Genomic DNA, 56,453 nt, shown 5'->3' with positions numbered 1-56,453 from the left:
CTATTTTGCATACATAGAATCATCCAACATCTCTGTTTCAAATGTATCTAGAAAAGCTTTCCTTCTTGATGAAGATGGATGGGTGGAGGCATCAAATAAGAAGGAAACTCATATACAATGTTTTTTTGGGAGTAGGGAAAGTTTTATTGCCATACTGCCAGCTAACACTCAACAGATGATTAAGGTCTGTTTTGAACAAGCTATATGGCATCAAGAAAGACTTGTGGCAGGAGATCCACCAATTGCTTAATACCGCAATGCCATGACAAGTACAAACATATAATTTGACCGAAAGACATTTAGGATGGCTGGTATAGTTGTAGGGGAAGAGTTATGCTGCGGAGCTTAACAATGTCAATGTAGTGGAGGTTTGACATGTTGAGCTGGTGCTGAGGGCTCTTGGGAGCCACGACAACTAGAGGGACCCGTTGGTCCTGAATATTACAGGTGAGATCTGATAAAATCAGAGATTTTTATCTATTTTTGTTTGCTTTGATATTCTTTCTTGCTTTTATTTAGGTATGCATAGAGAAAGATTCTGATTAAGTATTTGCAAAATATTGTCCATAACCCATGTGGGTAACTTTCAGCGAATTGTGTACATTAAGGACAATGCTCTGTTTACATTGCAAATATCCTCATGGCAAATATCTAATCTGCTAGTAATATTGGAATTGATCTATGCTTGTTTTTCATATGTGAAACTTTGTTTATTTTGTTGTTCGTATTTCATGTAAAAACTCAATTAAAACATTCAAATATATATATAGATATATATATATATATATATATATATACACACACATGTGTGTATGTATGTATATATATGTGTTTGTATATATATATATATATATATATATATATATACACACACACGTGTATGTCTCTACATACGTGTGTGTCACAATCTGAGGGTATGTGGACCCGCTAGGCCACTCCGCCGTAGCGGAGAGGCAGCTGGCCAAGTCACAGTCTATGCAAAGTCTATTCAAGTTCGTAGGACAAGGGTACCTGAGATAGTCCAGACGGTGGCAGGGGCTCTGACACAGATGGGGCTAGATGTGGCAGGTTGCGCCAGACGTAGCGGATGGCACCAGGAGTGGCAGATGACACCAGACGTGGTGTATACCAGCAGGCGTGGCAGGTTGCGCCAGATGTGGTGTATAACCTCAGGCGGCAATATTAAACAGGCTCAGGAACAAAACACAACACGGGATACAGGATACAGGTAGCAGGGCACGGGAACAGTGGGAGCAGGATAACACTAAGGGATCATTTGCAATACGAACATGGGAAAACTACAACAACGCTCAGGCAAGGAGCGAAAGCGCAGAGCCCGTTTTATAATTCAAGGGGATTATGGCTAATTAACCATATTTTGCATGTGTGCGCGCTGGCCCTTTAATTCCTGGCACGAGCGCGCGCGCACACACTACGGGAGGCTCTAGGGAGGAGATGCCGGCCAGAACTCACAAGTCCATGGCCGCGGTATGAGGGGCGTCGAGGGGTGAGTAGGAACGACAGTCCATGGGTGTGACTGTGTATATATATATGTGTATGTATATATGTGTGTGTATACATATATAAATATATATTATATACGTGTGTACATATGTGTGTTTATATGTGTGTGTGTATATATATATATATATATATATATATGTGTGTGTGTATATATTTATATATGTGTGTACATATATATATATATATATATATATATATATATATATATATATATATATATATATACAGTGAAGGAAATAAGTATTTGATCCCTTGCTGATTTTGTAAGTTTGCCCACTGTCAAAGTCATGAACAGTCTAGAATTTTTAGGCTAGGTTAATTTTACCAGTGAGAGATAGATTATATAAAAAGACAAAAACTGAAAATCACATAGTCAAAATGATATATATTTATTTGCATTGCTCACAGAGAAATAAGTATTTGATCCCCTACCAACCATTAAGAGTTCAGCCTCCTCCAGACCAGTTACACGCTCCAAATCAACTTGGTGCCTGCATTAAAGACAGCTGTCTTACATGGTCACCTGTATAAAAGACTCCTGTCCACAGACTCAATTAATCAGTCTGAATCTAACCTCTACAACATGGGCAAGACCAAAGAGCATTCTAAGGATGTCAGGGACAAGATCATAGACCTGCACAAGGCTGGAATGGGCTACAAAACCAGAAGTAAGACGCTGGGTGAGAAGGAGACAACTGTTGGTGCAATAGTAAGAAAATGGAAGACATACAAAATGACTGTCAATCGACATCGATCTGGGGCTCCATGCAAAATCTCACCTCGTGGGGTATCCTTGATCCTGAGGTAGGTGAGAGCTCAGCCGAAAACTACACAGGGGGAACTTGTTAATGATCTCAAGGCAGCTGGGACCACAGTCACCAAGAAAACCATTGGTAACACATTACGCCGTAATGGATTAAAATCCTGCAGTGCCCGCAAGGTCCCCCTGCTCAAGAAGGCACATGTACAGGCCCATCTGAAGTTTGCAAATGAACATCTGGATGATTCTGAGAGTGATTGGGAGAAGGTGCTGTGGTCAGATGAGACTAAAATTGAGCTCTTTGGCATTAACTCAACTCGCCGTGTTTGGAGGAAGAGAAATGCTGCCTATGACCCAAAGAACACCGTCCCCACTGTCAAGCATGGAGGTGGAAACATTATGTTTTGGGGGTGTTTCTCTGCTAAGGGCACAGGACTATTTCACCGCATCAATGGGAGAATGGATGGAGCCATGTACCGTCAAATCCTGAGTGACAACCTCCTTCCCTCCACCAGGACATTAAAAATGGCTCGTGGCTGGGTCTTCCAGCACGACAATGACCCGAAACATACAGCTAAGGCAACAAAGGAGTGGCTCAAAAAGAAGCACATTAAGGTCATGGAGTGGCCTAGTCAGTCTCCAGACATTAATCCCATCGAAAACTTATGGAGGGAGCTGAAGATCCGAGTTGCCAAGCGACAGCCTCGAAATCTTAATGATTTACAGATGATCTGCAAAGAGGAGTGGGCCAAAATTCCATCTAACATGTGTGCAAACCTCATCATCAACTACAAAAAACATCTGACTGCTGTGCTTGCCAACAAGGGTTTTGCCACCAAGTATTAAGTCTTGTTTGCCAAAGGGATCAAATACTTATTTCTCTGTGCACGATGCAAATAAATATATCTAATTTTGACAATGTGATTTTCTGTTTTTTTTTAAATATAATTGTTAGGGATCTGCCAGGTACTACGTCTAGGTATACTCCTGGGATTAATCAATCCACACCTGTGGCCAGACCTGTTAGACTGACACCGTCTCCCACCAACCAGGGTGGCAGGCTCAGGAGTGGGAGAGCCTATCGCGGCCTGGTCAGTCGGAGTTAGCTCCGCCCCCTGGCCTTTATTACCTGCCGTGTTCTCTTCCTCAGTGCTTGTAATTCTTCTGGATTCCTGGCCCCACTGCTGCTTGCTCCAGCTTGCTCCAGCCTGCTTCTGCCTTGCTGCAGTTCCGCTTAACCTGCTTTGCTTTGCCCCTGGCTTGCTTCCTTCTCCGTGCTCACGTTGGTATACTCCACTTCATCCTGGTCCTGACTATTCGTTCACCGCTCCGTTTCCTCGCGGCGTTCCGTGGGCTACTGCCCCTCCCCTTGCGTGTTCCCTGTTTGTTCTCCCGTGCACTTAGACAGCGTAGGGACCGCCGCCCAGTTGTACCCCGTCGCCTAGGGCGGGTCGTTGCAAGTAGGCAGGAAGTACAGGGCGGTGGGTAGATTAGGGCTCACTTTCCCTTCACCTCCTTCCTGCCATTACAATAATCTATCTCTCACTGGTAAAATTAACCTAGCCTACAAATTCTAGACTGTTCATGTCTTTGACAGTGGGTAAACTTACAAAATCAGCAAGGGATCAAATACTTATTTTCTTCACTGTATATGCACCCTGGACTATAAGAGGGGCCCAGCCCCTTCCTGCCTTGCCTGAGCCTTGTTGTCGTTACTCTAGTCTGTGTATGCAAATGGCCTCCTAAGTGTTTTCCAGTACCCAGCGTTCCTGCTACCTGTAACCTGTATCCCGTGCTATCCTAGTCAAGTGCCGTGCTGAGCTGTAGTCGTACGGTGTTGAGTTCCACGCCTGTCCTGCTACGCCACGCCTGGCGCCTGCCTGCTGCCTAGTCCCAGCCGAGCCTGTCTTGCTACTGTCTGAGCTACCACAGGTACACTATACGAACTATAGACTGTGACCTGTGTCCTGTTGGCCAGCTGCCATACCGTCAAGGCGGTATGGCCCAGTTGGTCCACGTACCCAATGTGAAAGCAGGCTCAGGCGGATATGCTAGACCTCCGGTCTCAATAGGACCAACTCCTCCAGGCCTTGAACATTATTGCACGTCGGCTGGAGGTGCAAGCTGCCGTTCCTCCTACTACACCTCCTGACAGTACTGATCCTTTGACTACACCTCCTGGCAGTGTTGATCCCCAATTTTCTTTGTCACTTCCTGACCACTATGATGGAGACACTAGGACCTGCCGTGGATTTTATAACCAGTGCCAGATCCACTTTAGCCTGTATGCAAGGGCATTTTCGTCTGATGGTGCAACGGTCGCTTTCATCGTCTCTCTCATAACTGGCAGGGCCCTAGCATAGGCGAACCCTATCTGGGAGAGACAAGGACCAGAGACCTGTGAGTTCCAGGGGTTCCTATGGATAATTCGCACAGCGTTTGAGGAGCCTGGATGAATCTCGTCTGCAGCCGCCTCCTTGCTGAACCTACGACAGGGAGACACCTCCGTGGGCGAGTACGCCATCCACTTCCGCACCCTGGCAGGAGAACTGTTGTGGAACAATGAGGCCCTGGTGGCTACATTCTGGCAGGGACAGTCTTCTAAGATTAAGGACGAACTTGCCGCCCGAGATCTTCCGTCTACCTTGAATGACCTCATCCTTCTGGCCGCCCGGATTGATATAAGGATCCGAGAAAGCTCCAAGAAGCTTGCCGGGAGGGAGGACTCCCTAGTCAGGTTCCTACTTTGCAGCAAGCCCTGCTGTCCTCTGATGCTGATCCTCCTAAGGAGTCTGTGAGGATGGACCAGGTTAAGCTTTCTACCCAGGAGAGACAACACAGACGCACCTTGGGACTCTGTCTATATTGCAGCCTAAGAGGCAATCTTGTGCGCCTGTGTCCCCAAAAGCCCCAGAGCCTAGGGTTTGTGGGAGAGACAACCATGGGTAAAGAAGGACTTTCGTCTAAATTGTCCATTACTGTGACCATAGGGTGCGGCGAGAAAACGTTTCGGGTCTCTGCATATCTGGACTCTGGATCCGCTGCTAATTTCATTCGTAGAGACATGGTGGACCTTCTCCAATTGCCCACTACCCCTCTGGAGAGGCCGTTGATGGTGGTATCTGTGAATGGACTACCTCTGCCAGACCCAATTACAGCTGTGACCAAACCGCTGAGGCTCCAAGTGGGAGCCCTCCACTCCGAGCTCCTCTCTTTCTTTGTCCTGGATAAAGCCATCAATCCTGTGCTGCTGGGCCTGCCCTGGCTCCGACTACAAGCCCCTGTCCTGGACCGGAATTCAGGAGAGGTTCTCCAGTGGTGCTCCGAGTGTCTCAACCGTTGCCTGGTACAGATTCATTCTTCTTAGCCTCCTCTGCCTCGGTCCTTGGCAGGATTGCCTGGTCATTATTCCGTATTTTCGGATGTCTTCAGCAAGAAAGAGGCGGAGGCGCTGCCCCCACACCGGGCCTATGACTGCCCTATCGACCTAGTTCCTGGTGCATCCCTTTCCCGTTGTAGGGTATATCCTCTCTCCTTGCCAGAGTCTCTGTCCATGTCCGCCTATGTTAAAGAGAACTTGGAGAGGGGCTTCGAACGGAAGTCTTCCTCCCCGGCAGGTGCTGGGTTCTTCTTTGTCAAGAAAAAGGATAGTTCTATGCGTCCTTGCATCGACTACCGGGGTCTCAACCAGATCACGGTAAAAAATAGGTATCCGTTGCCATTAATCTCTGAACTGTTTGATCGCATACGTGGAGCCAAGATTTTTTCTAAATTAGACCGTCGTGGGGCTTACAACCTAATCCAGATTCACCGGGGTGCCGAATGGCATTTAACAACCGTGACGGACACTATAAATATCTAGTAATGCCCTTTGGCCTGTGTAATGCTCCCACGGTCTTCCAAGAGTTTGTTAATGACATCTTTTGTGACCTCCTCTATGTTTGTGTTGTGGGCTATCTTGATGACATCTTGATTTTTTCTCAAGATCCAAAGACTCATCGGAGACATGTACGTCAAGTTTTGTTACGGTTAAGGGAGAGTCGCCTGTACGCCAAGTTGGAGAAGTGCGTGTTTGAGAAGGATGCTCTACCCTTCCTGGGCTACATCAACTCGAATCAAGGTCTCAAGATGGATCCTAAAAAGGTAAAGTCCGTCCTGGAATGGCCACACCCTCAAGGCTTGAGGGCCATTCAGCACTTCATGGGATTCGCCAATTTCTACAGACAGTTCATTCCAAACTTCTCCTCACTGACATCTCCTATCTCTAACCTCACCAAGAAAGGCATGAACGCCAAGATGTGGACTCCAGAAGCAGAGGCCGCATTTAATAGCCTGAAGAATGCCTTCACGTCAGTCTCTATCCTCCATCACACAGATGTTTCTCAACAGTTCTCGTTGGAGGTGGACGCCTCTTCTGTCGGTGCTGGTGCACTCCTGTTCCACAGAGGTTCCAAGGGCAAGTCAATGGTATGTGGCTATTACTTTAAGCTTTTCTCTTCCGCAGAACGCAACTACTCGATTGGGGTTTCGGGAGTTACTGGCCATCAAATTAGCTCTGGAGGAGTGGAGACATCTATTAGAGGGTGCAGTTCATCCAATCTTGATATTTACTCACCACAAGAACCTCACTTATCTCCAGACGGCCCAACGACTAAATCCCTGTCAGGCCAGGTGGTCGCTGTTCTTTGCTTGGTTTCAGTTTGAGCTCCACTACCGTCTGGCCGACAAGAATGTGAGGGCCGATGCCTTGTCTAGGTCGTTCGGGACAGAGGACATTATCGAGCCTCCACAGAATATCATTAACCCGTCCTGCATCATCCCTGTCAACCCTCTGCAAGTTAGAGACATTCCTCCGGGGAGGACTTTTGTGCGTCTGTCTGACAGAAGAAGAATCTCCGCTGGGGACACAGTTCCAAATTGGCAGGTCATGCGGGTGTCCATAAGACCCGAGACCTGATTGCTCGTCAGTTCTGGTGGCCCAAGCTGCCCAAAGACATCACAGACTTTGTCTCCTCCTGCACAGTGGGTGCAGCAAATAAACTTGCCCACTCCAAACCGGCGGGCCTGCTCCAGCCGCTGCCTGTGCCCGATGCCCCATTGCAACATATTGCTATGGACTTTGTCACGGACCTGCCTCTCTCTGCTGGTTGCAGTACGGTCTGGGTGGTCGTGGACCGATTCTCCAAGATGGCTCATTTCGTTCCACTGACCGGCCTAAAGTCCGCTTCTAGACTGGCCAATCTCTTCGTTCAACACATCTTCCGTCTGCACTGCTTGCCTCTACATATTGTGTCTGATCGGAGGGTTCAGGTCACCTCAAAGTTGTGGAGAGCCCTCTGCATACTCCTTGGTGTGAAGTTGGACTTTTCCTCTGCCTACCATCCCCAGTCCAATGGTCAAGTCGAGAGAATAAATCAAATTATGGAGAACTATCTACGACACTTTATCTCCAGGCAGCATGATGACTGGGTGCAGCTGCTTCCTTGGGCTGAGTTCTCCTACAACAACCACATTAGTGAGTCCACCACTAAGAGTCCATTCTTCATTGTCTATGGCCAACACCCTTGAATACTTCTTCCTGTTTCCACTACGTCCCAGGTGCCTGCAGCTGACTCTGCATTCAGGGACTTTCTACATATCTGGCAGCAGACCCAATCTTCTATTCTGCTGGCGGTCGACCGCATGAAAAGAAAGGCAGATACAAGAAGACGAGAGCCTCCCCAGTTCCTTACAGGCACTCAGGTCTGGCTGTCCTCTAGGAATATCCGACTGAGGGTGCCATCATACAAGTTTGCTCCTAGGTTCCTTAGACCCTTCGAGATTTTGCAACAAATCAACCCTTTTTCCTACAAGCTTCGGCTGCCTCCTACCCTCAAGATCCCCAACTCCTTTCATGTCTCCCTGCTGAAGCCGGTGATCTTGAACCGCTACGCCAAGACTTCCACTCCTGCAGTGGCTCCCAACGGTTCTGAGACTTTTGAGGTTAAGGAGATCCAGGACACCATGAGAGTGGGTGGAAGAACCTTTTACTTGGTGGATTGGAGGGGCTTTGGTCCTGAATAGAGGTCCTGTGAGCCAGAAGAGAACCTCAATGCCCCTGCACTCCTGAAGAAGTTTCTCTGTCGTTCTTGCCCCAAGAGGAGGGGACGTAAGAGGGGGGATACTGTCATGCCCATGGCCGCGGGCCGTCAGGCTCACTCACCTCCTGACGCCCGCAGCCATGAAACTGTGAGCGCTGGTCCCCATCTCCTCCTCAGGAGACGCCAGCGCTCACTTCCGCTTCTTCCGGCCGGGTCCCGTAGTACAAAATTAGCCCATGAGCACCCTGGACTATAAGAGGGGTCTAGCCCCTTCCTGCCTTGCCTGAGCCTTGTTGTCATTACCCTAGTCTGTCTATGCAACTGGCCTCCTAAGTGTTTTCCAGTTCCCAGTGTTTCCCGTTCCTGCTACCTGTAACCTGTATCCCGTGCTATCCTGGTCAAGTGCTGTGCTCAGCTGAATTCGTGCTGTGCTGAGTTCCACGCCTGGCGCCTGCCTGCTGCCTAGTCCCAGCCGAGCCTGTCTTGCTACTGTCTGAGTTACCATAGGTACACTAAACGAACTATAGACTGTGACCTGTTGGCCAGGTGCCATACAGTCAAGGCGGTACTGCCCAGTGGGTCCACGTACCCAACGTGACAATGTGTGTGTATTTATATGTGTATATATGTGTGTGTGTGTATGTATCTATGTGTGTATAATTATTTATATATATATATATATATATATATATATACATGTGTGTGTGTGTGTGTGTGTGTGTGAATATATATATGTACATGTGTGATTATTTATATGTAAGCACAAGTGTGTAATTATGTGTGTGATTATATATATATATATGCATATACATACATATATATTTGTGTATGTTTCTTTATACGTGTATATATATATATATATGTGTAAATATATAAATATGTGTGTGTATATATATATATATTTGTGTATGTATATATGTGTGTATATGTATATTATATATGTGTGTATATATATATATATATATATATATATATATGTATGTATGTATATCTACATGTGTGCGTATATGTATTTGTGTGTATATATATATTATATGTGTGTGATTATATACATGTCCAGTTGTTGGGGGGTGTGTGCGTATATGTATATTATATGTGTGTGATTATATACATGTCCAGTTGTTGGGGGGTGTGTGCGTATATGTATATTATATGTGTGTGATTATATACATGTCCAGTTGTTGGGGCATAATAGGAGAGAACTACAACTCACAGCATGTCCAGGCTGTTATTATGTAATATCATTACAGGGAGGTATAAGAGAACTACAACTCCCAGCATTAACAGGCTGTTATTACATGCTATCAGAGGACATTATGGGTATGAGATATGAGGAGAACTACAACTCCCAGCATGTCCAGGCTGTTATGTAATATCATTACAAGGAGGAGGTATAACAGAACTACAACGCTCAGCATGTACAGGCTGTTATTACATAATACCAGATGACACTATGGGTATGAAATATGAGTACTACAACTCCAAGCATGTTATTAGAGGATATCAGAGGACATCAAAAGAAGGGTATAAGAGGTCTACAACTCCCAGCATTCCCCTCGCTCCAGCTCTCACACAAATGCTTACAACCTATAAAAGAAAACAGTGAATCCATTTATACTCCAGAACAGGACAGGAGCTCCGCCCCGTCATGTCACGTGATTATCACCAGTCCTTCATCCGCAACAGCTCTCCACTGATAAGCTCCGCCCCTCCTGTCCCGGTCACATTGTCGTGACATCTTCGCAGGTCTTTTAGCCACAAACGTTTATATTTACACTGCTTAGCTCCGACTACTGTACCGGCAAAATGATCCTCATCACCCCCTCGTGTCACGTGATCATGATCACAGGTCCTTCATCCCTCGCTCATTGATTCCACTTCTAAGCTCCGCCCCAGATGCACCGGTCACGTGATCTTGATATAATCACAGGTCCTTCAGCTATTGCCGTGAAGAGGTAGAGAGCAGCGCTGGTCGCGTGTACTCTCTGTTATCAGTCACCCCTGTATGAGTGTATATAGAGATCTGTCAATCATTGATCGACCCCGCCCACTGGACTCCTAAACCCAGAATGAGCAGGGATTTAACCCCTTCAGTGCCGGCATCTTTGGGGTAAGTACTGCAGGAACCTCAGAGAGCGGTAAGTTGTTATTTCTGGTCTTTATAGTGGTCTGATGTTTTGTGGGACGAGTCGTATTTTGTAATGACATAATATTAGGTACATACAACTTATTCATTAACCCCTTAAGGACACGGCCAATTTTGGCCTTGAGGACCGAACCATTTTTTTAATATTTCCCTCTTTGCCTCCCACCGATCATAACTTTTTCATTTTTTGTCCGACGTAGCGGTTTGAGACTTTATTTTTTTGAGGGACGAGTTGTACTATATGTAGGTACCAGTTCCGCTCCAGTTTTATTTTTATTTTTTTTACACCATACACGATGATCATAAATAACATTATACATTTATTGCACAGGTTGTTACGGACGTGGCGATACCAAATATGCAGATATTATTTCATGTTTTGGGACTTTATTTAAAGTTTATTTATTGTAAAAAATGTATTTCTGCGATTTTTTTTTTTTTTTTTGATTTTTTTTTTTTTTTTACAATGTATTTTTTTAATCCCATGGAGAGATTTCTATTTTTGTGGCAATCGAGGGGTTAACGGCGGAGAGAAGAGGTTTCTCTTCTCTCCGCGGTTAGAGCGGGACTGTGACTGTGTCTTACAGCCGTTGCCCCGGTCATCGTGGCGCGCAGACACTGGCTGTCACACAGGGCGAGAATACTCGTCCAAATGCGCCAAGTACCCGCCGCTCAGGACTGAGTCCAGGTGACGCCTATAGTCACATGTGACCTCTCCAGCCAGTGATTGGCTGCAGGGGTCACATGACACGTTCTTTTTTATATATGTGTAACCTGCAGCGTTGTGAACACGCGGTGTAGCCGCAGAAGATTCTAGGAACAATGGTGTTTGTTGCGGAACTTGACTTTCCCATTGAACTTAATGGAGAAATTCTTCAACAAATGCGCAGCGACTCCGCAGTATAAATCCGATATACTCCGTGCTTATAATCCGCACCGCAGGTTAACGCCTTAAGGACAGGCCATTTTTTTTTTTTTTCATTTTTCCCTCTCCGTCTTCTGAGAGCTTTAATTATTTGGTTTTTCTGTCAATGTCGCGGTGTAAAGGATTATTTTTTGCGGGACGTGCTGTAGTTTTTGATCACTTTTTCATATTTAATTTTTTACTATATTTACTGTGCAGGGTAAATAATGTTATATTTTAATGGTTCTGACTTTTACGGATGTGGTGATACCAGTTATGTTTATTATCTTGTTTTTTTACGTTCCTTTAGAGAGAACGCAAAAAGGGTTTGAGTTTTTTTTTATAATTGTTTTTTAATTTTTTTGTACCTAACTAAAAACTTTATCTATTTTTTAAAAACATGTATGAGCTGCCAGGCTGCCATGACAACTATCCATACCACTTGCTCGTGTCGCGAGGGGGCTGATGAGCTGTCAGAGAGGACCACCCGCTCTTTCTCAAAGCTTAGATGCCTCGTTCGCTATTGACCGCGGTATCCAGGTAGTTAAATGTCCGGGATCAGAGTTATCTCTGTCCCTGGCTGTTCGTACAAGGTGTCAGCTGTAATACACCGGCAGTGCGCAGAGCGGGCTCAGCCTGTAAACCTGCCCCATACTACTCTCCCCGCACCATGACGTTCAGTGTTGTCATAGGGGTGGCCTTCTTTGGACATGACTGATGGATTACGGCCGTATTTCTTATTAGTATATAGAAGGGGTTTATGAATTCGCACCATTCATGTTGTACAACCGACATATTGAACCTGACATTGTAGAGAGCGGATGAGATAAATGACGTGATGTGTTATAATCTATATCTGTCTTACTAGTGACACCCCGTTATCTGTACAAGACGAAGAACTATTTGTAGCTTTGTTATAATTCCAGGATCGGCTTTTTATGACCACGGTGGAAATAACCTTCAGTGGTGAGACAAGTATGACTCCGTATTTCACTCTCACATAAACTCGGGGGTAGACGTTGCCCTTGTGTTGGGGTCTCTCTGGAATAACTCTTACACCATCCCGAATAATGTCATCCAGTCCTGACCGGAAATGGGAAGACACTTTACTATAATGTTTCTGAACTCCTTTAAATTCACGCTGAAAGAAGTCGTAAAATATCATCATTTATAAGTCCGGTCGTTATATTTGGGGCGATAACTATTATTTATAGTTTAACAAAATCAATAATAATAAAACATTTTGTAAGGCCCCATGCACACGACCGTGCCCGCAATCACGGCCCGCGATTGCGGGCACGGCCGGCCGCTGACTGACAGCCGCATTTTCGGGCCGTCCTCCCATACAAAGTATGGGAGCACGGCCCGCAAAATGCGAAAGAACGGACATGTTCCATAATTCCCGGAACATTTCCACGGCACTGACACCCTTCCGTAGGTCTTAGCCATGATTAAGAGCACAGCCAGTGCTTGAAACGCGTAGGCTCCATTTCTTGCCATTTTTAACCACCTTGTTCTCCTCCTGGTGTTTTCCGTCACTCCGTTGGATTGTTTGTATGTCGGTATAATAATTTTTTCCAATAAAGTGGAAACAGAGTTTCCCCCACTTATACCATACATCGCTGGATCTTTTTCTTTCTTGCTACTGTTTCCTGCCGTGAGCCGTCGCGGTTGATCCGGGCGATATCGAACACAGGAGTGTGAAGCTGGTGAGCTGGAGGTTTCCTCCCATCCCTTTTTCCCTACTATTATTACTGCTACGGAAAGGTGTCAGTGTTCAATGAAAGTGAATGGCCCCGTTTTTGCGGACCGCAATTGCGGTCCACAAAAACGGAGGTTTTTTGCTGTCGTGTGCATGGGGCCTTAGGTGAAGTTTTTATTTTTCTGCACACAATTCAAATTGACAACTCATCATTACTCCACAATCTCGAGGTGAGGATGGTCTTACAGAGGAGCCCCCACCCAAACATTTAGATGCTTTAATTGCTATTGACTGTGGCATCAAATTGGTTAGATGGTTGTAATCGTAGTTCTCTCAGGTCCCCAGCCTTTGCAGCAGGGTATCCGGTCTTCCCTATGGCATGTCAACATCTCCTGAGCTGTAAATGTCCTGTGCAGGAAGGGGTTAAATGAATAAAATACAAGTTTATACTGAATCTTATCCCACAAAACAATGGGTCACTCTGCTCCGCTCCACCTGCGCTATAACATGATGATAAGATATCACACTATATGTACCCTTTATATATAATGTCACCTCAGCTGCTGCAGAACCTCACAGTTCATATCAAACACTGACTGCATAGTGTGCACCACGTCTTGTGAGATGTCAGCAATGTCTCCCCAGTATCCGCCATGTGTCAAGTTGTCAGGAGTCAGGTCTTCATTGTCTGGGGGGGAAATGTCTTCATTTCACTCTTCTCACCTGAGAGATTTGCCATAAAGGTCTGATATATGGGGGTCCCACTTCTATGTGGAGAATGGGGATCCCCCGACCCACCTGGTGAGGTGATGACTGCACCCAGTGGGAGAATAAATGGAGAGGTGACCACACATGTGCACGACTCTCTCCATTCACTTGTATAGGAGTTCCAGAAACAGCCGAGCACGGCCAGAGGTGGAGCCGCATCTATCAGACATTTCTGGCATATCCTGGGGAGAAATGTCCGTGTTGGGAATACCCCTTTATTCCATGTGGTGACGGCTCTGAGAAGATGTTTCTCTCAGTGATCAATAAGTGAGGTTCTGGATGTCACACATGTTGTCCCCTGTATGATTTCCATCTTCTCCTTTCTTCATAAAGACGTCTGCAGTACTAGATCCTCCAGATCCTCCAGTTTTCTCATCTTCTCCTCCACAACGTTCCTTCTCCTGAATGACCCACCAAGGATGGACAAGGACAGGAATGAGATGAGCAGAAGAATATTAGACTTCACCTTGGAGATCATCTACCTGTTGAGTGGAGAGGTAAACTTTTCTACATTATAGAACAAGTCACACATAGGGAAGGGACATTACATATTAGGAAGTATTAGGAAGAATCCAGTGTCCCATATAACAACGTCCAGACCTTCCAAGTGACGTCAAGAAGCCAACAGCAGAAAAGCTGAAGATCAGCCACCAATATGGTCAGTTATGTGTCATGTCACCAATGCAGCAATAGTAATGTTGTAGAGCAATGAGAATGACAAGTAGGAGGAACCAGGAGGATCAGGATGACATCTATATAGAAATATAGAAGATGACAGCAGGTAGAGATCACATGGTCCATCTAGTCGCTCCCAATATTATTTCCTTTTTAGTTTTGGCCTCGTTCTATTTTCTCAATGTCTTTTTGTAGGTGAGGTCTCCAATATTACAGATGTGGGGTCACTAGAGCTCTATGCAACGGGGTCACAATCTCCCTCTTTCTACTGAGGGGGGAATACCGTGTTCAGTTCTCTAAGTGTCTCTCTCCGTACACAGGAGTACACAATAGTGAAGAAGACATCGGGTGACTGTACAACTCCCATCATCCATGAGTTAGGAGGATGGAGCAGTAGTCGGAGCCCCATCCCAGAGCCTCCCCCTCACTCCCGGATACATGAGAAGAACAATAAGAAGAAGATCTTAGAACTGATCTACAAGATGACTGAGCTGCTGACTGGAGAGGTGACACTGCTGGGAATGCTGGGAAATTCTACAGTAACAGCACTAGATGTATCTGGGTAATGACTGTATCATTGTGTGTGTCAGGTTCCTATAAGGTGTCAGGATGTCACTGTCTATTTTTCCGTGGAGGAGTGGGAGTATCTAGAAGGACACAAGGATCTGTACGAGGAGGCCATGATGGAAAACTACCGGCTGTGCACATCACAAGGTAAGAAAAGTCTAGTTGGCTATTACTGTGGGCACAGGCTGGTACCGTTCTGGACACGAGCAGGACGCTCTGTCTCCTAATGCAGAGTTATGGGCAGCCGGCAGCACCAACTGGGCGGTCCGTGCTGTAGTTAGAAGTAAACATGGTAATGCAAGTCATTTAGATAGATGATTATTGCCGCACTCCTGCACTATAAGGCCCTGTTCACACTGAGTTTTTTGACGCGGAAAACGCACCAAAAAACTGCCAAAATTCCTCCAATTAACTTCAATGGGAGGCGGAGGCGTTTTTTTTCCCGTGAGCAGAAAAACCGTCTCGCGGGAAAAAGAAGCTACATGCCCTATCTTTGGGCGTTTACGTCTCTGACCTCCCATTGAGATCAATGGGAGGCAGAAAAGGTGTATTTCACATCGTTTTTGGTGTTTCCAGACGGAATTTTGAGGCAGCATTTTCTGCCTGAAAAAAACACTGTGTGAACAGGGCCTAATAGTTTTTCTATATAATGTCAGTATAACGGGATGTACTCTTATTACAAGTTATGGATACTAGATTCTGGAGATGGGACGTTGATCCAGAGATTTATTGTGCTTTTCAGATTTGGAGTCAGGGAGGAGTTTTTCCCCTACGAGACAATTCTCTCGTTCTTTTCTGCCTATTTTTTGCGCACCGCGTGGAAGAGATTTGTTTAAATCTCATACACTTTGCTGCTACTATAATACGCTACGGATTTTCCGCAAAGATCCACCCCGAGTGCACATACCCTTAAAGAGGCTCTGTCACCAGATTATAAGTGCCCTATCTCTTACATAATCTGATTGGCGCTGTAATGTAGATAACAGCAGTGGTTTTTATTTTGAAAAATTATCATTTTTGAGCAAGTTATGAGCAATTTTCGATTTATGCTAATTAGTTTTTTACCTTTTTACCAACTGGGTGTTGTACAGAGAAGTGTATGATGCTGACAATCAGTGACCAATCGGCGTCATACACTTCTCTCCATTCATGTCCATTTGTACTCAGCACAGCGTGATCTCGCGAGATCACGCTGTTCTGTCGCATACACCCACATTAACTTTACTGAAGTGTCTTGAGAGTGAATAGACATCACCTGCAGCCAGGACGCGATGTCTATGTACACTCCTGACACTTCGGTAAAGTTTGTGTGGGACTTAATCACAGCACAACGAGATCACGCAATTGCCAGTGCTATAAAAATCTATTAAAATCTCAGTATCCGTGCGATGAGGGACCAGAAGGTACATTAGCGAGTCTACTGCCATACTGCATAGAGTACACTGGTAATACTTTTTGGTCCCCACATAACCCCTTTAAAGGCTAGGTACACCTTTTGCCGGCATTTTTTTAAATTAAATATTTGTTTTTTTAGTTTTTACAATGCAGCTATTATGTCTCCTATACAAAGAAGCTGGATCATTCTCTATCAGCTGTATCCGCAAGTGAAGTGAACTGACGACTCGGCTGAGAACGGGTCCTGTATCTCTTAACACACAGGATCACAATCTTTACGATCACATCTACAGTAAGGTGATGAACATGGATACACAGGACCCGCTCTTAGCCGAATCGTCGGCTCACTTCACTTACAGATTCGGCTGATAGCGAATGATTCAGCTTCTGTGTATAGAGGAGACATAACGGCATTATCGTAAAAACTAAAAGCTTTAATAAAAGTCAACTAAAAGACGTGCTGTATCGCCTAAAACCAATATAATATATATATATATATATATATATATATATATATACAGTCCAGAAAAGAATGAACACAGCATTCCAACATAGCTAAATTTCAAGCTTGAGAAAGGTTCTGTGGTGAACCGAAACGTCACTCACTTTATGGCGGAGCAGAGAGCCATCTTCGGGCTGCTGTTCTCTCTGGTAGGCCACAGTCTACTTTAGGCCTGCGGCTTACAATTGTAATTTCGGCTTTGATCAATATACAAAGAAGTGTAGAGAGAAGTGTCTGATGTGTAGGCAGATCTACAGTTGTCATGTATTCAGTCACTGTGTGTTTCCTACAGATGGATCCAGCAGGAGAAATGCACCAGAGAGATGTCCCAGTCCTCTGTATTCCCAGGACTGTCCAGAGGAAAATCACAATATCTCATGGAATAATCAGGTAGATGGCGCCAAAGTTTCATCAAAATATAACCATAAAGTAATTGAACCCCAAATTAATTAAACATTTTTTTTCTTGTCTATTTAGGGTGAAAATCTGATTGATATTAAGGTTGAGGTTAAAGATGAAGCAGAAAAAGAGGAGACGGATTTAATGGCTGATCAGCAGTGTAAGGAGGGGGAGACTTTCATTAGTTGTAAAGAAAGAACCTGTTTTGAGGGTCACGTAGATGCTACTCCCATCATATCATCATCACCACATGTAAACAATCTATTCCTTCACTGTGTGTTTCCTACAGATGGATCCAGTAGGAGAAATCCACCAGAGAGAAGTCCCAGCCCTCTGTATTCCCAGGACTGTCCAGATGAAAATCACAATATCCCATGGAATCATCAGGTAGATGTAGCTGAGCCCTATACCAGATCTATATAGGAGGGTATGGAGCTTTTTGGTCCTACAGTCATAGATGTGGTCATAGATATTTTTTCTTATGTTGATCTGTTAGATTCTTTGCACTCTCTCTTGTATTGTACTGAATTGTTATATATGTGAAATCAGGGGGAAGATCTGACTTATATTAAAGCAGAGGATGAAGAGTGGGTGAGGGGCGATCAACCGTGTAAGAGTGAAGTGGAGGAGGAAATTCCAGGAGGTGTTACCACAGGTAAGTAATAATGAATTTAGAAAGTACATTTTGAAGTTTCTTACAGAGGACCTGACACGGTTTTTGTTTTTTTTACCCACACACCTCCCCTATTTCCAGTGTTTTCCCGATTCCAACGCTGTAATATTTTATTTCCCCCTTCCCTGTATTCCACAACAACCTCCGCTCCATTTGGTGCCTAATTTGTTAATTGTAAGTAAAGGTACAGAGAGGAGTAGACCTCATCTCTCCTCAGTAGGCGTTACCTCGTGCATCGCTGTGACGCTGTCTAATCAGAATGGACTGCCTCACAGCGATGCAGAAGACCTGCTGATTTTGTGAGATTTACTGCAGGTTTTCTGCATCGCTGTAAGGTTGTCCACTCTGATTGGACAGCGTCAAAGCAAAGCACGAGGCAACGCCTACTGAGGAGAAATCAGGTCTCCTCTCTGTACATTTACTCAAAATTAGCATATTAGGCGCCAAATGTAGCGGAAGTTATAGCGAAACATAGGGGGAGCACTGGAGTCAGGAGGAGATAGGGAATAAGGAGAGGAATTTGGTTTAAGAAAAATGCCATGACAGGTCCTCTTTAAGGTGAAGTTCCTCCTTAGTTCTACATTACAGTAACACTTCAGACAATGTGTTATACATAGTACAGGACATGAGGGAGCTGTGACTGCACATAGAAGTTCTCTACAAGGTGTTCGATGAATCCGGTCATGCAAAAGGCTTAGCATCAGATTTTGGGGGACACCTGCTGCGATTAACAGGCGGAACTGAGAACTCTGTTTAACCACTTAAAAGGATTGTGTCATCAGAATATTTTTCTGTCATTATCCTTACTTAGAAATAATCATAAAATCTTGCAATTTTCCCTCTTGCCACTGAGTCCATAATAGACTGATCCTTCCTGTTCTGCAGAGATCACTTCTCAGCAGTCATCTCATTATCATCACAGGCAGGATTACAATGTTAGGTAATACCTACATATAGATAACACAGAATCCAGCATTGACAATAGACTGATCCTTCCTGTTCTGTAGAGTAGGGTTGCACGATGCATTTAAATATCTATACTATTTAGATGCTGAGTGTGACGATCGCCGCTCTCGGGTCACTACACAGGGGTGAATTACACTATTGAGTTTATTAATTTACCACATAAATATACCACATAAATGATTTTCGCGCAGCCGCCATCATTATGACACTCTGTTTGTATGTTTATAGCACGTGGTGCTTTTCGGTTTTCATTCATAGTTTATACTGCTATGGAAGTGCTGGGCGTGATTTTCACGCACCCATTGACTTCAATGGGTGCGTGATGCGCGAACAATGCACAAATATAGGACATGTCGTGAGTTTTACGCAGCGGACACACGCTGCGTGAAAGTCACTGACAGTCTGCACGGCCCCATAGAGTAACATAGGTCCATGCGAGGCGTGTGAAAATCACGCGCATTGCACGGACGTATTACACGTTCGTCTGAATAAGCCCTAACAATAAGGCCCAGTTCACAGAGTTTTTGGGCCTTGATATTGACTCGGACACTGCGTCAGAATCCGCACCAAAAAACTTCCAAAACCGCCTCCCATTGATTTAATCTGAAATCAATGGGAGCCAGTCGCGGAAAAAATAAAAAGCAGCACGTCCTTTCTTGCCGCTGTTCCGCCTCTGACCTCCCATCGAAATCAATGGTAGGCAGAAAATGCATTTTTCGCTGAGTTTTTTGTCTGCTGTCCTCAATCGCCGCGGGCGAAAAACGCGGCAAGATAGTGTGGGCAGGTCAAAATCTGCCTCAAAATTCGGTGCGCGGCTCCAGGCGGTCGCGGGTGCGCGGGCGGGCCGGATAGCGCGGGCGGTGTTTGACGGCCCCCATGACGAGAAGGGGGACCGCAGCTCACAACATTATTTTGGTGAAAAAAACGGGCCCCATTGAAGGGGCCTGGTTTTTTTTCTACCAAAGGCAAGTCGCGGCAGTTGCCGGGCCCCCCTTTCAATTAGGTTTGGCCGGGCCCCTCACATCAGTACCCCTAATACCCCCCTGATGGCGGCCCTGGGTAGCATGATATAGTGCTGGACGGAGTACCGTTAACAGACGGTGCCACGGTAGGGGGGCCCAGAAAATTTAGCTGTATGGGGCCCTGAAATTCCTGATGTGAAATTCCTGGCCCTGGGTGTCAGTACTACGTGTAATACGTGGAGGGACAATGTGCTGGTCGTCAGGCATAGCATATCTTGCCGAGTCACAGCCTATTTGTAACGCCGCTACTGTTAGCTAAGGCTGGCTGCTCTGCATGCCAAGCCAATTGCCAGCACATCATGCCCTCCCAGCATATAAGACCTGGCTGCGTCCTGAAAAAAAGTATACATAGTAAACATATCCATGAAACATGGGGTATTAGTTGTTATTTTGGCCAAAATACGCAAAGCTTGCAACCCAACGTCAAGGGTCCCCAGTGCCTTGCGAGTCCCTAACTAGAACTTTTAGTTCCTAATTTAAAAACACCAGCAGAAAAAATGGGACATAGATAACTTCAAAACCACAAAAAAGGCCATACTTACTAAGTGGGTGGGTGAAAACCCGTTCCCAGCAGGACGCAGACAGGTCAAAAAATACTGCAGAAGGAGGGTGCATTAAATAGTGATAGCCACTCCCACTAGTCTCTGTTTAATGCACCCTCCTTCTGCAGTATTTTTTGACCTGTCTGCGTCTTGCTGGGAACGGGTTTTCACCCACCCACTTAGTGAGTATGGCCTTTTTTTTGGTTTTGAAGATCTGGTAAGTGGAGCTCGGGATGAGCATGAGGGAATGGAGGGTACGGGAACCAGAGCAGAGGCCGTGGAGGAAGCGGGGAACGGCGCGGCGGCCGTTACATGATGCATGCCGACCTCCAAGCCAAATGCCTGTAGCTTCAGCACCTCTGCCACCTCCAGTATTGCTCACTCCTAGCATGATGGGTGTGGATCTGGAATGGACTAACTCCCTTTTTAGTATTGTTGATAACCTGTCGAACAACACTCAATCCATTCTGGGTGGCATGTCTGCCCACACGCTGGATTCTTGTTTTGCTTGTCCTTTTATGTACTCCTCGTCCATGTTTTCACCTCGTGGCTAACCCCGCAAGCGGACCAGAGCTTCGTGCTTGCCTTTATTTTCACAATCCTATGCTGTTCCAACTTCCCCATGTGGGAAAGGTGTTTCTGGTCCTGATGTCATGTCTGGTGCCTCCTCTCCTACTAGAGAGGCCTTGTCTGACGGTGAATTATCGGATTTCGAAGTAATTATCTGACTAGAGGTGCTAATTATAATTGTCTGTGACACACTTCAGGTAACTGATTCTGCACCTTCCCCTTCCACTGATTCCATTTGTATACATCAGCCCCAACATTCTCAAGGGCGGGTTTACACGAACGTGATATACGTCCGTGCAACGCGCGTGATTTTCACGCGCCTCGCACGGTCCTATATTAGTCTATGGGGCAGTTAGGACTGTCAGTGATTTTTGCGCAGCGTGAGTCCGCTGCGTAAAACTCACGACCGGTTCTAGATTTCTGCGTTTTTCGCGCATCACGCACCCATTGAAGTCATGAGCTGTTAAGTGCCTTTTGCGCACGCAAAACGCCAGGTTTTTTACGTGCGCAACACGCACACGCTCGTGTAAATCCCCCCTCAGGCTGTTTCTCCAGCCCACTCGGTTCTAATAGGTATAGTCTTTAAGGAATGGAAGCACCTGGACAAGAAGCTTTCCCACTCTAGCCTGGGCAACTCTACCTCTTGGGTGCGGAGTCCAGCGGTTGATTCTCTGGTTTCTCACCTAGCCAAGGCCACTACCTTACCGATGCCGGATTCCACTTTCTTCAAGTATCCCCTGGATCGCCGCATGGACACCTGTGCTAAAAAAATACTTTGAGGCCTTGGGCTATGCCCTTTGCCCAATTTTTTTACATCTGTCTGGACTAACAGAGCCGTCACTGAATGGGCTCACAAACTCCGTCATGGCCTGCTTTCAGGCCCTCCTCAGGAGGAACTAGTTGATCTGTCTCGTCACTTGGGGCCTAGGTTGGCCGAGATTTTATCGGAAATCACGGGTGGCAAAAGCACCCATGTTCCTCAGAAGAAACCTAAGCGCACTACCCCAGCCAAAAAGATGTGTATGCGTTTTTTCGTTCCTTTCCGGGTTTCTCCAACACCACGTCCTCCGGGTCGCAGACTCGCCAGGATCAGAAGGACAAACCTTCTTTCAAGACCCAGCCCTCCTGGCGTCCCCAACCTCCACCTGCAAAGGTTGGAACTGGCAAGGCGGGGGGAAGGCTTCTGCACTTCAGACGTTTGGCTCTCACATTTCGGACGCCTAGGTTCAAGAGGCAATATCTTTAGGATACAAAATCAAAGTTGCCAGCCTCCCTCCAGAGCTTTTCTTTCAGTCTGCTGTTTCACAGTCCCCCATCCGGGACGGCACCCTTTTTTTTGGGCAATTGACTCTGTTTGTTAAGAGGTTCATCATTCCAGTACCCTTGAACCAAAGTTTTCTGGACTTTTATTCCAACCCTTTTGTTGTCCCCAAAAAGGATGGTTCAGTTCGGCCCATACTGGATCTCAAGCGCCTTAATATGCATGAAAGGAATCTGTCTGATCCGTCTTCCATGGAACAGGGGGAATTGGTTTCTTCTGTGGATATCAAGGATGCATATCTACACTTCTCTATCTGTGCTATCCACCAGCGCTTCCTGCAGTTTGCGGTACGGTCTCGTAATTGCCAATTTGTGTCCCTTTCTTGTGGTCTGGCCACTGCCCCGTGATTGTTTATGAAAGTTCTCTCTGTCATAATGGCACTCGTTCGCACCAGGGAGTGTTGGTCACCCCGTACCTGGACGACTTCCTATTTAAATCTCCCTCCGGGGAGGACTACGAGATGCGAACACCCGGTGAGGGTTCAGACACACAATGCTGTGGCTTATCTAAATCACCAGGGCGGCACTCGCAGTGCTGCAGTGATGGCCGAGGCTTCCAGGATCCTGGTCTTGGTGAAAGCTCATGTTCCAACTCAGCAATTCACATTCCCGGGGACAATTTGGTTGCTTACTTTCTCAGACGTGAAACGGTGCATCCCGTGGCGTGGTCTCTTCATCAAGATATCTTCAACCAAATTTGTCTCAGGTGGGGACGTCCGAATGTATCCTTAACCCCTTAAGGACGCAGCCTAGTTTTGGCCTTAAGGCTCAGAGCCCATTTTTCAAATCTCACATATTTCACTTTATGTAGTAATAACGTCGGAATGTTAAAACCTATCCAAGCGATTCTGAGAATGTTTTCTCGTGACACATTGGGCTTCATGTTCGTGGTAAAATTTGGTCGATATATTCAGTGTTTATTGGTGAAAAATTGCAAAATTTAGAGAACATTTTAAAAAAATAGCATTTTTCAGAATTTAAATGCATCTGCTTGTAAAACAGACAGTTATACCACCCAAAATAGTTACTAGTTCACATTTCCCATATGTCTACTTTAGATTAGCATTGTTTTTAGAATATTCTTTTATTTTTCTTGGACGTTACAAGGCTTAGAACATAAACAGCAATTTCTCATATTTTTAAGAAAATTTCAAAAGCCTTTTTTTTAAGGTACCTCTTCAGTTCTGAAGTGGCTTTGAGGGGCCTATGTATTAGACACCCCCATAAAACACCCCATTTTAAAAACTAGACCCCTCAAAGCATTTAGAAAGCTTTTTAACCCTTCAGGCATTTCACAGGAATTAAAGCAAAGTGGAGGTGAAATTTGCAAATTTAATTTTTCTTGCTGAATTTCAATTTTATTCAATTTTTTTCTGTAACACAGAAGGTTTTATCAGAGAAATACTACTAAATATGTATTGTCCAGATTCTGCAATTTTTAGAAATGTCCCATATGTGGCTCTAGTGCGCTCGTGGACTAAAACACAAGCCCTAGAAGCAAAGAAGCACCTAGTGCATTTTGATGCCTCTTTTTTATTAGAATATATTTTAGGCAGCATGCCAAGTTTAAAGAGGTGTTGAGGTGCCAAAACAGTAGGAATCCCGCAATAGTGACCCCATTTTGGAAACTGCACCCCTCCAGGAATTCATTTATGGTTGTTGTTACCATTTTGACCGCACAGTTTTTTCACAGCACCTATTTGAAATGGGATGTGAAATTAAAAAAATTTCATTTTTTCCAATAAGATGTAATTTGTGATCAAAATTTCTTATTTTCACATGGAACAAAATACCCCATTTTGTTGCCCAATTTGTCCTTAGTGCGGCAATACCCCATTTGTGGCGATAAACTGCCGGCTGGGCCCATGGGAGGGCTCAGAAGGAAAGGAGCACTATGTGTTTGTTGGAGTCCAGATTTTGCTGGATTGGTTTTCGGGTGCCATGTCGCATTTGCAGAACCCCAGAGGTATCAAAGCAATGGAAACCCACCAGAAGTCACCCTATTTTGGAAACTACACCCCTCAAGGAATTCAAATATTGTTGTTGTTACAATTTTGACCACACAGTTTTTTCACAACACCTATTTGAATTGGGCTGTGAAATGAAAAAAATTTCATTTTTTCAAATAAGATGTCATTTTTATCAAAATTCCTTATTTTCACAGGGAACAAAATACCCCATTTTGTTGCCCAATTTCTCATGAGTGCAGCAATACCCCATTTGTGGCGATAAACTGCCGTTTGGGCCCATGGGAGGCCTCAGAAGGGAAGGAGCGCTGTGTGTTCTTTGGAGTTCAGATTTTGCTGGTTTGGTTTTCGGGTGCCATGTCGCATTTGAAGAGCCCCAGAGGTATCAAAGCAATGGAAACCCACCAGAAGTGACCCCATTTTTGAAACTGCACCCCTCAAGGAATTCATTTATGAGTAATGTGACCATTTAGACCCCATGGTTTTTTTCACAGAACTTATTTGAATTGGGCTGGGAATTAAAATAAAATAAATTTTTTCCAATAATATGTAGTTTTGGCTAAAAATTTCTTATTTTCACAAGAAATAAAATACCCCATTCTGTTGCGCAATTTGTCCTGAGTGCAGCAATACCCCACTTGTGGTGATAAACTGCTGTTTGGGCCCATGGGAGGGCTCAGAATGAAAGGACCACCATTTGGCCTACTGGGGATTTTCTGGTGCGAAGTCATGTATGCAGAAGCCCCTGAGGTACCAGTACAGTTGAAACCCGCAAGAAGTGACCCCATTTTAAAAACTACACCCCTTAAGGCATTCATCTAGAGGTGTAGTGAGCATTTTGACCGGAGACATACACCCCATAAACTGTAATGTGGGTTCTCCTGGGTACAGCAATACCCTACATGTGGCTGTTATCAGCTGCCTGGGCACACAGCAGGGCCCAGAGGGGAAAGATGAGGGGGGATAAGAGTGCATCAGGGTGAGTAAAATTGGGGTAAATTATAAACCAAGGGATGTATGATAAATTTTAAAACACTCTTTCATACAGAGCTCTTGTTTTTCGGGACACGTGTCACATTGATATATTGTGTCCTCCCTTATCCCCCTCTTATAGCAGACTTTGCACCTGAAACTTCTCCTGGAAAGTGTTGCCCTTCTACGATGCTTGTGGCCTCGCTTCCAGAAGTACTGGGTGCCTCCCCCCCCCCTTCTTGGTCCCTAAAGATTAGGTTCTTGATAATAACCTCTTGAAATTCCAGGAAAGTTCCCTTCTGGCCTGTACATCGACAGAGCACGTACACATTGTACAAAGCCATCGGTATGATGTGCCCGGCCAGCTTCTTATACCACACCGCATGGCGCTGTAGGGCTTCAGGACTTGATCTGACAAGTCCACCCCTCCCATGTACCTATTGTAGTCCAGGATGCAGTCTGGTTTGGGGGTCTCTGTACTGGTACCTCGTACTGGTACATGGGTACTGGTGTGGCATCTCTGTTGTCCTTGTACGTGACACACAATATGTTGCTGCTAGATTGTGCCCTGCACTCACCCCTTCTGAGTGTTTGCCCAAGCAGAGTCTTAGGGAGGCCTCTCAGATTTCTTCTAGCATTGCCACATGCCACAGGACTTCTGGAAGTGAGGCAGTTGAAGAGTGGGACGCTGGTATAAATATAATCCAGGTAGAAGTGGTAACCCTGGTCCAGCAGTGGGTGAACCAAATCCCACACAATTTTTGCATTAACTCCCAGTAAGGGGGGGCATTCTGGGGGCTGAATACTGCTGTCCTTCCCTTCATATATCCTAAATTTGTAGGTATACCCTGATGCACTCTCGCACAGCTTATACATATACATCTTCACGCCATACCTTGCCCTCTTACCCGGCAGGTACTGGCGGAATTGAAGCCTCCCTTTAAAATCTACCAAGGACTCATCAATAGAAATACACTTCTCGGGGGTGTATGCTTGGGAAAAGCGGGCACTGAAACGGTCTAATAGGGGTCTCCGTTTATACAAACGGTCAAAACTGGGGTCATCTCGGGGTGGGCATGGCTCATTATCAATATAATGTAAGAAGCGAAGTATTGCCTAATTTTTTATTTTTTTTTCGTTTCCAGTTCAGTTCTGAAGTTGCTTTGAGGGGCCTATATATTAGAAACCCCTATCAAACACACCATTTTAGAAACTACACCCCTCAAAGTATTCACAACAGCATTTAGAAAGTTTATGAACCCTTTAGGTGTTTCACGGGAATTTAGAGCAAAGTAGAGGTGAAATTTAAATTTATTTTTTCTTGTCAGAAAATCCTCTTTATACACAAAAGGTTTTATCAGAGAAACGCAACTTAATACTTATTGCCCAGATTCTGCAGTTTTGAGAAATATCCCACATGTGGCCCTAGTGCGGTAATGGACTGAAGCACCGGCCTCCGAAGCAAGGGAGCACCTAGTGGATTTTGAGGCCTCCTTTTTTATTACGCACCATGTCCGGTTTGAAGAGGTCTTGTGGTGCCAAAACAGTGAAAAACTCCCAAAAGTGACCCCAGTTTGGAAACTAGACCCCTTGAGGAATTCATTGCAGTTTTCATGGGGTGCATGTGACTTTTTGATCAGGTTTTATTCTATTTTTAAGTGGTGTGGTGACTAAAAAACAGCAATCCTACTATTGTTTTTTTATTCTATTTTTTTATTTTTTTTTACAGCGTTCACCGTGCGCTATAAATGACATTCACTTTATTCTGCGAGGCGACACGATTACGGCGATACCAGATGTTTATAGTTTTTTTTATGACTTATCGCGTTTGCACAATAAAATACTTTTTGTAAAATATCATTTACTTTTTGTGTTACCTTATGCTAAGAGCCAGAACTTTTTTATTTTTCCATGAAGTAAGCCGTGCGAGGACTTATTTTTTGCGTAACGAAGTGTCGTTTCGATCATCAACATTTTTAGGTACATGCGATTTTTTGATCTCTTTTTATTCCATTTTTTGGGAGGTGAAGTGACCAAACAATTGTGATTCTTGTACGGTTTAGTATTATTTTCTTTTACGGCGTTCACCGCGCGGGATAAATATCAAAATAATATTGTAGTTCAGGCCGTTACGGATGCGGCGATACCATATATGTATAGTTTATTTTTTTGTTTATATATTTTTATTAATAATAAAGGACTGATAAGGGAAAAGGGGGGATTTTTACTTTTATTACTTTTAATAGGGTTAGATAATTTCCTAGAACAAAAAAATATTAGCTCCTATGTGTAGAAATTTTTCCTTCCCTTTTCCCTTCCCTTGGTTGAACTTGATGGACATGTGTCTTTTTTCAGCCGTACTAACTATGTAACTATGTAATACTTTTCTTATTTTTACACATCTTTTTTTAACTTTTTTTTAACTTTATTACTTTGTCCCATTAGGGTACTTGAGGGCAGGAGGCCCTGATCGCTATTCTAATACACTGCACTACATGCGTAGTGCAGTGTATTAGAGCTGTCAGCTACTCACTGACAGCAAGCATAGTGGCATAGCCGGACGCCATTGTTTGGTGTCCGGTTGCCATAGTTACAATCGCAGGTCGCTATCGTGTAGCAGGCTGGCGATTTTTAGCTTAACCCCTAAAAAGCCGTGATCACTATTGAACACGGCTTTTAAGGGGTTAATCAGCGGGGACACAGCGATCGGTCCCCGCTGTAGGAGCTGCTGAGCGCGAACGATGCACTTAGCACGACGGATTATTACGCCGCTGAGCGTTAAGAGGTTAATGGCCTCCAGGGACAGGCCCCCTGCTTTATTTCTTGAGCTTGTGATTCAGAGTCCTTTTTACCAACGTCAAACACATCTCATTGTTCCAGCCCATTGTTACAGCGTGATTGTGCAGTGAAAGAAGCTGGGCTGGAACAATGAGAAGTGTATGACATTGGTAAAAAGTCCCAGTTGTCTATTAAGAAACTAATTAGCATAAATCTAAAATTGCTCATAATAAAAACCACTGTTCTCTACATTACAGCGTTGATCAGATTATGTAGGAGATAGTGCACTAATAATCTGATGACAGATGGTTTGCTTTTTCTGCATTTTTAGGCTTATAGTTTGACAAAAAAAAAAATAGTTAAAAAATATGCTTTATAGCAATCTAGTGTTGCCCTAAAATTGACTTTTTATTTGTAGTAATCATTGTCTGCCGTCAATTTTAATATATATTACATGTCTATTTTAGGGTAATTGTGTCAGAGTTAGCGTTCCGAGCGTTTTTTAAGGGGGGAGGGGTTTTATGTGTAATTTTTTAAAATTTATTCTTGTTTGTTTTTCAACTTTTTTTAATTTCCTTTCCCTAAAACGTCAGAAAAGACATTTGGCGAACTCTTATTATTTGATTTAATTTTTTGTACATTATGCTTTTCTTCTGGCACTGCACCGCAGTGTAAATCAGCCCTGTTATAGTGACTTTGGTCACCGATAGGGCTTTGCTGGGTCTAGTGAAACCCTTCAGCAGCCTTCTACTACTGGTTTCTACGGATTCATGTGACCAGTCACATGACCACCGGGAGTAATAGAGGCAGCAGCATCTATTCTTTACACAGCGCTCATTGAACGAAGTGTACGTGAATACAGAGAAGACAGAAGTAGTGAAAACCACTTTTGTCTTCTCTCCAGGGTCCCTGGCAGTCTCCGACGGCCGGGTGCCTGATATTCAACTGCCCAATCGCTTGGGCAGCAAGCTTAAACCTGCACCATATATATAAGTGTGCAGTCCTCAACCGGTTAAGCATCATTTTGGGTGTCAATCAAAATTAAAAAACAAATACATATTGTTTATTGCCTTTGTACTTTGTAGTTTGTTTGGTTCAACCTTTGTTAATACCCTAATAATAACAGCTGAGAATAAAGATCCTCATTATAGTTCTATATTTAATATGAGGCTGGGGACAAGAATTGAGGAACTATTAAAAAAACACACAAGGTCCCCATGACCGCCCTTCACACAAGTCACAAGGGGTCATGTTGTCTTCAGGATATTTCCGTAGTACAACCTTAGGCTGCAATATCAAGCAATCAGCTCTCCGCTATAATCTACTGTACACTAAATAGCTCTTTTTGAACATGTCTTCTTTAAATGGACACTAACTAGTCATTTTATCCATGCAAATTTTATGTGAAGTTAGTGCAACTAGGTGAGAGAGACACAGATGCTGTGCCCATGAAGTCTATGGAGAGGCGAGGGGGAAGCAGAGAGAGAGGGACACAAGAATGCTGCTTATAGAAGTCACTGGTGAGGGTAGGAGGGGGCAGGAGCACAAAGACTCAGATGCTGTTATATAGTTCGTACGGTTGAAAAAAGACACATGTCCATCAAGTTCAACCAAGGGATGGGAGAAGGGAAGTAAAACATTTTGTTCTAGGAAATTATCGAAGCCTTTTTTTATTCTACAGGGTGGGCCATTTATATGGATACACCTAAATAAAATGGGAATGGTTGGTGATATTAACTTCCTGTTTGTGGCACATTAGTATATGGGAGGGGGGAAACTTTTCAAGCTGGGTATTGACCATGGCGGCCATTTTTAAGTCGGCCATTTTGTATCCAACTTTAGTTTTTTCAATGGGAAGAGGGTCATGTGACACATCAAACTTATCGAGAATTTCACAAGAAAAACAATGGTGTGCTTGGTTTTAACGTTACTTTATTCTTTCATGAGTTATTTACAAGTTTCTGACCACTTATAAAATGTGTTCAAAGTGCTGCCCATTGTGTTGGATTGTCAATGCAACCCTCTTCTCCCACTCTTCACACACTGATAGCAACACCGCAGAAGAAATGCTAGCACAGGCTTCCAGTATCCGTAGTTTCAGTTACTGCACATCTCGTATCTTCACAGCATAGACAATTGCCTTCAGATGACACCAAAGATAAAAAGTCTAAGGTGGTCAGATCGGGAGGCATTTCTTCTGCGGTGTTGCTATCAGTGGCAGAAAAGTGGGAGAAGAGGGTTGCATTGACAATCCAACACAATGGGCAGCACTTTGAACACATTTTATAAGTGGTCAGAAACCTGTAAATAACTCATGAAAGAATAAAGTAACGTTAAAACCAAGCACACCATTGTTTTTCTTGTGAAATTCTCGATAAGTTTGATGTGTCACATGACCCTCTTCCCATTGAAAAAACTAAAGTTGGATACAAAGTGGCCAACTTCAAAATGGCCGCCATGGTCAACACCCAGCTTGAAAAGTTTCCCCCCTCCCATGTACTAATGTGCCACAAACAGGAAGTTAATATCACCAACCATTCCCATTTTATTTAGGTGTATCCATATAAATGGCCCACCCTGTAGATGGGGCCTAACTATGCTTTGTAAAGTGGTAATATTACATCCCTGTCCCGCGAGTCCATGCCTCTTTTAATACACGACAATATCTTGCTTGCCCCTGAAGCAGCTGATTGACATTGCATGCTGTTATTTCGTTTATGACTTACAAGTACACCCAGATCCTTCTCAACAAGTGACTCCCCCAGTGTAGCTCCCCCTAGGACATATGATGCATGCAGGTTGTTCGTACCCAGGTGCATAACTTTACATTTATCTACGTTAAACCTCAATTGCCAAGTGGACACCCAAACACTTAGTTTGTTTAAATCTGCTTGCAATTCACGAACATCTTCCATAGACTGAACATTACTACATACCTTGTTGTCATCTGCAAAAATAGAAATAGTGCTATTAATCCCATCCTCTATATCATTAATAAATAAGTTGAATAATAGTAGTCCCAGCACTGTACCCTGGGGTACACCACTTATAACCGGGGACTATTCAGAGTAGTAATCATTGACCACAACTCTCTGGATACGGTCCTTGAGCCATTTCTCAATCCAATTACAAATGATGCTTTCTAAACCTATAGTCCTTAATTTACCCATTAGACGTCTGAGGGACAGTGTCAAATGCCTTTGCAAAGTCCAAAAACACTATATCCACAGCGGCCCCTCTGTCTAGGCTTCTGCTCACCTCTTCATAAAAACAAATCAAGTTTGTTTGACAGCTTCTGTCCTTAGTAAAACCGTGCTGGCTGTCACTTATAATACTATTTTTTGTCACATAATTCTGTATATAGTCCCTCAATAGCCCCTCAAACATTTTCCCCACAATGGATGTTAAGCTTAGTGGTCTATAATTACCCGGGGAAGACCTAGAGCCCTTTTTGAAAATAGGCACCACATTTGCCCTTCACCAGTCCCTTGGAACTATACCAGTGTCGCTGCAGAATTTCCATTGTCCGTTAACGTTGGACATTATCTGCATTTGCCTATGAGTTCCAAATGAATGAATGCTCTCTCATTGGTGGATCTGAGAGCGGCCGGCCGGAGAGACCATGACACGCAGCGTCAGTGTTCAAACGATCTCTGCCCTAGGGGGCGGATCCATCTTTATAAGAAAATGAGAGTAGGTGGTAACTTCATACTTGCAAACATAAACATTCTACATATGGTAATATCCAGTCTTCCCATCCCCTCTTTATTACATATCTTTAGCCATAAGAAATACAATGCCATCACGTTTTCTCATGTTGCCTTTGTAACAGCTGAATACAAAGTCATACACCAGGAGGCTTAGAATGGTATAGCCATCCCCCCTGTAGGCTGTTGTCAGCAGATCTTTGAGCTTTAGTGACAACTGTCCATGTGAAGCAATTTAGGTTCACATATATAAAAATATTAAAATATTTTTGACAATTCCCTTCTTTTGAACATAAATTTGCTTAGCCATGTATTAGAATAGCCATCCGAGATTACGTTCTGATCAGTTCCCCTGAATCAGGGCATCTTTTTATGCCATTCACCGCGACATGGATACTCAGTATACGTGTCTAGCAATAGGTGAGTGTACAGCGTTACATACTGTACACACCTGAAGATATAGGGAATTACAGGTTTCACAATTCGGGCAATACCATCTATCTTGGTGGTTTTCTACGGCTTGACAAATAACTTTATCAGGTATGGAAGCATTTAGTGTCACACAAACAGGTGGCTCTGAATGTTTGCTTACTTCTCGGTTCTTTGGGTGATGGGTGGTCTGGACCACATGCACTTTAATATCCTGTGCTGTTTTCTTAACTGCTGATACTCTTGCAATAAAACATGTTACAAGTTTAAACATATGTCTCTATCTAAGTAGCTGATTGTAGTCTAGCTAGGGTACATACTCCTGGTCTCCTGGGTGGCAACCACTTATAAGCTTTATGCCCACATATATGACATAATTGTTGGTTTGAAGCACATCCCTGGAGTGATTTAACACTCCTGCAATCCAGGAGAACAAGATTATGTCCCGTCCGGTGGCATTCATCGATGCCACCCCCTTTATTAGTTAAATTACCTCGTGTTGCACCTTCTAGACCCTGCGTCAACCATTTTCTAGCTGTCTCTGAGCACTGGGAGCTGCCAGTTGCTCTTATCCCCACACGATATACATATTCTGTGTCTTTTCCCTCACAGTCGGTGAGGTTTACAGCATCAAATAACATGTCATTTTTATTAACCTGACCTATGTTTACACATCCCACACTGTCATTGGGGTATCCTCTAATCATGGACTGCAGTATTCCTGGCCTGAGATCTATTTTCCGCAGCGCTTCCCTCTTTGAATATCTTACACGGTTAATCAGCCAGGGAACCAAAGCCCACGCTGCTACTACAAGAGAAACAACTCCAGGAGAGTTAGGGTTAAGTGCTAGGGAAAAGAGATGGGACTGCAAGGCCAAGGCAATAACCTCATCTATCTTCAGATATGGCATCGTTTCTGAATGGATACATATACAACAGTCCAGCAATTTAGTCAATACTGATATCACTTGATGTTTGATAAACTTGTCATTAAACTCTTCTTCTAGCTCATGATTTAGACTATAGGTAAGGTAGAGATGACCGAGAAGATGAAGGTCAGCCGGAGCTTGACGAGACCCATAGTTCAACATCAGGATTGAGGACCTGTCAGCAGTGACTGGCGTGTGTCCAAGTTGTCTTTCCTTCCAATTTAACGGATGTGGAAGTTGGGAGTTGGACTTGGTACGGACCGTCACAGTGCGGCTGTGGTGCTTTACGGTGTCTCTTTAAACACGCCCAGTCCCCTGGCTGTAAACAATGTCCTCCTTTCACTTAGGATCTGTAATGGAATCATAAACATACTTATACACCTGCGTGAGCTGTTTTTTTCAGAGCTCCCACATAACTGGTGAGGTCAGAGTGCAATAGGCAGGCACTCAGTCCAGGGTTTATGGGTTTCAGCCATGAACTTCTGTATTTTTAACTTTGAAGTCCCATTCAACCTTTCTACCTTCCCACTGCTCTTGGGATATTGGGTGTGAAAAGCTGCTCTATGCCTAGGACCTGCAAGATTTCTTGGAGTACCTCTCCAGTAAAGTGAGTTCCTCTGTCCCTTTCTATTGTCTCAGGGACCCTATATCTACATACCACTTCTGAGAGCAATGTTTTACTTTTGCTGTGGCCCTCGTTACTGGCCACACCTCAGTCCACCCAGATCTACACAGACCATTGCATATTCATACTGTCCCACCTTTGGTAATGGAGTCAATCTGCAGTCGCTGATATGGGTAGTCTGCCTTTACCATATGCCTTTTAGCAACCCGCATAGTTTTGTCTATGTTATGGCAGACCCATAACATGCACCCCTGGACAAATCTGGTCGCAGCACTTGCTGAAACCTGGGGGTACCCACCATTTGGTCACCATTGCACACATTCCTTCTCTTGACACATGCGTTGGTCCGTGCATTAGTTGGGTTACCATGGGGAAGAGGACTCTGGGTAGGCACATCCTGTTACCCACCTTCTATATTCCATCCTCCCCTTCACTGGCACCTTTTTGTCTGCCACTGTCCAATTTCTTTTGTGTCTAGACTTTGTAGTCTACTTAATATTATCATGTCTTTTGGACCAGATGCTATGCTGGTCAAGAATACTACGTCCTCCTCTTTGAGGGACATGAGAGCTGCAGCTTTTGCAGTGTCATCTACTAGTCTATTTCCCCTCGCTTCGGAGGTAGCTTGCACTTTGAGTATACCTACCTGCTTTGGCAGTGTCAGAGCCTCAAACAGTTATTTCACTCTCTCAACATTATGGGTTTACCCGTGGATCCAGTGAAATCTCTGCTCCTCCAGATTAGGCCATAATCATGTGCAATACCAAAAGCATATCTAGAGTCCGTATATATATATTTTTGGTTTTACCTTCAGTCAGTCTACACACCTCAGCGAGTACCTTCACCTCCACCTCCTGTGCTGACACGCAGGATGGGAGTGGTTGTTACTTTATTACCTCTGTTTCAGTAGTGACAGTATACCCAGTCTTGTAGCATCCTTCATGGTGGTACCTGGAACATCTACAAAAGAAACTCAAAAGCTGGATAAGATATTAGATCCTTTCTTACATTTCATTTATTTTTATCTCTATTTTCATTAATTCAAACAATTATGTTGGTGACCTGTGTACTGGGGAATCAAATGCGCTGGGAAATCAACTTCCCACCAGGCTGGAAATTCACTGTCTACTATTTCCTGCGACTTATCCCATTCCCTCCCAAAAGTCTCCCATTGACTATGTATCCTTCTCTTCATCCTCTGTTGAACCCTGCGGAAGCAATGTAGTAGGGTTCAACACTGTAACACTGTACATCAATGTATGGTTCGGTTAGATGGGGCCATGAGACTGGTCTTATACTTAGTAGACATGTGCTTAGAATGTGTTTGATGAAGAATCTCACTAATAGCATGGGGCACATGAGAACTAGAAGCTAATCATAGCACTGTCTGTTGTCTTGTCTTTGAGTAGAGCAGCTGCTGCTACTACACAGATACAAGACGGATGGTACAACGTTTTTTTGGCATTCTTAGGGAGAGGGGCTTATTATAAGGACATACACATTTCTTCAGTACCCCTGCCTCCAAATACTGTCTTATCTGGTTATCAATACTTTTCAACTGTGGGAGGCTTAGAGGGCACTGCTTCAACTGGGGTTTGGGGCTGTTTGCAAACAATTTTAACAGTCACAGGGGCCACAGACATGCGTCATACATCTGTTTACCCTGTGCCCAGAAGGAGGACAGGACCGCCCTCAATATTTCCTGAGGTGTGAGGACCAGATTTTACATTTTCAGTTAACGTTGGACATTATCTCCATTTGTCTATGTGTTCCAAATTAATGAATGCTCTCTCAATGGTGGATCTGAGAGAGGCCGGCCGGAGAGACCATGACACGCAGCGTCAGTGTTCAAACGATCTCTGCCCTAGGGGGGCGGATCCATCTTTATTTATGAGAAAATGAGAGTAGGTGGTAACCTCATACTTGGAAACATAAACATTCTACATATGGTAATATCCAGTCTTCCCATCCCCTCTTTAGTACATATAAGAAATAAAATGTCATCACGTTTTCTCACGTTGCCTTTGTAACAGCTGAATACAAAGTCATACACCAGGAGGCTTAGAATAGAATAGCCATCCCCCCTGTAGGCTGTTGTCAGCAGATCTTTGAGCTTTAGTGACAACTGTCCATGTGAAGCAATTTGGGTTCGCACATATATAAAGCTATTAAAATATTTTTGACACCAGTCACTAGAGAATCTCTAAATATTATGAAGAGGGGGAAAGAAATAACTGAACTAAGCTCTTTAAGAACTCTAGGCTGTAACCCATCTGGTCCCGGGGCCTTGTGTACATTTATTTTGTTTAATTTAGCTTGGACCATCTACATTCATCCAATTCAGTATATTAACTGATATATTAACAGCACTGGCACTGGCTACATCAGCTGCTCTTTCTTCTGTTGTATATACAGAGCTGAAGAACCCATTTAGTAACTCTGCCTTCTCTTGATCCCCTCTGACCAACTCCCCATTACCGCTATCTAGTGGTCCTACATGTTCAGACCTTGGCTTTTTTGTATTTATACACTTAAATAATTTTTGGGGATTTGTTTTACTATCCTTGGCCACCTGCCTTTCATTTAGTATTTTTGCTGATTTTATTACCTTTTTACAAATTTTATTAAGCTCTTTATAATTTACAAAGGCTACAGCTGTACACTCAGATTTGTATTTTTCAAATGCCCTTTGTTTGTCATGTATTGCATGTATTTCATCTTCTTTTTACAGAAGGTGTAGGCCATGTGGGGTTTAATTTTAGTCATTTATACTTATTACCTATAGGAATAAATTTTGCACTATAATTACCAAAAGTAGATTTGAAAATCTCCCATTTATCATTTGTACCATTATTTGACATTAGTTCTTCCCAGTCTATATCCTGAATTGCAGTCCTCAACCTGGGGAAATTGGCCTTCTTAAAATTAAGTGTTTTTGCCCTCCCAGCCTGTGTTTGTTTTTTACAGTATATGTAAAATATAACTATATTATGATCACTGTTACCAAGGTTTTTATGAACACTAACGTTCCCAACAAGCTCTGCATTATTAGAAATGACCAGATCCAACAGATCTTCACCTCTAGTCAGGTCTTCCACAAACTGGCCCATAAAATTTTCCTGCAACAGGTTGAGGAAATGTCTCCCTTTTGTTGCCAATAGAATTATTTGAAGAAGGGGAGCAGGAGCAGAGAGAGGAGACATAGGCTGCTGGTAAGAGTCATATTTCACCCCAGTGCTGGATTTTCCGCCACAAGGCTCCTTACTTCTGTATAAGTGGGCTCCATGGTACTGCAACTTCTAAGGGTGTGCTACAGAGAGATAGAGGACCAGAATGGTTCTCTGTTCTCTCTGTGCAGCGTATAGAAGACATGATAGCAGTTAGGCTCCACCCACTACCTCCGGGAAAACTGAAATGTTAAGATAGAGACTGCAGAGGGAAAACTGCTAAAAGAATTCCATATACAAGTCATATAATAGCCAGAAATAGTGATATCCTTCATGTATGACAGATTAGCCTAAAAAGTCATCTAAAAAATTAGGTACACTTTTTAAGGGTCTTTAAGAAGTTTTCAAGAGGGTTTAAAGATGTTTTTTTTTATATTGGATTAAAAAAAAAACGATCCATGATTATTAGGAAGCACGTATTTTTAACCAGTTGCTGACTGCCCATAGACTATAAAAGTTCTGGTGGTCCACACCGATCTCTGCCAGGACGTTTTAAAACATCCAGCAGAGTTTTCCCCTCTACGCCTCTTCGTCTCCATCAGAGTTAAATATATCACTTATTTTATGAAACAATATCAAAGCCCTATATGTTCTGAGAAAAACAGGAACACACAAATATTGGTTGGCACAGGAATAGAACAACAATTTGCTATTAAATTGCCACATGGCTAAAACTTGAATGAGGCCACTTCAATAGGTCCACTTTATTAGTACTTGATAGGACCCTCTTTCCCCTTAGAACCGCCTGAATTCTTAGTGGAATAATATAACAACGTACTAAATACTTTTATTACAGATTCTGATTAATAACTTTATCATGCATTGGAATAGACAGAGTAAAGATGTTCTCTAAGATTGAGAATTGTGCAAAAATTAGGATATACAGACCTCATTGTTATGTCCGTGAATTCAGCCTGAGATGTGTCCTGACATATTATCTTGTTAAATGTAGTCTGTAGCCAAGATTATATTGTCTGTAACAATATTAAGTTAAGATGTTGTAGGTCCAATTGGTATTGAAGGGCAAAATGTGTTGGCAAAGGAAAGGCCTCATTGCCGGACAAGATTCTGCTTTTCAAAATTTAAATGTTTTTATCAAGTCAAGCTTTATGTAATAAAAGTGGAGGACTGGGTTTAGACCGTAATCCTGGACTTATATTTTAAAGTGTTATACAAAGCGCTGTAAATATATAAGGCTGGAATTACAGTTTTTGAGGCAGGTTTTTGAGCTGAAGTAAGAAGTGGATTCAAATGCATGACTTATACTTCTCTTTCTTGCTTGATCCCTTTCTGTCTTTGGCTTAAAACACTGCATGTTTGTTTCAAGCCTAATATGAATGTTATAAATTTGTAAAATTCTGTGTTTTGAAAAAAAATCACAAAATACATTTTTAATCCTAATAGAAAATCCAAGTAAGAATTCTGAGGGAAACTTCATGTTATCGATAAATTATAAAGTAGAAGATGAAGATATTATGCAGCAATCTTCAGGAGAAAACCTCTTTACCATTAATCTACATCCGGGACTTCACAGTACAGATCTATCATATAATTCCCCTAATTACGAGGAATCTTCTTCTGACCACTTACCGATTGTTACAACAAGTACATCTCAGAAAGTTGGTAAAAGCTTTCATTGTGGTAAACAGTTCACAAAAAGCTCAGGTCTTTTTACAAACAGAAGAATTCACACAGGGGAGAAGCCGTATTCATGTCCACTATGTGAGAAATGTTTTTCACAAAAATCAAGTCTTGTTACACATGAGAAAATACACACAGGAGAGAAGCTATATTCATGTTCAGAATGTGGGAAATGTTTAATTACTAAAGCCAAACTTAGAAATCATCAGAGAATCCACACAGGAGAGAAGCCATATTCATGTTCAGAATGTGGGAAATGTTTTACACAAAAATCACATCTTGAAACCCATGAGAGAAGTCACACAGGAGAGAAGCCCTATTCATGTTCAGAATGTGGGAAATGTTTTACACAAAAATCACATCTCATTACACATGAGAGAAGTCACACAGGAGAGAAGCCATATACATGTTCAGAATGTGGGAAATGTTTTACAGATCAATCAAGTCTTGTTAAACATGAGAGAAGTCACACAGGAGAGAAGCCATATTCATGTTCAGAATGTGGGAAATGTTTTACACATAAATCAAGTCTTGTTAGACATGAGAGAATTCACACAGGAGAGAAGCCATTTTCATGTTCAGAATGTGGGAAATGTTTTACAGATAAGTCAATTCTTGTTACACATGAGAGAATTCACACAGGAGAGAAGCCATATTCATGTTCAGAATGTGGGAAATGTTTTACAGATAAATCAAGTCTTGTTACACATGAGAGAACTCACAAAGGAGAGAAGCCACATTCATGTTCAGAATGTGGAAAATGTTTTACTACTAAAGGCAAACTTAGGGCTCATCAGAGAAAACACACAGGGGAGAAGCCATTTTAAAGTTATATATATGGAAGATGGTTTACAAAGTTATCACATTTTGGAACTTCTCAGAGAATTCACATAGAGAAGAAACCATATTCTTGTTTAGAATTTGGGAAATATAAGAGCAAAAAAAGATTTTAAACACATCAGATTATTCACAGCCAATAACAGTGTTTGTTAATTTTTTGTGTGGCGTTAGCCTGGATCTGTCAAACACAAAATTATATTTACCTGAGGTCAACTGTAACAGGATTTTTTAAGGAAAATTATTGTGGATATAAGGAAGAAAAGAAGAGCCTTGTTTACCTACAACCTTGCTTCTTATTACTGTTTTCATAAATTCACCCACACTGCAGGAGAATCCAGAGTGACAGTAAGGATGTTAACTTTTTGTTTTAAACATATATGGACAATTTGAGATTTGACGTTCATTAAATTAGTATAAAAAGATAAAGGTAATGGAATTGACCAAAAAAAACCTCACAAATTAATTTTGCTATTTATTAAAATAAAAATGTACAGCTCTTTTTTTCCCATAAAAGGAGATGTAATAAGTGTATTTATCACTAACTTAAAGAACTAGAATTAGAATAAAGGGTAGCGCCCAAAATCATGCTTACATGCGGTGGAGAATGGCTGCACAATTTGTAATATCACCGTATTTACCTCGTGTGTCCATCTCCCACCTATGTGGGAATGGTTGCGGCTACCGCTCCGTGTGTTCTTACCCTCAGGGTAGATACACTTGCGGCAGATTTCATCCATACATTTGAGTGGGGTTGTTTCCGCATCATGCACATGGATTCTGAAAGTCCCATTCAGATGAATGGGACAGCCGCAGACAATTCAGAAACAAAATTGCTATTTGTGAATTGGAATCACACATGCAGTTCGGCTAAAAAAACGCATTGAAAACTGCTCCTTAAAGCCAAAACTGGATGCAGCAGGAAAAAGAATTATAAGTCCTTCATTTAAATTTCCAATTTCTTTTTAATACACTCTTGGATTTTTCTAAAATAAACGTGATTCCATGTGTGATTCAAGCTTTAGAAAGGATCTAGGAGTTACGTGTCTTATTTAAACCTCTGTCCTTTGGTTTACCCTTTGTTGTTCAAATGTGTGCTATCGCCATGCCAAGATCCAAAGCGCCCTGAGGCCTTCAGAAAGGTTATGAATGTCTATTATTCAGGAAAGGAAAGATCGCCAAACTATTACATGTCAATAATTTCCAAAATGGGGTAAGTTCTCAGGGGTTTGGGGCTTTGCAAATGCGACATGTCGCCCATACACAAATCCAGCAAAATCTGCGCTCTAAAAGTCAAATGGCACTCCTGCCATGTGCCCAAACAGCAGTTTAGGGCCACACATGGTGTATTGCCCTACTCGGGAGAAATTGTGTAACAAATTGTGTGGTTTTTTTTTCTCCACTTACCACTCGTGAAAAAAATAAATTGGGAGCTAAAACTACATCTTTTTGTAAAAAATTACATTTTTCATTTTCACTGCCTAATTCTAATAAAATCTATGAAACACCTTTGGGGCCAAAATGCTCACTACACCCCCTAGATGACTGCCCTGAGAGGTGTAGTGTCCAAATTAGAGTCATTTCTCAGGTGTTTCTACTGTACTGGTACCTTAGGGGCTCTGCAAATGCGACATGGCACCTAAAAAGCAATCAAGCAAAGTCTGCATGCCAAGTAGCGCACCTGCCATTCTGAGCCCTGCCGTGTGTCCAAACAGAGGTTTATTCCTTGTAGAAATAAGAAAATTCTATGTTTTTTTCAGAAAAAAAATTGATTTTCATCTTCACAGACTAATTCCATAAATTCAGCAAAAAAAACCTGTGGGGTAAAAATGATAACTTTATTGCTAGAAAAATTCCATGAGGGGTGTAGTTTCCAAGATGGCGTCACTTTTGGTGGGTTTCCACTGTTTTGGTCCTTCCAGTGCGTTGCAAACGCATCATGGCACCGAAAACAATTCCAGCAAAATCTGTGCTCCAAACTCCAAATGGCGGTCTTTCCCTTCTGAGCTCTGCGGTGGGTCTAAACAGCAGTTTATTACCGCATATGGTGTATTGCCGTAATCAGGAGAATTTGCTTTACAAATGTTGGGGTGCTTTTTCTCCTTTATTTCTTGTAAAAATTAGAAGATTCTATGTTTTTTCAGAAAAAAAATACATTTAATTTTGACAGACTAATTCAAAGAAATTTGGCACAAACCTGTGGGGTCAAAAGCCTAACAATAGGCCTAGATACATTCTTTGTGGGGTGTCCTTTCCAAAATAGGGTCACTTTTGGGGGGTTTCCACTGTTTTGGCACCACAAGACCTATTCAAACCTGACATGGTGCCTAAAATATATTCTAAACAAAAAGGAGGCCCCAAAACCACTAGGTGCTCCTTTGCTTCTGAGGCCTGTGCTTCAGTCCATTAGCACACTAGAGCCATATGTGAGATATTTATAAAAACTGCAGAATCTGGGCAATACATTTTCAGTTGCGTTTCTCTGGTAAAACTTTCTGTGTTACAGAAAAAAAATGTATTACAAATAAATTTCGGCTAAAAAAATTTAATTAGTAAATGTCACCTCTACTTTGATTCTTGTGAAATGCCTGAAGGGTTAAAACACTTTCTGAATGCTGTTATAAATACTTTGAGGGGTGCAGTTTTTAAAATGGGGTGTTTTATACGGGTTTCAAATATATGGGCCCCTCAAAACCATTTCAGTACTGAACTGGTCCCTGAAAAAATTGCCTTTTGAAATTTTCTTGAAAATGTAAGAAATTGCTACTAAAGTTCTAAGCCTTGCAACATCCTAGAAAAATAAAAGGACGTTCAAAAACGATGAAAACATAAAGTAGACATATGGGAAATGTTAATTAGTAACTATTTTGTGTGGTATTACTATCTGATGCAGATGCATTTAAATTTAGAAAAATCATAATTTTTGCACATTTTCTCTAAATTTTGGTGTTTTTCACAAATAAGCAACCAATTTATCAACCACATTTTTCCACTAACATAAAGTCCAATATGTCACGAGAAAACAATCTCAGAATCGCTTGGATAGGTAAAAGCATCCCAAAGTTATTACCACATAAAGTGACACATGTCAGATTTGAAAAAAGGGGGCTGATCCTGAAGGCCAAAATGAGCTTGGTCGTGAAGGGGTTAAAGATCTCCTGCAGATTTTGCCACTCTTGATGTCTACCATTGCAAAAATGCTTAAAAAATGAAAACTACATAGGGGTGTGCTAAAAAAAACAAACCTTAGCTATCCAGGAAAAATATCAGGACAAGACTAAAGTTTGCCCGTGAACACCTAGTAAAAAAAAAATTACTTCTGGAACAGTCTGCTATGGGAGAAAGAATCAAAAAGTTATTTGGCCACAGTAAGGAAGACATTTTGGCATAAGTTATAGACTGCAGTTCACCAGAAAAAAAAATCTGTAATTTACTTGAGAGCATGGTGGAGGTAATGTAAAGGTTTGGGACTACTAAACTGCATCAGGACCTGATCAGCTCATCATACTAGAATCCACATGAATTTTACATTGACAGAGGCTGTTTGAGGATAATGTGACACCGTCTGTCAGAAAGCTTTAAGTTCAGCTTAAAGTAGACTTTGGTACATGGTAATGGTCCTAAACATACCAGTAAACCCTCCAAGGAATGACCAAACAAAATGAAATGGGGAGTTTTTGAATGGCCAAGTCAAAGCCTAGTTCTAAATCCCATTAAAATGTTGGCAAGGGGGCTGGAGATGTAAAACTGGTTGTGTATGCTTTCCATGAAGGAGTAGGAAACAAAATCTCCCATATAGTAAGAGACTAGTAGATCGTAAAGCCTCATTTACATTTGCATATTTTGTTTAGTATTTTACATCAGTATTTGTAAGACAAAACTAGGAGTAGGACTAAAACATGGATGACCTGCAAATCTTTCCATTATACCGTTCTCTGTTTGTGTTCTGCTCACAGTTTTGGTAAACAAATACTGACGAATGAGGGTATGTTAACACGGCCTATTTTCGGCCGAAAAATCGGAAGCAGAACGCCTCCAAACATCTGCTCATTGATTTCAATAGGGAAAACGCTGTTCTGTTCTGACGGGCCGTTTTTTTACGCGCCCGTTTTTCAAAACGGCCGCGTAAATAAACGTCCGTAAAAAAGAAGTGCAGGTCACTGACCTTTTTGGATACATTTTTCGTAGACTATTGAAAACAGCTCGAAAAGCGGTCGTAAAAATACTCTGCAAAAAACGCAAGTGGCTTAAAAAACGTCTGAAAATCAGGAGCTGTTTTCTCTTGAAAACAGCTCCGTATTTTCAGACGTTTTTTGCTAAGCGTGTGAACATACCCAAATACTAACAAAATTACGCGTGTAAATCAGGCCTTCTAAAAAATAAAACACATGCTGGTGGTATTTTTGCCAAAAGGGCAGAAACAGGTTTTTGAGCCATAGAAGGAAGTGTCATATCTGTAATGTTTTTTTTTGTTTTTCAAATGATTGCAAATTGAATTTAGAATTTTTTTTCTATCACCTTTTTTCTTCTCATACTGTATGAATAAAGAATAAATATTGATACACATGTCAACATACCGTATGTAAATAAAAAAAGCTTACATGGGGTTTTCTTACGTGACTTTAGTCGGAGACTTTTTCTCTGTTTACAAGAAAATCATGTCACATCACATGGTGAACATTGGCTGCCTTGGACACACGACATGGTGCCATGACATCTCGTAATCATAGAAAGCGGGAAGCTGCAATGTGGGTTTAGAGCAGAATAAAGGGGTATTCTCAACACAGGATGTCATAAATGTCTGCTAGATGCAGGTCCCACCTCTGGGACCCGCACCTGTGTGGAAAATAAGGGTCCACTGATCTGCCTCATGAGCAGGCTATTGCATCATGGCAGAGAATGAATGGAGAGGTGGCCGCGCATGGGCATATACTAGATCTATGTTCCTAAAAAATCTCAGATCTAAATGTTTCCGGCTAAGAAATCCACAACCACGTTTTCTGCTTCTATTAGATAGACTAATTAAAAAAACTGATTTTCCTTTGCCCAGATGACATAAATAGTATTGTCACTCAGAATCTTGACATGGTGATGACTTAATTGTAGGAAGGCCAATTTTAACATTTTCCAGACCGCTCTTATTTCTTGCTAATTTAAAGATTTTAACCAGACATCCCAAGGCCGAGTACCCTGTAGAAATTTGTCCTGGAAATAAGAGCCAAAGGCTGTTTCATATTTGAACAGGAATCTAGAGATTATGTGAAAATGCTTTTGTCTAAAGCCGTGAACAAAAAAGGAATAGAAATTCCATACTGTAATTGTAAAGAGAATTGTCCAAAGATGTCTTGAAGCCAGAAAGGATTGGAGGAAGGGCTGAAATGTTCTTGTCCAGTTCCAGGGAAAAAATAAAAAAAACAACCATGTAGGAACACCGCAACATTAGAGCATGTATGTAATGAGGATGCTGCCGGTACCCTTTGTGTGCAATGCCCACCTCGCCGGGACTTTTGGGAATCAGCAGACAACTGGACAGGATTCCATTTCGAAATGAGGCACTTTTCTGGCGCAATCCTCTTCTGGATAAAGAAGCACCAAATTGTTTCTACATTCTAGGACAGACACATATACACAACATGGCAGCCATCAAACATTTAGGCTGGGTTGACACAGGACAGAAATATTCCGCTGTCGGTTTTTGGTGCAAATTTGGGAATCCACAGAAAAATCCACATGTAAAAGGGCTGGTATAATAGTGGGGTTTACTGGCTAGTGTCGCCCACTCTTACTACCTCCTTTATATCAGGGTCACTAGGTTTATGCTTATCTCCCCTAGCTTTTTCTTATATTAACGTCAATCTAATTGCTTTACTGCTAAGTGCATACGACTGTATAGTAAATAAAGGTAATATAAAATACACCAAACAGTAAATAATCACAATATAGTATCAGTATATCCCAGTACACAAAATAACTTAATATATACTGAACAGACTAACACTACACATGGCACAGTATTATAAACAAGGTATCACAATACTATTCTATACCACCACATACTTATCTAAGCATACATATAAGTGGAGCTTCAATACACACACGTTCACAGTTTCTGTCCCTCCTAACTAGAACTGTCCCTGTAGACTAAGAGTTAACACGGGATGTGGGGGATAATGGGAAGGGTTAAACCAGGGGAAATACTCGTATAGGGGGAGAGAGGTGAAGGTTTAAACCAGGGAAAATGCTAATTTTGGGGGAGATGTAAAGAGTTAAACCAGGGAAATGTAGGTGGAAAAGGGTCAGGGGTGAAAGGGTTGCTCGTTGTATAGGAGAGAGAGGGTTAAGTGTAACTGTTGCTATACTTGGATACTTAGCGTGTAGCAGGAGGAGAAAGAGGACGTTGGTGGAGCAGGAGTGATGAGAAGCCGGGGTCCGTTGGTGTGGGTGAGCTGTCGTTAGGGGCGTAGCTAAAGGCTCATGGGCCCCAATGCAAGAGTTCTTATTGGACCCCCACACACGCAAACTTTTCTTGGCCGGCGGTCCGCAGCTTTCAGCTGCATCGCTGGATCTCCCAAGTGACCCAACAATGCAGCACTAGCAGCCAGGGGCGTCACTAAAGACTTAAAATGTCAGGGGAAATAGCCCCAATACATATGTGTCCACCCAAAAAACATGTGTGTGTGTGTGTGTGAACATATGTGTGTGTATAGGAGACAGCATAGCATATCTATATGGCTCAGCAGTCAGTATTACACATGATAGGATTAGATATAGGGCCCAGCAGACAGTATCACACATGATAGGATTACATACAGTACTCGTACGAGAGCTGCTTCCCCTTCATTTCCCTTACTCGCTCACACTGTGAATCTCCGACATGGATTCACAGTGTGAGCAAGTGACCGGAATAAAGGAGAAGCATCTCTCGTACGAGTGCTGCAGCCCGTTCAAAACAGCTGATTGGCCGGCTCCCGGGAGACGGACCTCGCCAATCAGCTTCAGCAGACAGGGAAATTAATCTTACCCTCCTCTTCAGCCGTGGCAGAAGTTCTGTCCTGACTCTATCCAGGATCACGATGTTGTGCGCGGCGCATAGCGTTGTGACGTCATGCGCTACGCACAGCGCTGTTACGTCAGGACCTCTGCTGCGCTCCGGAACCAAGAATGTAAGTACTGTCCGTTACTATAGTAACATTTTATTGATGTGGTGCAGGGGGCCGCGGGCCCCCTGGCTTCGGGGCCCGGTGGCAATTGCGACCGCTGCGACCCCTATAGCTACGCCACTGGCTGTCGTGGTCCATTGGTGTTGTGAGGGAGGCAGGAACCAGCGCCATAGTGTACTGACGCAGGGCTATTTAAACCCTGCCGGTATGCTTGTAAATTGGAGCGAGTGGCGCACTCCCCTGGCTAACATGGGTCGGCGCGTGACATGATGTCACTGGCCGACCCATGAGCGCGAGAGTGCCCACGCGCGCGCGGGATGTTTCATTTTGCCGGGGATGTCCTGCGGTGCACGATTGCATTGCAGGATACATCCACGCAGAGTATGGAGACAGGACATCAAAGGCAGTATCCCCTGTCTCCATCGGCTAATCAAAGCAGTTTCTCATCACCAGGGCTGTGTCTCTACGGCCCTGGCTCCTGACACATTAATAGGGATTACATATATACACTACCGTTCAAAAGTTTAGGGTCACTTAGAAATGTCCTTATTTTTGAAAGAAAAGCACAGTTTTTTTCAATGAAGATAACATTAAATTAATCAGAAATACACTCTACATTGTTAATGTGCTAAATGACTATTCTAGCTTCAAACGTCTGGTTTTTAATGCAATATCTACATAGGTGTATAGAGGCCCATTTCCAGCAACCATTACACCAGTGTTCTAATGGTACATTGTGTTTGCTAACTGTGTTAGAAAGCTAATGGATGATTAGAAAACACTTGAAAACCCTTGTGCAATTATGTTAGCCCTGCTGTAAACAGTTTTGCTGTTTAGAGGAGCTATAAAACTGACCTTCCTTTGAGCTAGTTGAGAATATGGAGCATTACATTTGTGGGTTCGATTAAACTCTCAAACTGGCTAGAAAAAGAGAGCTTTCATGTGAAACTCGACAGTCTATTCCTGTTCTTAGAAATGAAGGCTATTCCATGCGAGAAATTGCCAAGAAACTGAAGATTTCCTACAACAGTGTGTACTACTCCCTTCAGAAGACAGCACAAACAGGCTCTAACGAGAGTAGAAAGAGAAGTGGGAGGCCCCGCTGCACAACTGAGCAACAAGACAAGTACATTAGAGTCTCTAGTTTGAGAAATAGACGCCTCACAGGTCCTCAACTGGCAGCTTCATTAAATAGTACCTGCAAAACGCCAGTGTCAACGTCTACAGTGAAGAGGCGACTCCGGGATGCTGGCCTTCAGGGCAGAGTGGCAATGAAAAAGCCATATCTGAGACTGGCTAATAAAAGGAAAAGATTAATATGGGCAAAAGCACACAGACATTGGACAGAGGAAGATTGGAAAAAAGTGTTATGGACAGACGAATCGAAGTTTGAGGTGTTTGGATCACACAGAAGAACATTTGTGAGATGCAGAACAACTGAAAAGATGCTGGAAGAGTGCCTGACGCCATCTGTCAAGCATGGTGGAGGTAATGTGATGGACTGGGGTTGCTTTGGTGCTGGTAAAGTGGGAGATTTGTACAAGGTAAAAGGGATTTTGCATAAGGAAGGCTATCACTCCATTTTGCAACGCCATGCCATACCCTGTGGACAGCGCTTGATTGGAGCCAATTTCATCCTACAACGGGACAATGACCCAAAGCACACCTCCAAATTATGCAAGAACTATTTAGGGAAGAAGCAGGCAGCTGGTATTCTATCTGTAATGGAGTGGCCAGCGCAGTCACCAGATCTCAACCCCATAGAGCTGTTGTGGGAGCAGCTTGACCGTATGGTACGCAAGAAGTGCCCATCAAGACAATCCAACTTGTGGGAGGGCCTTCTGGAAGCATGGGGTGAAATTTCTCCCGATTACTTCAGCATATTAACAGCTAGAATGCCAAAGGTCTGCAATGCTGTAATTGCTGCAAATGGAGCATTCTTTGACGAAAGCAAAGTTTGAAGGAGAAAATTATTATTTCAAATAAAAATCATTATTTCTAACCTTATCAATGTCTTGACTATATTTTCTAGTCATTTTGCAACTCATTTGATAAATATAAGTGTGAGTTTTCATGGAAAACACAAAATTGTCTGGGTGACCCCAAACTTTTGAACGGTAGTGTACATCTATAGATTATTATTTATTTACTCCATTATTAAGCCCTCTTATTATGCCCTTGTGTACTCTGCGCAGCTTACGTATGCCCCAACATAATAAACTGAAATACCAGTAAAAGCCAAAACAAAACTACTACCAAGCAAAATCCACGCTCCAAAATCTAAATGGCGCTATCTCCATTCTGAGCCCTGCAGCGTTGCCCAAACAGTAGTTTATGTACATATATGGAAATGCCATACTCTGAAGCACATGTTTAACAATTTATGAGGTATTTGTCTAAAGTGGCACAATCTGGGCACAACATATGACTAATATTAGTGGAAAATTACACTAACATTAGTGGAAAATTGCAATTTTTACTTTGCACCATTAGCCGCGCTTGATTTCTAATAAAAAAAACACATGCGGGATCAAAATGCTCACTACACCCCTTGATAAATGCCTTCAGGGATGAAGTTTGCAAAATGTAGGTCACTTTTTGGGGGTTTGTTTTACTATTTGACCTCAGAGCCCAGGAATTGTATACCAATTCTGAGAAAAATCACAAAAATATTCCTCAAATGCACATGGTGCTCTTTTACTCCTGAGCCCTGGTGTATGTCCAGGCAAATGATAAATGCCATGCACGGTGTAGTTTCTAAAATGGAGTCACTTTCGGGGGTTTCCACTGTACTGGTACCTCAGGGTTTTTTAATACGACATGGCCTCTGCAAGCCATTCCAGCTAAATTAGAGCTCCAAAAGCCAAATAGCACTTATCTTTTGAGCCCTGCCATGTCCACAAACAGCAGTTTAGGGCCACATATGGGGTATTGTTGTACTCGGGAGATATTGAGTAACAAAATGTGTTTTTCTCCTATTACTCCTTACAAAAATGAAAAATTAGAAACTAAAACTACATATATTGGAAAAATGTTAATTTTAAATTTTCACTGCCTTACTCTAATAAAATGTATGAAACACCTGTGGGGTGAAGATGGTCACTATACCCCAGACGAATTTGTCAAGGGGTGTAGTTTACAAAATTAAGACACTTCTCAGGGGTTTCCACTGTACTGGTAGCTCATGGGCCCTGCAAATGCACCCATAAAAACAATCCAGCAAAATCTGCATGCCAAATAACGGTACTGCCTTTCGGAATCATAGTGTATGTCCAAACAGCAGTTTATGACCATATATGGGGTATTACCTTACTCGGGATAAATTGCTTCACAAATGTTGGGGGTGTTAAAGGGCTGGGGTAGTGCCGGGGTTCACTTCCTCGTGTCACCCACTATTACTACCTCCTTTATAATCAGGGTCACTAGGGTTATGACTAGTTCCCCTACCCTTTTCTTGTATTAACACTAGTCTACTTGCTTTGTTTATAAGACCATATAGTAAATAAAGATAATATTTATTACCAACAATAATCACACTTACATTTAAAATACACCAAACACAGAACACAGTAACTGATCACAGTATAGTATCAGTATACCCTCAATACATATAACACGTTATTATATATTGAGTATACTCACACTGTACATAGTACAGTATAAACACAGTATCACAATTCCAATTTATACCACCACCCACTTACCTAAACATACAGTGCATTCACTCAGGCTTGCTTCTGTGAGACCCTCCCCCACCTGGCTCTAACTAAAATACATAGAAGTTACGTTACAATACAATACACATGCTCACTGTTTCTGTCCCACTCTCTCCTAGCAATAACTGTCCCTGTGCACTAAAGGGTTAACAAGAGGAATGGGTTGCTGTTTACCAGGGCATAGCAGGTAAAGAGTAGGAAAGGGTTAAACAGGTACCAGGGGTTGTACAGGTACCAGGATATATGCAGGTCAGGCAGGTGGGAAAGGGTTGACCAGGGAATTGTTGTGTTAGGGGAGAAGTAAGGGTTAGGTGTGTAGGGGGGAGAGGGTTACGTGTAGCTGCTGCTACACGTGGATACTTAGTGGTTCATGTGGTCCAAAGTTGGTGAGTTGGTGTCTCTTGAGAGAGGCAGGAACAAGAGGGCAGAGTGTGGGACAGTTTGTCCTTTTAAACCCTCCCGTGCATATCTGTGTGACATCACATGCTCATGCACGTGCAAAGGGGGACATGGGTTTATGGCTCCCCCCATGGAATCTCATTACCTGGCGAGGGGGGGCAAGCAGTGGGAATCTTTTGCTCCCCCCCAGAATCTGGAGGGGGAAGGGAGGTAAGTTAATCAGTGGGGATGTCCTGTGGTACACGAGTACATCACAAGATACATCCCCAATTACCTCTCTGGCCCCCTGCAGAGTAAGGAGACAGGAGATCAAAGGCAGTATCTCCTGTCTCACTCTCTACTAATCAAATCAGGACAATAACTAATTGTCATTGTCTTCTTTTGAGTAGATTCCTACGACCAGGTCTGTGAATCTACAGACCTGGCTCCTGGGACATCAAGATATACATATTATATATATATATATATATATATATATATATATATATATATATATATATATATATATATATATATATATATATGTATATACAGTGAAGGAAATAAGTATTTGATCCCTTGCTGATTTTGTAAGTTTGGCCACTGTCATAGACATGAACAGTCTAGAATTTTTAGGCTTGGTTAATTTTACCAGTGAGAGATAGATTATATAAAAAAAAAAAACAGAAAATCACATTGTCAAAATTATATATATTTATTTGCATTGTGTACAGAGAAATAAGTATTTGATCCCTTTGGCAAACAAGACTTAATACTTGGTGGCAAAACCCTTGTTGGCAAGCACAGCAGTCAGACGTTTTTTGTAGTTGATGATGAGGTTTGCACACATGTTAGATGGAATTTTGGCCCACTCCTCTTTGCAGATCATCTGTAAATCATTAAGATTTCGAGGCTGTCACTTGGCAACTCGGATCTTCAGCTCCCTCCATAAGTTTTCGATGGGATTAAGGTCTGGAGACTGGCTAGGCCACTCCATGACCTTAATGTGCTTCTTTTTGAGCCACTCCTTTGTTGCCTTGGCTGTATGTTTCGGGTCATTGTCGTGCTGGAAGACCCAGCCACGAGCCATTTTTAATGTCCTGGTGGAGGGAAGGAGGTTGTCACTCAGGATTTGACGGTACATGGCTCCATCCATTCTCCCATTGATGCGGTGAAGTAGTCCTGTGCCCTTAGCAGAGAAACACCCCCAAAACATAATGTTTCCACCTCCATGCTTGACAGTGGGGACGGTGTTCTTTGGGTCATAGGCAGCATTTCTCTTCCTCCAAACACGGCGAGTTGAGTTAATGTCAATGAGCTCAATTTTAGTCTCATCTGACCACAGCACCTTCTCCCAATCACTCTCAGAATCATCCAGATGTTCATTTGCAAACTTCAGACGGGCCTGTACATGTGCCTTCTTGAGCAGGGGGACCTTGCGGGCACTGCAGGATTTTAATCCATTACGGTGTAATGTGTTATCAATGGTTTTCTTGGTGACTGTGGTCCCAGCTGCCTTGAGATCATTAACAAGTTCCCCCCGTGTAGTTTTCGGCTGAGCTCTCACCTTCCTCAGGATCAAGGATACCCTACGAGGTCAGATTTTGCATGGAGCCCCAGATCGATGTCGATTGACAGTCATTTTGTATGTCTTCCATTTTCTTACTATTGCACCAACAGTTGTCTCCTTGTCACCCAGCGTCTTACTTATGGTTTTGTAGCCCATTCCAGCCTTGTGCAGGTCTATGATCTTGTCCCTGACATCCTTAGAAAGCTCTTTGGTCTTGCCCATGTTGTAGAGGTTAGAGTCAGACTGATTAATTGAGTCTGTGGACAGGAGTCTTTTATACAGGTGACCATGTAAGACAGCTGTCTTTAATGCAGGCACCAAGTTGATTTGGAGCGTGTAACTGGTCTGGAGGAGGCTGAACTCTTAATGGTTGGTAGGGGATCGAATACTTATTTCTCTGTGCACAATGCAAATAAATATATATAATTTTGACAATGTGATCTTCTGTTTTTTTTTTTTATATAATCTATCTCTCACTGGTAAAATGAACCTAGCCTAAAAATTCTAGACTGTTCATGTCTTTGACAGTGGGCAAACTTACAAAATCAGCAAGGGATCAAATACTTATTTCCTTCACTGTATATATATATATATATATATATATATATATATATATATATATATATATATATATATATATATGTATATATACATACATACATATATAAAAATATAAACATACATACAAACTACACATATACACATACCCCCCGCCTCCATCTCCATTGAAAGGGGACACTTCTCTTTACAGGGGCCTTTTTCACCTTTATTCCTCGTGAAAATAAAAAAACATTGACATTTTTGTGGAAAAAATTTAGATTTCCATTTTCACAGACTAATTCTACAGAGTTTTGCAGAAGGCCTGTGGGGTCTAAATGCTCACTATACCGCTACAAAGATTCCTTGAGTGGTGTAGTTTCCCAAATAGAGTCAATTTTGGGGGGGGTTCCACTATTTTGGTCCCTAAGGGGCTTTGCAAATGCCACCCAAAAAACATTCCAGCAAAATTTGAGCTCAAAAAGCCTAATGGCGCTACTTCCCTTCTGAGCCCTGCCGTGTGTCCAAACAGCCGTTTATGACTACATATGAGTTTTTACCTTAATCGGGAGATATTGCTTGACAAATGTTGTGTTGCTTTTTCTCCTTTATTCCTTGTGAAAATGAAAAAATCTGAGCAAAAACTTATATTTATGTGAAAAAATGAAAAGCTTCATTTTCATGACCTAATTCCAATGAATCAGCAAAAAAATCTCTGGGGTCAAAATGCTCCCTTTACTACTAAATTCCTTCAAGATGTAGTTTCCAAAATGGTTTATTTTTGGGGGTGTTTCCTATGTTTTGGCACCACGAGACCTCTTTAAACCTGACATAGTGCCTAAAATATAGTCTTATATAAAGAAGTCCCCAAAATCTACTAGGTGCTTCTTCATTTCTGAGGCTTTACGTTTAAGTCCAGTAGCACACTAGGGCCACATGTGGGATATTTCTAAGAACTGCAGAATCTGGGCAATAAATATTGAGCAGTGTTTCTCTACTACTACCTTCTGTGTTACAGAGAAAAATTGATTCGAATCGAATTTCTGCAAAAAAAATGAAAGAGTTAAATTTCACCCCCAATTTACTTTAAATCCAGTGTAACGCCTAAAGTTACATAGTTACATAGGTACATAGTTACATAGTTACATAGTTAGTACGGCTGAAAAAAAGACACATGTCCATCAAGTTCAACCAAGGGAAGGGAATAGGGAAGGAAAAATGTCTACACATAGGAGCTAATATTTTTTTGTTCTAGGAAATTATCTAACCCTTTTTTAAAGCCATCTACTGTCCCTGCTGTGACCAGCTCCTGCGGTAGACTATTCCATAGATTCCCCGTTCTTACTGTAAAGAAGCCTTGTCGCCTCTGCAGCTTGAACCTTTTTTTCTCCAGACGGAGGGAGTGCCCCCTTGTTTTTTGAGGGGGTTTTACATGGAACAGGATTTCACCATATTTTTTGTATGTGCCATTAATATATTTATATAAGTTAATCATGTCCCCCCTTAGTCGTCTTTTTTCAAGGCTAAATAGGTTTAATTCTTTCAATCTTTCCTCATAACTTAAATTCTCCATGCCCCTTATTAGCTTCGTTGCTCTTCTTTGTATTTTTTCCAACTCCAGGGCATCCTTTCTATGAACTGGAGCCCAGAACTGAACTGCATATTCTAGATGAGGCCTCACTAATGCTTTGTAAAGTGGCATTATTACATCCCTGTCCCGTGAGTCCATGCCTCTTTTAATACACGACAATATCCTGCTGGCCTTTGAAGCAGCTGATTGACACTGCATGCTGTTATTGAGTTTATGATTTACAAGTACACCCAGATCCTTCTCAACAAGTGAATCCGCCAATGTAGCGCCCCCTAGGACATATGATGCATGCAGGTTGTTGGTACCCAGATGCATAACTTTACATTTATCTACATTAAACTTCATCTGCCAAGTGGACGCCCAAACACTTAGTTTGTTTAAATCTGCCTGTAATTCATGAACATCTTCCATAGTCTGAACTATATTACATAGCTTGGTGTCATCTGCAAAAATAGAAATAGTGCTATTAATCCCATCCTCTATATCATTAATAAATAAGTTGAATAATAGTGGTCCCAGCACTGAACCCTGGGGTACACCACTTATAACCGGTGACCATTCAGAGAAGGAATCATTGACCACAACTCTCTGGATACGGTCCTTGAGCCAATTCTCAATCCAATTACAAACTATATTTTCTAAACCTATAGTCCTTAATTTACCCATTAGGCGTCTATGGGGGACAGTGTCAAATGCCTTTGCAAAGTCCAAAAACACTAAATCCACAGCGGCCCCTCTGTCTAGACTTCTGCTCACCTCTTCATAAAAACAGATTAGGTTAGTTTGACAACTTCTGTCCTTAGTAAAACCGTGCTGGCTGTCACTTATAATGCTATTTATTGTCACATAATCCTGTATATAGTCCCTCAATAGCCCCTCAAACATTTTCCCCACGATGGATGTTAAGCTTACTGGTCTATAATTACCCGGGGAAGACCTAGAGCCCTTTTTGAAAATAGGCACCACATTTGCCCTGCGCCAGTCCCTTGGCACTATACCAGTCACTAGAGATTCGCTGAATATTATGAAAAGGGGGACAGAAATAACTGAACTAAGCTCTTTAAGAATTCTAGGGTGTAACCCATCTGGTCCCGGGGCCTTGTGCACATTTATTTTATTTAATTTAGCTTGGACCATCTCTACATTCATCCAATTCAGTATATCAACTGATATATTAACAGCACTGGCACCGGCTACATCAGCTGCTCCTTCTTCTGTTGTATATACAGAGCTAAAGAACCCATTTAGTAACTCTGCCTTCTCTTGATCCCCTGTGACCAACTCCCCATTACCATTATCTAGGGGTCCTACATGTTCAGACCTTGGCTTTTTTGCATTTATATGCTTGAAGAATTTTTTGGGATTTGTTTTACTATCCCTGGCCACCTGCCTTTCATTTTGTATTTTTGCTAATTTTATTACATTTTTACAGATTTTATTAAGCTCTTTATATTTTACAAAGGGTTAAGAAACTTCCTAAATGCTGTTTTAAATATTTTGAATGGTGCAGTTTTTAAAATGGGTTGATTTATGGGGGGTTTCTATTATATGGGCACCTCAAAGCCACTTCAGCACTGAACTGGTCCTTAAAAAAATAGGTTCTTGAAATGTTCTTGAAAATGTGAGAAATTGCTGCTAAAGTTACAAGCTTTGTAATGTCCTAGAAAAAAAAGGACATTCAAAAAATGATGCCAACATAAAGTAGACATATAGGAAATGTTAACTGGTAACTATTTTGTGTGGTATTACTATCTGTCTTAAAAGCAGATACGAAATCACAGAAAAAATTAGCTGATCAAAAAAATGAAACCGGAAAACGTAACCTTTAATTAATATATTGGGATAAAAAAGGGAAAATTATTATGCCTCCAGAT

At 42.5% G+C, this 56,453-nt stretch overlaps 1 protein-coding gene across 1 annotated transcript; it reads left to right on the top strand.

Annotated features, from left to right (window-relative positions):
- The first annotated feature begins 10,090 nt into the window (after positions 1–10,090).
- LOC142661971 (uncharacterized) lies at positions 10,091–44,139 on the top strand. The gene is made up of 9 exons (XM_075839786.1): positions 10,091–10,474; positions 14,218–14,381; positions 14,880–15,065; positions 15,150–15,273; positions 17,316–17,413; positions 17,501–17,582; positions 17,712–17,809; positions 17,972–18,077; positions 38,554–44,139. Exons 2-9 carry the CDS (start codon positions 14,304–14,306, stop codon positions 39,615–39,617), a joined length of 1,836 nt encoding a protein of 611 aa, XP_075695901.1. The 5' UTR covers positions 10,091–10,474; positions 14,218–14,303; the 3' UTR covers positions 39,618–44,139.
- The last annotated feature ends 12,314 nt before the right edge of the window (positions 44,140–56,453 follow it).

The sequence above is a fragment of the Rhinoderma darwinii genome, chromosome 1 (assembly GCF_050947455.1).
Source record: "Rhinoderma darwinii isolate aRhiDar2 chromosome 1, aRhiDar2.hap1, whole genome shotgun sequence".
In the NCBI taxonomy this organism is placed as follows: Eukaryota; Metazoa; Chordata; class Amphibia; order Anura; family Rhinodermatidae; genus Rhinoderma; species Rhinoderma darwinii.
This window is presented reverse-complemented; position numbering and strand designations above follow the sequence as displayed.

What these genes read in the sequence shown, in the direction of transcription:
- LOC142661971 (XM_075839786.1), top strand. Translation starts at nt 14,304, where the DNA reads ATGGACAAGGACAGGAATGAGATGAGCAGAAGAATATTAGACTTCACC. An exon ending in ATATCTCATGGAATAATCAG is followed by an intron (nt 17,414 to 17,500) that starts GTAGATGGCGCC and finishes TTGTCTATTTAG; the next exon opens with GGTGAAAATCTGATTGATAT. An exon ending in TCCAGGAGGTGTTACCACAG is followed by an intron (nt 18,078 to 38,553) that starts GTAAGTAATAAT and finishes TAATCCTAATAG; the next exon opens with AAAATCCAAGTAAGAATTCT.